Below are 72,089 nucleotides of genomic sequence, written 5' to 3'. Positions count from 1 at the left end.
GTGCAGCGTTGGTTCCCACAAATAAAATCAGCACCTAGATCTCTTTAAAGTAGTCTCTGTAGAGCTGGGTTTGGGCAGACTGTAGACTTACAGCATGGTATCCTCTCTCTCCTTCTTGGTATATGCATGGACAATAAAGCTAAGCTTCAGTTGAGAAGTAGTGATCAGAGAATGTGAACTGCTGGCCATACTGGGCCTTTGTCAGACTGACTGGATGGTGATGATAGAGAAAAAAAGAAACATTTTATGTTCTCACTGAACTTGATTCTAAAATATATGGAGGAGGAGGCATAATAAAATAGGCGCATCACTTCAGGATTTCCCTTCTTTCATCAATGTCTTGAAGCAATTTAACATTCATACAATATTTGATCTACAGATCATATTCCAGAACTGTCAGTTTTCCCACAGTATCCTTTATGACTGTCATCTCCTGCCCCAGTTTAAGAATCCAATCTAGAGTCATGAATTGCATTTAGGTGTCATGTTTCTTTACTGTCCTTTAATTAGGAGCCATATTCAGCTGTTCTTTGTTTTTTGTATTATTGATAATTTGAAAAATAAAGGTCAGCTACTTTGAATATTATTCCTCAATGTAGATTTTTTTTTCATTTTTTTAATGACAAAATGGAAATTATTCCTTTATGGTTAGTGTACTCCACAGGTGATATTTTATTTTTCATGGGGCATGCGTCCAGAGACACAAGATGTCTGTGTGCCCTTCACTGGTAATGCTAATTTAGATCACTTGGTTGCAAGTGTTCAGTTTCTCCACTTTTTTCTTTTTTATTTATAACTAGTTTGTGGTGATATGCTTTTAGATTTCGCAAGTATTTTTTATAAAACGACGTTCCTCTACCCAAGATCCATTGGTTGTTTCTTGCCTATCTTTCTCTTTATATATCTCTCTCAATCAATTTGTCCATCCATCCATCCATCCACCCATCCGCCATTTATCTGTCTATGTAATTTTTATTAGTAGGGACACATGGGTTTTTATTATGTTTAACTGTTTATAATCTACAACAGTTCTCATTAATTTCTGTACTCACATTGTCCCAGATATTAAAGTGGGAGCCCCTTCAAGCATGCTTCTGTGTACTGTTATATGCTCCTCCCCTGGTTTTTAAGACACTTTCTTATTCTTTGGCACAACAAGATGATGATCTTATCTTGTGCTTTCCCTGCCCCACTTATTGAATTAGCTAATTCCACAATGAGTACTGGTTTGTTTAGGGGGAATGGCGTTTAGAAACTGAGATCTGGGTACTAGATGTGTTCATTTCTATGTGAATGCACTGTTTTAAGATCTTTCATGGACAGACCTAGGAAATAGATATCTATATGGAATCATAAGTTTATATTTGTTTCTCTGAATCCTTCCCAAGCTGACAAGGTTTTCCCTTGCCTTCTCCCATTCTGTATGTGTATTTCTTCCTTCCAAGAACTCTGGCTTCCAAGGATATCTGTATATTTGCTCTTTTGTTCATCCTGTTAACACACACACACACACATAAAGTTATTTCAGTATTATTACTCTCATGACACTATAAACACAAATCAATTAAGAAGTATTCAAGATTTGTTCGTAGTTCTTTTTTTTTTGCACCTTTGGATGAAAGGTATATACCTAAAGTAGAGAACTAAGTTATTTGAATAGTTATCTTTTTTCCCCATTTAGTGTGGTTAAATTTATTTAAAACACTCTTATGTTCATTTTTTTTCTGTTTGTACTTGGTTTTAGTGTTTCCTTTCTCATGCTTGCTAATTTAATTTTGTTTTGAATATGTAGATCATTACTATAATTCTATACGTCAAAACATTACAAAAACGATGTGCTCGTAAAAGTGTCACATTCTCCCTCATTCTTTACACACCCCTGTAGGTGAGCAATTTTATTATTTTTTTGTTTATCCTTTCAATGTTTCTTTTAGGAAAAGTGACATTTTGTTTTCTTCTTTCTTGTGCACAATATACGCAGAAGTAATATGTTGTTTCTATTTTTATTCAAATAGTAGCGTGTATGCTACCAATATTCTGTTGTATTTTTACTTTTTATAGTTAACATATTTTGGAAATTACTGTATATTATTTCCTGTATTCTTACCCTCACTTTTGAATGATAGTTTAATTAAAACTGTTGATTCAAGTTGTGAACTACCTTATTAGTTTTTGGAAGTTATTGGTGCTGATGAGAAGTCTGCCATCAAATAACTGTCGTTATTTGTAGAATTTGGCCTTTCTCTTTGTCCTTGAAGTTTTTCAGATTCATCAAGATGGGATGCTGTACAGATTTGGTGTAGATTTTTCTTTATTAATTCACATTGGCATTTGGAGTGTTATTAAAACTGAGGAATTATTTTCTTTTTTAAGTTTGGAGACTCTTTCTGGAACTCATATTAGGTGTAGGTTTATTCTCCATGGTTCTTAATAATTCTTTCATGTCTTTATTTCTTTTTCCCTGTGCTGTTCTTTCTTTAACTATGTTCTTTTATTGATCAACTATGTTTATTTATTGATCTTATTGTTATATCCAGCTATTCTTGCATTAATTATACTTTTTAAAATATCTTTGAATCTCTTATGTTACTTCTTCATTTATCACTGTGAGTACCCTAATATTCTTATTCTTATTTTAAAGTCTGCCAGCCTACCTCTTTTTTTTTTTTTTTTTTTTGTGACGGAGTCTTGCTCTGTCTCCCAGGCTGGAGTGTAGTGGTGTGATCTCAGCTCACTGCAAGCTCTGCCTCCCGGGTTCACACCATTCTCCTGCCTCAGCCTCCCGAGTAGCTGGGACTACAGGCGCCGCCACCACACCCGGCGACTTTTTCATATTTTTAGTGAGACGGGGTTTCACCATGTTAGCCAGGATGGTCTCGGTCTCCTGCCTCATGATCCTCCCACGTCGGCCTCCCCAGCCTACCCCATAATATCAGTTTTATAGAGAGTGAATTCATGCTCTGATGTATTTATTTATTTATTATTTTTTGAGATGAAGTCTCAGTCTGTCACCCAGGCTGGAGTACAATGGCATGATCTCGGCTCACTGCAACCTCTGTCTCTCAGGTTCAAGTGATTCTCTTGTCTCTGCCTTCCAAGCAGCTGGGATTACAGGCATGCACCACCACGCCCAGCTACATTTTTTGTATTTTGAGTAGAGACACGGTTTCACCATGTTGGTCAGGCTGGTCTCGAACTCCTGACCTCAGGTGATCCACCTGCCTCAGCCTCCCAAAGTGCTAGGATTACAGGCGTGAGCCACTGTGCCCGGCCCATGCTCTGACTTTTTGCTTCATTGGTTGTCTTTCTTCACTCTAGACTTCTTTATGAGGTTTAGAATTTGGGTTGATGGGCCCATTTTCAGTCAGCCAAATTATTTTTGTATCTTTTTTCTCCCTGGTCGGTATTTTGCATTTCCGTAGGCACTTGAAACTACCTCCCGCGATTCCCAGTTCTGAGTCTGATTTTCTAATGGCATTCTGGGGCTTTAGATTTATGGTGATTTTAGAGAAAGTGGGTTGCCTTGGTCCATTCCACACCAGGGTGTATTTTTGTAGTCCTACTTCTTTAGTCCACAGTTCCCATAAACTATATCTTCAGAGATAAAATTGGCAACCTTCTAATTTTCTGCTCCCTTCTATGCGCGGGGATAACCCCATACATAGCAAATCCCTATCTTCAAGCAGACAGCCTAGTGCTGTTCACCTTTCCTGTATGGAACACTTTTCTTCCATTTTTCTGTACCTGCCGCTTCTGGTTTCTCTCTCTGAAGGCACGCAGGTTCTTTAACGTCCCTTCCCAATATACACTTTTTTTTCACTTTGTGAATATAACAACATATTTATTTTCTTCAACCCCAATTTTCAGGTGAGGATATTAAAATATTAAGATGAAATGACTTGTTTCAAGTCACATGGGTTAATATGTGGAAGGGCTGGGACTCATATCCATGTATTCTTGGCCTCAAATTTCATAGTTTTTAGTAGCTCCAAGCAGCCTTCCTGTTGGCTTTTGTCTGTCCATTAAGCATTTTTTTCTAAACATCTAATAGGTTTGGACTTTCTTTTCTAATTTAGACTGTAAAAAAGAGCACTGTTCCTCTCAAATGCATAATGATACGGTGAAAGGAACACTGGGCTGTAAGTAAAATTACCAGAGTTCGGTTCCTGGCTTGGAAATTAGTTGACTCTGGCCCTCAGTTTTAGCTTCTAAAACATTAGGCGGCTTGACTTAAGTGAGCTCCAAGTTCCCTTGAAGTTCTAATGATCTGTGAGTGCACCTTTAGTATACTCCATTCTCAGCAAGTTGTATGTTGCTGATTGAATATCGTATTTTAAAAATATGTGTATTATCTGTCACTGAGACTGTTTTTTTTTTGTTTTTTTTTTTTACAAAAAAAATACTCTGTATAAAAACAGAATGGGCTCATCGCAATGAGCAGATGGTTAGTAAGTAGTTTAATGGTTCCATATGGAACACTGTTGTTAAGCCCTGGGCTTAATGGTCTCTCCTTCCCCCTTTTTAAATTCATAGATCATTACGGGGAGTGATAAGATAATGTAACTAAAAAAAACATGCCCAGTAATTTCCAGGAAGATACTAATGGGCCACCTAGGCAAATGTATCACTGTTTATACTGGAAATGACATATGAATACCCAAACTCTCAAATAAATAGTTAAATATTGTAATTTACTGAGTGAGTTTTGAAAAGAACTTATACCATTATATGCAGAAAAGTAGGCAAACACTTCATATATATATATATATGGCCAATAAGCACATGAGGAAGTGCTTATTGAAAACAAAAACCACAATAAGATAAATTATAAATGGCTAAAATCAGGAAGACTGACAACATTAATGCCAGTGATGATATGGAGCAACCGGAACTTTCATATATTGCTGTTCTGAGTGTAAAATGGTGCACAACTATGGCAGAGCGTTCTGCAGTTTTTATAAAGTTCAACAATGATGTACTCCATGGCTGTTCCACTTCTAGGAATTTACTCAAGATGTATGAAAATATAAATCACAAAAGATTTAAACAGCAATGTTTATGGTATATTATTAATTCAATGGAATATTACTTAGCCATTATAAATAATGAAGTACCTTTACATATAACAACATGGATCTCAAAAACATCATGTTAACTGAATGAAGCCAGATTCAACAAAAATACACACTTTCTGATCCTATTCATTCAAATCCAAGAATAGGCAAAACTAACTGGGAATAGAAATCAGAAATTTGTTGCCTCTTTAGAAAAGATTGAGTGGAAAAAGACAAAAGGAACTTTTTGGGGTGATAAAGATATTCAATATTTTGTTGGGAAAATGATTATACAGGTGTACAAAATTGTCAAAACTCATTGAACTCAACGCTTAACAATTTGTGCATTTTACTGTATGTTAATTATACCTCAACTAAAAAGTAACTATAGAGAAATTGATATATTCCAGCCTTTTAATCCAGTCATAGATTGTATTTATTGATTGGAAATATTCACACTTTCTAAGCACTCAGTATAGATTAGATTTTTATTAATCTGCTTTGAAATGCAAGGAGTTCCTTTCTTACCAGATATTTTCTTTTAGTTGGAGAATTGAGAAATTGCACTGTTAGCTTTGCACTTGTACAGAACCCAGTGTATGGTGGCTTAAACTTAATATAGTTTACCTGAAGTATAAAGCCAATGCTTCTTCCAAACAAAGACGATCATGTAGCCATTTACCAATTGTGCTTTGAAGAGCTCTCTTGGTCTCATTAATGTTTCTCCTAAAAACCTTTTTGTTTCTTCCTTCCTTCCTTCCTTCTTTCCTTTCCTTTCCTTTCCTTCCTTCCTTCCTTCCTTCCTTCCTTCCTTCCTTCCTTCCTTCCTTCCTTCCTTCCTTCCTTCCTTCCTTCCTTCCTCTCTTTCTTTTCTTTTCTTTTCTTTTTTCTCTTTCTTCCTTTCTTTCTTTCTTTCTTTCTTTCTTTCTTTCTTTCTTTCTTTCTTTCTTTCTTTCTTTCTTTCTTCTTTCTTTCTCTTTTTAGAAGAAGTTTTCTTCTTGTCATCTCGGCTGGAGTGCAATGGCACTATCTTGGCTCACTGCAACCTCACCTCTTGGGTTCAAGTGATTCTCCTGTCTCAGCCTCCCGAATAGCTGGGACTACAGGCATGTGCCACTATGCTTGGCTAAATTTTGCATTTTTAGTAGAGATGGGGTTTCATCATGTTGCTCAGTCTTGAACTCCTGACCTCAGCTGGTCTGCTCGCCTCAGCCTCCCAAAGTGCTGGGATTACAGGCATGAGCTACTGTGCCTGGTCAAAAACCATTTTCTTAAAAATGTGTTTCTCTAGTTAAAATGTCCTGAAGATGCGTTCTGTATCTCCTACTCAATGAGCGAAGGAAGGTAGACCTGGAATTGCCAATGAAATTTCTTACCCATAGCTAGACTGCAGTCTAAACTCTTTTGTCTTATTAAGTACTGTAAACTCTTTACTCTTGTCATGAATTCAGGGTTATGAAGAAAAATGATCTTTTGATAATAGATACATTATGCTTCATTATATAATTAGGAACCCATGGCTCTGAATTCAGGCACACTTAGGTTTAAATACCTTGGCTCCACTACACACTAGCTGTGCTACCTTAAACAAGTTTTCAGTGTTTCTGAGTCTATGTCTTTATTTAACTTTGTACAATAATAAAGTAATAATAAGGTCTACCAAAAAGGTTTTGTGTTATGACTTAAGTAAAGCAATAGTGTGGTGTTTGGCATGGGTAGGTCACCATAATTATCATCGTGTCTTAGTCTGTTTACATTGATATTGAGGGAATACTTTAGGCTGGATAATTTATAAAGAAAAGAGGTTTATTTGGTTCATGGTTCTGCAGATGGTATAAGAAGCATAGTGCTCGCATCGCATCTGCTTCTGGTGAGGGCCTCGGGAAGCTTCCAATTATGGCAGAAAAGGAAAGGGAGCAGGAATGTCACATAGCAAGGGAAGGAGCAAGAGAAAGAGAGGAGGAAGGTGCCAGGCTCTTTTTAATAGCTAGATCTCATGGGAACTAATGTAGTGAGAACTCATTCTTTATGGCAAGGAAGGAGGAAAGCCATTTGTGAGGGATCTGCCCACATGACCCCAATACCTCCCACCAGGTGTTCCCCACCTCCAACATTGGGGAACAAATTTCAACATGAAATTTAGAAGGGACAAATATCCAAACCATGTCACATCATTAAGCTCCACTGTTATTACTTGCTTACTTGATTATATCACCTGCTAAATTGGAAGCCCCTCAAGAATAGAGACCATGGCTTCTATATCCATATTTTAACCTGCACCCAGAATAGTTTCACAATAAATGCTGAATAAATGATTTTACTTTTTCATTTTTGTGGTGTTTTCTCATTGTTTATGCAATATCAACATATACTACCAATAATTAAAAACAGAAGTATTTTAAACACACACATACACAAATATGCACACTCATAATTATTTAAACAAGATTCCTGGTCTTGAAAGTATTTTTGTTTCTCTTGACTTTGATTGACACTCTACACTCCCCATATCCCAGTAATACAACATGCAATTGCTACAGTGAAAAACTAAATAATCTTTATTGGCTTTCCGGGCATAAACTCAGTCTTCTAAGCACATACTTAAGATCTCATCTATGAGGCCAAAAGGTTTAAATATGGAACAGCAAGCATTTTCTGAGGCATTCATCTGACTCGTAACCAAGTACTACCTTGTGTTAATGCCTCACTTGTTTGTGAATGCCTTTTGCTACCATCAAGAAAATAAATGCTTTGTACCTGACACTTTTTTGTGCCCTCCCTCCAAATTCCAACACCTGATGTGGTTGGATGCACATTGTATAGCTAAATATATATCCATTGAATGAATGAATAAATGAGAAAATGTATTGCACAATTCCAGTCAGTATATAATGAAGGGCTACATTATATGGTAATGGACAAGACTGTAAGAGCTAGAAAAGATGTTGAAAGTTATCAGTCCAAACTTCTTCAAGTTTGGACAGGGAAACAGAAATCATGCTGGATCTTTAAATAGAGGGAGTTTTAATATAGGGAATTTGTCATATCTGTGACAGAAGTACTGAAAAACCAAATAGAGGATAGTAAGGCAACCCAGAGAACAAAGACCACTCCTCACCTGGAGGGACTGGAGGGAGGTGGTATTGCTTCCAGAGTTCAGAAGCTGGGACTGTCCACAGTAGCTGAAGCCATAGAAGAGACATAGCCATTACTGCAGACACTGCAAACATACACAAAAATAGGAAAAGTAAAACACTGGCTTGTCTTTCTCTTCTTGAACCTTTTTTCATGCTTTCCTGGAGCCAAACCTACCCAAAACTAGAGGGCAAGGGAACCTCATTCCCTTGTAGTGATACAGAGAGGAAAAGGGAAGGGAGAGGATGGATCTGAGAGCAAATTGGCAGTTGACCAGCATAGGTTCCTAAAGCAAGGGAGGTATGGGCTTAGTCTGGAAAGATAAGTTGAATTCTGAAACTTGGAGGGGCAAGAATGAGGCATTTGGGAAAATGGGACCTAAAAGATCAAAACCAGGGAGGTATGAGGTATATTGATGCAGTGTGGGGAGGCCATCCTGGGTTGATTAGGAAGTGCATGTTGAATAGCACTGGGATTAACTAGGTAAACTGGGTTAGATCCTGACCTGGTATGCTGGTGGAGGAGTGACATGAGAAAATGGTATTGAAGGAAGAATGTTTGGCAGGGGCATGCAGGGTAGTTTTGAGTGAGAAGAGACCAGAGGCAGGAAAGCCACAAAGGAAGCTACTGAGATAATTTACACGTGGGCCAGCCAGAGTCTTGTCAAGGTATTGGCAGCAGGTATAGAGATGAATATTTCTCACTGTAGAAGATGAAGATAAAGAAATGGTTAAAAATGATGCCATTTATTTTCAGTCCGGATAATTAGAAGAATAATTGTGATTGAAATGGGCTGGTGACTGAAGATGATAGCAAAATATGAATGGACAAATCAAGGAAAATGAAGATATGCCACTGAAACTTGTTTGAAAAGATAGATGTGGTGATGTAGCTTTGAAGGTCATCAGCAGGCCATGAGAATGAATGAGGAAAAATTGCAGGGGGAGAGGGACTGTTGAGAGAGTCAAGGACTAACCCTGGGTAATGTCTTAGAAGAGCCAAGAGGCAGAAGGAGAAAGAGGCACAAGAGAAAGGGACCGAGGAGCAGTCAAAAAGGCAGAAAGATGGGTAGAGTTTCAAGACAGAAAGTGAAAAGGCAAGCCAGGGCAGGATGAGGAGTCAGTACTATGCAGGTAGAGGAAATATGGTTCAATTGGCAAGGTATAGTCACATGAGGAACAATCCAAAACTCATGCTTGAGTGGAAAGAATAGAAGAAAAAAAGTATGGTCGCAAGTTTTAAATGATACAGAAAAGTCGATAAAAATACAGACCAAGAAAACACCTTACAAAGTTCACTTTGAATCATTAAGTAACAAAGATTACCTCTCTATTCTGAATTTTCCTTAAAATGTAATGATGTATTTCTTTCTGTTAAAAAAATAAACCAAACATGTTCACATACGCTTACTATATCTTCTCTTCCGTGATTTCTTTCCTTGTTAAAACTATGTGTCACAATTTATAGCATGTCGTAGTACCTCTAAGGCGTTGCATATTTTTTAGGTTCCTTTGGTTATAATTCTGTATTGATGAAACTTTTTTTTTGCAGTATTATTTAACTGTCTTTGGAGGTTGGAATTTGCCTGGGATTCATCCAGATGTAGCTCAGCTCTGTTTTGCCATCAAAACAGATTCTAGCCAAGGTTAAACTCACTAAGAGAGAGTTGGGGATTATTTGATAATAAGCCATCTACCTGGCTTCAGCATAGTGGACAACATTGGACTTGTCTGAGGTGAAACAAGGTATATCTGAGGTCTGTCTTGCTGAGGTGGGAACTATCAGTGGCTAGTGATAAGAGAAGGACACACAAGGTGAAAACATAAAAGGGGTGTGTGTCTTCAATGTGTAGAGATAACCTGGAGGTAAGCATGTACACTGGAAAGGCAGCTATTTGAAATGAGAAGACCTGGGTGCTTGCCTGGCTTTGCCATCTCTTGGCTGCATGATTTTGAACAGATCATTCAATTAACCTCTCTGGGCCTTACATGGCCCTTGGGAAGATTAACCAAGAGGAAAAGATGGAAGTGTGGAGCATGCTGCTTGACTCTATGTAGGTGTTCTTGACTGTTTTTCTTTACTATGCTTTATCTAGGAAGACAAAAACTTAAAAGAATGGTTAGGCATCTTGTCAGAAGCAAGACAACAGTGGGTAAGTCCTGTCTCCTAACTCGTGAAGGCTATCGGCAGTCTTCTGGGCTTTATCTGTATACATGCCTGTTAATGGAGTCCCTCACAACTGATGCTAAGTCTAAGTCAAGATTTGTGACATCTTACGCTTGAGCAACAGAGACAGGTACTCTCAGGTGTCCTGCCACTCACTCTAATTTGGTTTGACTGATTCTGTTTCAAACTTTACAATTTACCTTGAATTTCTCGAGCTCAGAAGGTAAATTCCAGTGGTTAGAACATTTATAAATGCAGCTGTAGCAGCCATAACCTGTGACTGACACTTTAAAAGGCCAGCAATTGATTCCAAGCATAGCAGAATATTTGACTGCTCATAATATCCCTGCTACATTTACGCATGCACACTCACAAACGTACACACACACACACACACAGCAGATATTTACCTATGTTTGTGCTAAGTCACATGCACAGGAGATTTTGTTTTTTACCTGAAGGAAGAGAAATGGTGTTCGGGTGGGGTCAGAGTCTAGGAAAAAGTAGGACAAGAAAAAGTGAGAAGATGGCACGGCTCATTTCTCATATTTTTCCATTGACTGGGTTTGAGTGCTATAATTAGTGGGGGCTGTGGGCGGGGGCTGGGTGTGGAAGCTGGCAGGCCTGTTTAAAAAATATTTTGTGAGATTCTTGGCACAAGCATAACCACTGGGGCCCAGGTGACCAAGGGTGACACTGAGCTGGGGAGGAGGTGCTTCTCACTGATGCTGCACGGAAGTCAGCACAGCCTTGGGACCAGAGGCCTGGAAACTTTGACCACTCTGGCATAGGCATTGGGCTGCTAATGATGGGTGGAGCAGTTGTGGTGAGGCTTCTCCTGGGGGCTCTGTGGGCAACAGAGAAGACCTAGCAGAACGCAGAGAAGGAAAGGGAGGGGAGGGAAGGTGCCTTATGCATACTCTATCTGATCCACTGGTCCTTGGGCCTGTCACACAGTCTACTCAAGGGATCCCAGGAACAATTGGAGCAAGGGTTAGGTGACTTTAATTTTAATACCAGCTTTGTCATGGACTTACTTTGTTGCCTTGGGCAGGTCATCCTTCCCTCTCTAGATCTGTTTTCATATCTGGAAAATGAGGATTTGGGATTGGGTCTCAAAGATTCCTTCTAGGTCTAACAATTAACCTCCGAATCGTATTAATCTGCTGTCAGTTAATCAAACAAAATATTTTCCTAGTACCTATATCAAGTTTCTACTGCCAAATTCTAGAGATGGAATTATAAGTATATTGCATGTTGCCTGTGATGCTTGTCAGGTCCAGGTTCAAAACCCATTTTTGGCATTCACTGGCTGTTAATTGTCTTTACCTCTATGATCTTCAGCTTCTTCATAGGAACACTGAGGATAGTAACACCTCCTGTTAGGGTTATTAAAAACAAAACGGGCCAGGCATGGTGACTCACGCCTGTAATCCCAGCACTTTGGGAGGCCGAAGCGGGTGGATCACCAGGGGTCGGGAGTTCGAGATCAGCCTGGCTAATGTGGTGAAACCCTGTCTCTACTAAATATACAAAATTAGCTGGGCGTGGTGGTGCACACCTGTAATTCCAGCTACTCGGGAGGCTGAGGCAAAAGAATCACTTGAACCTGGGAGGTGGAGGTTGCAGTGAGCCAGGATTGCACCATTGCACTCCAGCCTGGGTGACAGAGTGAGAGACTCTGTCGCCAAAAAAAAAAAAAAAAAAAAACAACCAGACAATGCATTGAAGACATAGTAGGTACTCAGTGAATATTGCCAACCATTATTTTATGATAACTTAGATATTCTAATAATGGACACTATTAACCTATAAATAAAAATGTGACTTTATAAAGTGCCAATAGAAATATCAATACATATGAGCTTATCAAGGAGTCTTACTGAATTAAGACACTTTCTGCTCAATACATATTCTATCATAAAACTAAGGACCCATCCTTTGAGAATGCCCTGATCTTTAGCTGTTTCATTACTCAGGCTTGCCTCAGAATTCCACTCAGCTTGTCATTCCTCGTGTTTTTTTTCCTCTGACAAGAAACTGAGAAAGTCCAAGGATCTTTTCAACCTATGCAACTTAAAGATTTCAACCTAATTAAAGTAACTTTGCTTAATTAGGCTAAATATAACTTCTTTTATTCTGAATCAGTCTCTAGAGAAAGCTATTCATTAACTAAGCTTTCTGTCTCTCACTATGCATTTCTCTCAGAACTGCCACCTCTCCTCCACCCTCCACTTGGAACACTGTGATGTGGCCTAAACTGATGCTGGTCTTGTAAACCTATGTTTTCTGTGTATTACCTAAATTCAGCACATTATCTGATGTCATGCAGAAGAGGAAACTTCCTAAGTCCACACAGTTGCTACAAATAGTTACACAACACTTGACCTTACCCAAATGTTTCAGGAGAGACTTTGCACCCCCAGAGGAAGCCAACCATATTTTTGTCATTTCTCTTGCCCCAGAAATAGTAGACGCTTGATAAAACATGTTAAATTACAGTAACAGACAATATGTGCACATAATTTACCAAGAATAGTTGCAAACATTTTCTCATATGATCCTTGCAGCAGTTCTCTAAGAAAAATATGATTGTGCTGTTTAACAAATGAGGACCCATAGATTGAGTGATTTTATCCAAGTTACATGAATCATAAAGTAGTAAAGCCTTGCCTTGACTCTAAAAACAAAACAAAAGCAAAAAGCAAGTACCAGGCTCTGTTACCAAGTGGGTCATGGGTACATTACGGTCCTATAGGTGGGGTGAGGTGAAGGATACTCAATGCCTGAAGGTGTATAAGTCTGTCAATGAGCTATTCTGCTGTAAGCTATCCCCACAATTCATAGACATGCAGTTCACATCTCACTGTATTTGCAAGACATGCAATTCATATCTCATAGTATTTGAAAACAAAAGGGAAAGATGGCTGGTGGTGGGCACATATTTTCATTAATGTTTAGATTCCTCCTGTGTGTGTGTGTGTGTATGTGTGTGTGTGTGTGTGTGTATATGTGTGTGTGTGTGAGACTGTGTGTGTGTGTGTATTATAGAGTTCCAGTAGCTGAATGTTGCAGCTAGACCAGTGTTTGCTTCCCTAACAGGAGACGGCGGTTGCTGGTCTGGTTCATTCTTCCCTGGGAGAGTCCTAATTAATATATGGTCCTCTCTCAACATGGGCTAATAACTAACTCCTCAGCCTAATCAAGAAGTATTTGAAGCAAACATACTGCGATTACAACTTTCCTTCCAGTTTAAGGATGACATCAGCAGCTTCATAGTGGAATCACTTTCACTTCTCAGGAATAAGTGACCTCATCCATAATGAAAAGTTCAAAGGTACAAATATTGTTACCATTAGGAAATTAATTGAATATTAAAATCCATTTACACTTGAGGATATGGATGTATTTCATTTTGCTTTCAATAAAATAGAAGTCATAAAATCATGAAATTAAGTGTTCAATCACTGTATTAGGGTTCTCTAGAGGGACAGGACTAACAGGATAGATGTATATATGAAAGGGAATTTATTAAGGAGTGGTGATTCACACCATCACAAGTCCCACAACAGGCTCTCTGTAAGCTGAGGAGCAAGGAAGTCAGTCTGAGTCCCAAAACCTCAAAAGTAGGGAAGCTGACAGTGCAGCCTTCAGTCTGTGGCCGAAGGCCTGAGAGCCTCTGGCAAACCACTAGTGTAGGTCCAAGAGTCCAAAAGCTGAAGAAATAGGAGTTTGATGTTCAAGGGCAAGAAGCATCCAGCACGGGAGAAAGATGGAGGCCAGAAGGCTCAGCCATTCTAGTCCTTCCACATTCCTCTGCCTGCTTTTATCCTAGCCGTGCTGGCAGCTGATTAGATGGTGCCCGCCTAGATTGAGATGGGTCTGCTTCTCCCTGTCCACTGACTCAAATGTTTCCTTTTTTTTTTTTTTTTTTTGAGACAGGGTCTCACTCTCTTTCCCAGGCTGCACTGCAGTGGTGCAATCACTGCTCACTGCAGCCTGGAACTTCTGGGTTCAAGCGATCCTCCCCCTTCAGCCTCCCCAAAATGCTGGTACTGAAGGCATGTGCCACCACACCCAGTGAATTTTTTTTTTTTTTTTTGAGATGGAAGTTTGCTCTTATTGCCCAGCTAGAGTGCAATGGCACGATCTCGGCTCACCACAACCTCTGCTTGCCGGGTTCAAGTGATTCTCCTGCCTCAGCCTCCCGAGTAGCTGGGATTACAGGCATGCACCACCACGCCTGGCTAATTTTTTGTATTTTTAGTAGATACGGGGTTTCTTCATGTTGGTCAGGCTGGTCTCGAACTCCGGACCTCAGGTGATCCACCCACCTCAGCCTCCCAAAGTGCTGGGATTACAGTCGTGAGCCACCGTGCCTGGCAATATATTTTCTTTCTTTTTTTTTCTTTCTTTCTTTTTTTTGAGATGGAGTCTTGCTCTCTTGCCCAGGCTGGAGTGCAGTGTCACAATCTCGGCTCACGGCAACCTCCGCCTCCCAGGTTCAAGTGATTCTCCTGCCTCAGCCTCCTGAGTAGCTAGGATTACAGGCAAGCGCCACCACACCCGGCTAATTTTTTTTTGTATTTTTAGTATAGACGGGGTTTCACCGTGTTGGTCAGGCTGGTCTGGAACTGCTGACCTCGTGATCTGCCCGCCTCAGCCTCCCAGAGTGCTGGGATTACAGGTGTGAGTCACCACACCTGCCCTGACTCAAATGTTAATCTCCTTTGGCAACACCCTGACAGACACACCCAGGAACAATACTTTGCATCCTTCAATCCAATCAAGTTGACACTCAGTATTAACCATCACAATCACTTAATAAGTGATTTGTCTCTTGGCTGGTGTTGAAGTAAAGGTGAGTTTAGACGTTAGCATGTTTACCTTCATCTTGGCATTCAAGGTCCTCTATGATCTGATTCCAAATTGTATTTGGTATATCATCTTTTTATATAACTTTCAAATGGAGAAAATGGTCTTTCACAGGTATGCCTTGTGCTTTTCCATCTCTATCTTAAAAAAACAAACAAATAAATTATTGTTTCATCAGTTTGAAACACCTTTCTTCATCTCAACATACACAAATCCTACTCATTCTTTGAGATCAGCTCTAATCACTTGAAGTGGGTTTTTTATCCTTCTAGCCAAAAGCCGTCTTCCCTCCTCTTCTGAACACTCCTGTCATGCCTATTACTTATAGTAATCTCTTTCTTTCCTCTGATATTATTTGTATCTTTTCTGCTCATTAAATAGTAGACTCTGGAGAAGGGGCTATATCTGATTCACATTCACTTCAGCTATTGCTTTAGTAAGACCAAATTCTGCCGCAGGAAAACTAGATGCTGAGCACATCTTCCCTTGGTTTATAGGAAACCCTGCCTACTAAAAATTTTGTATTTTGTTCCTGGTATTTTACCTAGTAGAGAGTAGATTTTAAAGTATGTAACCACTTGTAAATGTTACATTATACACATTTGCCATAGCTCCTAGCACATAGCACAAACTAAATGTTTGCTGAATAAATTAATGAATGAAACAGCAATGGTGTTAAACCATACATCTTTCATCTTAATACTCAAGAACTATTACTATCTGCTTGTATAAAATTTGTGGGCCAGGTGCAGTGGTTCACACTTGTAATCCTAGCATTTTGGGAGGCTGAGGCAGGCGGATCACTAGGTCAGGAGTTTGAGACCAGCCTAACCAACATGGTGAATCCCCATCTCTACTAAAAATACAAAAAAGTTAGCCAGGCGTGGTGGCGCATGCCTGTAAACCCAGCTACTCGGGAGGTTGAGGCAGGAGAACTGCTTGAACCTGGGAGGCGGAGCTTGCAGTGAGCTGAGATCGTGCCATTGCACTCCAGCCTGGGCAACAGAGCAAGACTATGTCTCAAAACAAAACAAAACAAAATATATATACGACATATATATATATGACACACACACATATATACGTTATATATATATTTGCATCCTGACTTCTTTATTTTCCACCTCTCTCTGCTATTCAGACACCGGAAGGTCAAAATTAAGCTGCCCAAAGACATCAGAATGAAGCTATGTATTTTATAATTTTTCAGCATATCATGTCTGAAGTTCTCTTGCTACAGAAAATTTACTTCTCCAACAGTTAAGAAAATAAGTTTTTAAAAAATCAGGACAGGTAATACATACTGAAAAAAACGGTGGACTTCTTTAGATACTCATAGGAACACTTTAGTGCTTACAATAAATCAGAGCCAAGGTTTAAGGACCCCAGTGCTTATTTTGGCACTAACAGAGAAAGGTCATAGTCATTCTTGACCTTGACCTCAAATGTCAGGGTTACTTCCAAAAATACTAAGTTTATTTCAGTTACTTACAAATGTAATTAAACTTATAATAAATCACCTATATCTATATATTTTCACCCCATTTCCTATACCCAATCTACATTCAGAGAGTATTTGTGATCCATGTGTGAGAGGAGGGGAAGAGAGAAATAAAAGACTTTGAAAATTGTCTCAAGGAGTGAAAAAAGGCTTGCACTTGAATTAGGAGGTCAAATTAACATCACTTGCTGTGACAATTGAGTAAATAATGTATCTTTTTCAGACATCAAACTTTTTAATAAAGCAAGTTATTAGATTAAATTACCAATGAAGTCACTCCAAGCCCTAACACTCTCTCTTTCTCTCCCTCTCTCTCAGATATATATGTATCTATTGATGTCTATCTATTATCTGTCTATCTATCTATCATCTATCTATTTAATACTTTTTACGAAAGATACAACCAAGGTATTTGATTTAGGATATTTTTTCATCTGTGTTCTTAAGTCCAATTGAGTGATTATAGGACTAACAGTCTATAGTTTGATATTAGGATTTGCTGCTGTTACAGAAGCAAACGGGAAGCTGTCCATCAAAAAATACTGTGGAATGTTTTCTAAAAAATTCAATAGAATTCATCTGTAGAATCACATGGGATTCATTTAACAGTAAGATCTCTGATTTTTTTTCAGTCTTCTGACTACTGGCTATTCTGGTTTTTCAAGACTCTTCTGGAGTCTATTTTGTAACTTGTACTATACTAAGACTAAGACATATCCAATTTGTCTAGATTTTCAAATTTACTGGCATAACTTATAAATAATATTCTGTCTTAACATTTTCAAAATCTGTTCCATATTGGTATTTTAGTCTATTTTCCATTGCTTATCATGGAATATCTGGACCTGGGTTATTTATAAAGAAAAGAAATTTATTTCTTACAGCTATGGAGGCTGAGAAGCCCAGCGTTAATGAACCACATCTGGTGAGGCCCTCCTTGCTGGTGGGGACTCCGCAGAGTCCCAAGGCTATACAGAGCATCACATGGTGAGAAGACTGAGCAAGCTAGTTCATGTCTCTCTTCCTCTTCTTATAAAGCCACCAGTTCCATTATCATGATAATGCATTAACCTGTTAACCTATTATTTCATTAATTCATGAATGGATTAATCCTTCATGACCAAATCACCTTTTAAAGATTCCACCGTTCAATACTGCCACATTGGGAATTAAGTTTCAACATGAGTTTTGGAGGGGACAAACATTTAAACCATAGCAATTGATAATAACATTTTTTATTTTGTTTGTCTTCTTTCTTTTTCTTTACGAGATTTTTCCGGGAGCTTACCTATATAATTAGTCTTTTCAAGGAAGCAGCTATTGAGGTTATTGATTAATCCTAAAATTTATTATTTTATTAATACTTTCTATGTATTACTTTTCAACAGCCATTGGCTTTATTTCATTGTTATTTTATATAGTATTTTAAATTGAATTCATATTTAATTTATTTTCAGTATTTCCTGTCTGATAGTAAACGCATTTAAGAACATACGGATTCTTCTGAATATTACTTTAATACAAAGCTACCGCCCACAAATTTTGACATGTAGTATTCTTATTGTCATTTATTTCTAAATGGATTTTGACCACCATTATTGTTTAAAATGTTTCAATATTTTCAGGTGGATTGTCATTTTTTGGAGAGGATGGGTAATGTTTGTTGTTAATTTCTAACTGTACTGCTTTAAGATCAGAATCTCTGATCTCTATGTAATTTTTGCTTCATAGTAGGCTGATAATAGGTCAGTGTTTGCAGATATGCAAAGTGTTTGGAAAAAATATAGACTTAATTAAATTATTCAGATCTGTATTTGCTTTTGATCTACTTAAGATGACAATTATTGAGAAAGGTGTATTAAAATATTTCATTGTTTTTGCTTTATCACAGTTTTTTATTTAGATATTTTGAATCCATTTTAATTAGGTATATAGAAAGTTAATGACAGCTTTAGTCTCTTAGTCATATCTTTTATCAATTTAAACAATTCTTTGATATTTAAAAAACGTTTCCCCTTGAGTTCTGCTTCTTATATTAACATCAATATATCTGCTATTTTCAACATTTACCCTATGTATCTCTCTAATGTTTTCATTTTTATCTTTTCTGGATCTTTTTGTTTTAGGTATATCTTTTAAAAATAACTTATTGCTAAGCTTTATTCTTTTCTTTAGCAAATCTTTGTCTCTGACTTATAATAGGGAAATTTGTTCCAAAGTCTTTTGCTTTGATTAATGACATTTTGCAATTGTTTCATGCATTTTATGTTTTTAACTTATGACAAGAAGCAGTGTAAAAGAATGTTATTTGCTCTGACTGGGAAACCCATTTCTACCGTAGTAGATATTTGACCTTGCTTAAACTACATACATTTTCTGTGCCTCAGTTTCTTCATAAATTAAATGACAATGATTATAATTATGCTCAATTCATTGACTTATTGTAAGGATTAAGGAAATTATTACACGTAAAATATGTAAAACTTTGCCTGAGAAAGAGTATATATGAAATAAATGTTAGCTATAACTATCATTATGTGGTTTTTTTCTTTCCACTGTATTTGTTCTCTCCACCCCCTTTCTTCTTCCGTGGTTTGTAAACAGTGCATTTAAGTTTTATTGTTCTAGCAGTTACTTTGTATATGTGACAGATGCATTTTTGAAATCAACTTTCTTGAAATATCATTTGCGTATAATGTCATGTACCCATTTTAAGTATATATTTTGATGAATCGTGACGAATATATACAACCACTTAATTACCACCACAATTGAGATAAAGGACATTTCCATCACAGAGTAATAGCCTGCGTCATTTCCTATACAATGCCCTCCCCACCCTCCACCTCTTTCCAACATCCCATTAGTCATTGATATGCTTTCTGCCACTATGGATTAGATTTATCTTTTCTAGAGTTTCATATAAATAGAAACACATAGCAGACAGTCTTTTGTAACACATATTAAAAATTATTTTGCCAGTATTATCTGGAGTTATTTAATAGCTCTGTCCTCCCCTAAATAAAAACTTCAGTAGTTTTTCTCTTTCCTCCTCCTCTCTGTTACCTTCTATTTTCAGATGACCTAAGATCCTAGTTACAAATATTTAGAGATTATGCATTGAGTTATTTATTAATCTGTTTTCTACTTCATTTATTCATCACTGCATCTTGTATCTTCTGTGTTATTTATTTTATCTATTTATTTTTGCTTCCCACATTTTTTTCAGATATTTTCAATACATAGATATGTACTTTTTCCTAGAGGGCATGAAAGGTGGTAAGTTTTCTGAATCTTTGCAATACTCAGTGTGTCCTTATTTTTCTCTCCTATTTGAATGGCATTTTAGATGCTAAATGTAGGATTCTAAGAAACATTTTCCTCCTTTATTTTCTCATGATATGTAGTTTTGTCAACAGGAGCTCAGATTTGGCACTAAAGAAGACTAACACAACTGGGTCTTTTCACTCACTATTTTTCAGTTCCGTGGTATCTATTTCTACTTTGCAGTTTATCAGTGATTTTTTTCAATAATGAAAAATTCAAATGTCAATCCTGCTAGTTCAGTAGTTCTCTAATAGTAATATGCATACAAATCACCTGTGGGTCTTGTTAAAATGCAGATTCAGTTTTAGTCATTTTAGGATGAGGCCTGAGAGTCTGTGGTTCTAACAAGCTCCCAGGTGATGGTGATGCTGCTGTCTGCGGACCACTTTAAGGATCAAGGCCCTGGATACTGCATCTTCATAGATTTGATATCCTTTTAAACCATTCTGAAGATATACGTTATTTATCTTAAATTTCTTTCTTTTTTTTTTTTTTTTTTTAATCTTCTATTAACTCTGTTTTCTTGAGATAGCGATACTTGTATTTCTTCGGTCTGTGGCTTCTCACTTCTGGTATTGATTTTCCTCGATTTTTTTTCCTTCTTTTAAAAATGCTTGGTTGTCAGAGTTACCTGTCGCTTGTCTATTGCTGTGACTGTGGGTGAGGGGAGGCGTGCTGCTCAGAGTGCACTGGGAGCAGTGCGAGGATTCTACCTCTGCCCGTCTAACTTCAGAACTGGCCCTGCTTTTGTCTATGGACAATACCACTGCCGCCAAATGTTTATCACAAGCTACGGGAGAGCACTGACCAGCACGGCTGATAATGATGATGATCAGAATAACCAAATTCACATTTTTGAGTGCCTACTGCATGCAAGGCCCTGTTCTAAGTGCTACACATGTATTAACTTGTTTAACAAATGCATCTTGTCAAAGACATGTTTAAAAATCTAAACCATATTAACAGTTCCTCTCTGTTTTTAGTGTTCTCTAATTTACTGAAATTGATAAGCACAATTTATCTTTATTCTAATTATTTCTCCTTTTTCTTCTTCACTTCTGTGATTAAACAGAAAAATGCTAAATATACAGATATTTGCCTAGATGAAATAGCCCAAATATTCCAGCATAACTAGATAGTACCCCCAAAGTGAACCCTGTATAGTGGACAGTGAATGGAGACAAAGAGCATGAGAGAAGAAGAAAAGAGAGAAGAAATAAAAGAAAGTAAACTCAAGGAGAGAGGGTGAATAAAGAGACAATATAAAAGAAGAAGGAGAAGATTAATGGAGGTAAAACTTGCACGATAGAGAATTCAGCTGCATTTTGTTTGAGTTTATGTTTAGACCTTCCTTAAACTCTTTCACATCTCTGCAAGCAGGAAGATTCATTGAGTAGCTTTCAACATTCAGACACAGCTCTGGCTGTGGTGACCGTACAGATCTGACCCAGGAGAACAGGAGGAATATTAATTTTGGCTTCTAAAGAGGCAGATTTTCATAAATTTATTGGAGACACATCTTGTTCTGTGTTGTATGGATTGTTTCTGTGAGCTGAATAAAATGGTCTCTTATTTTGTGGGCTCGCAGGGATTTTATTAGCAATATTTATTTAGACACCAAAGAAGAAGTCATTTGAATCTTGGAACCTGGTTTGAATTTGCAGCTAAATGTGATCTTTCATCTCGGGGCTGTTTTCTTTCATTTTCAGGATGTGGATAGACAATGGAAAGACAGGTGAAGCCATTGGTATTTTGGGCTCATGCCACTAAATTCCAATATTTCGGGTTCTGGGAAATTTGAAGCTCACACTCTTAAAAATGTTTTCCACTGTTTGTAAAGGCATTTGTTTTGCAAAGGAAACACAATCCTGATGTTCTGTACTTATAAAATCTGTGTCTTTAGAGTTGACCGCGCCTCTACGGGCCTTTCTACTTGTCTTTAATTAGGATTAGATAGTATTATTCTGGATAAAGAAAGCAGCCCAACAGAAAAGGGATGGTCAAAGCAGCCCTCGGGACATCAGCCTGGTTTGAATCTATCTATATTTTTAATGAATTGTTCATTTTTCAGTTTGTAACTTGAATCTCACTGAAAATACAGCCCCCAAACACACGGAGTTTCTACCGTGAGCCTCGCCCTAAGCTCGAACCCTGGGACACAAAGATAATTCCATGAAATTCGTGGGTTCAGGGACCATCAGACGATTCCTATACAGAGACGTTCTTGGAAACAGTGCTACAACACATTATATGTAGGGTAACAGGGTAGCGTATGAAGTAAATGGAAAGGGGGCCTCACTCAGCCTGAGTACGTGGAGTACTGAACAGACTTTGTGAAGGACGCAACATTGCCCCTGGATCTCACAAAATGAAGAGATGTTCTCCAGTACAATTTTTCTTTCTTCTTCCAACACTCCATAACTGCCCCCTCCTTCTCTTCCTCATTCCACTATGCCTCTGCATGCCTACTTTTAAAGCTTTGTTTCTGAAAAAAAAGGATCTATTCAAAACGCTAAGAGTCCCTGTTAAATGGCTCTTTAAGAGGTCCCAGGTTGTCAGAACTGCTCCACGTCCTTGAGCTTGGAGATCTACCTGCTATTTATCCTGCTGAAATCCCTCCACCTCCTCACAGACTCCGGCTTGCATCCTAAATTTGCATCATTTGTTCTGACTAACGCAGCTCTTTAAATTATAGCACTCAACTTCACCCAGGTGTAATTGATTTTCTCTTGCTTGCTACTTGTATATTGGCAGCCAATCCCAAAAAGAGGAAGTGTCTTAAATTTGGGCGATTTGAGACATGATAGGTAGTGCTGAGTATCTGTGTGGGTCAGTGTTGATGGGGGAGGTGACAGAACTACATAACTCCCCTTCTTTAGGGTAACAATCCCCTTGCTGTCATCCATCACTGAAACCTTCCTCCTTGCTCTGGTTGAGGCAGGGAGCAGGCCCATCCATCCTGGAGAAGCAGGATGCACGACCTTAGAAAATGATTGGCATCAGTTTTACAGAGGCGTTCTCAGTTCTGGGGCATCATATCAGTCTTGTGTCATGTGTATTGATTGCAGACTTCCTTACAGAGAGTCTGGCTCACGACTAGGGTACCAATGCAATTCTTCTGGCCCCTGCCTGCTGAGAGAGGGAGATGACAGAGAGGTTGTGTGAAGGTGAAACAAAGACCTGATCTTCAGTGGCTGTTGTTTCATTTGTTCTGAGTACCTGCAAAGCTCTGCAATGGAACAGGACATCTTTTACCTTCTAATTGCCAGTCTAGGAGAGGCTGCCTGCTAGGGGCAGACTTGGGTAATGAAGACTGGCAAGATTTCTAATGATGAACAAAGGGAGAGTGGGGAGTCGTAGACCAGAGTATAGATAATTCATGGCATATTCAAAATTGTGTCTCAGTGGCTTGTCTCTTCCTTGCCCTTGCATTCGGAGTAGCTCATCTGATATTTATGGAATGTCTTTGTGGTGACATGCATGATGCTAGGTATGTGGGACCCATAGGCAAACAAGACAGAGTCCCTGCCCTTCAAGAGCCTTAGGAGTGCTGTATTAGTGTTGTTTCATCAGTCTTCGTTCTTTAAAAATCTCTTGAATTACTCCTGTTTTCTCCATCCTCTCTGGAAAACTTCACCAACTTTGGGCAAAGCTCTTTTCTATGCTTTGTACTTATGGTAGCACTGAACTCTCTAAGTCATGGTCAGATGGGTTTCTCTCCCCTGAATGTCTTGTTCATGAGTCTCTGAGGGCAAAAACAGCATATTTTCATCTCAGAATCCCCATTGCTTTTGTCAGGAAGTACATTGAGTGATGAATCTCACAGCTTATGTCTGTCTTTCTCTTATTCATTCTTCAGTACCCTTCTCAGGTTGGGATAGAAGAAACTCAGCCAGGGCCTAACGTTATAAAATGTTGTCTGGTGAATGAGACCTTGGAGCAGGAGAGGGGAGTTTGGTCAGGGTCCAGCTGTGTCTCTGATTTGCAGTTGGCTTGAATCATCTCCCTTCTCTTGACCTCTATCAGCTGTATCCATAACAGTTTCTCATGTATACTGTGGGAAGTGGAAGCGATAAGACACTGCTAACTGCATTCATAGTCAATCATTGTTTTCATGTGCACATTCATATGGCAAAAAGTTATTAAACACCAGTTGTATTGGAGGCTTCTCTCAGCAGGCTCTGCATACCACACCTCAGTTGCATCAAATGGAATACGTGCTCTCCAGTCAGTATACCTTCCTCCTCCTGTCCTGGGGCTCTTCCCCCTGCTTGGAAGGCCCCAGCACCACCCCATCACCACTGTCTCTTCTTTGGTTTTGTTTCCTGAATCCTCAGTTTCTATTCTGGCTTCCCGAGTGTTACCTTCTCTGTGAAGACCTCTCTTCTCTCCACTTGAGTGGAGCACTGCGTCTCTCCTCTGCTGTGGCAGGCCTGTGTTTGTAGAGCAGCTATAGATCTGCATGTTTACCTTCCTATTAAATTATGAGCTCCATGAGAGCTGGATTCCTCACAGTGTCTGATACCAAGGGATTGATCTTTTCTTCCTTCTGACCTGTTCTTCCACAGCAGTGGTACTCAAACATTTTGGCTTCAGGACTCCTTTGTGTGCTTTAAAATGATTAAGGACTCCAAAGAACTTTTGCTTATGTTAGTTAGATCTATTTGTATTTACTCTATTAGAAATTAAAAGTGTGAAATGTAAAAAATTCATTAGTTCACATGTTTTCCAAAAAAAGTGGTGTTGTTTTACATTCTCGCAAATCTCCTAAGTTTGGCTTAATTGAAAACATAAGTATATTCAGTTTGTAATAATATGGTGTTTAGTTGACGTAGATGAAGAAAATTCTGCCTTATACAGAAATATAATGGAAAAAGAGTGAAATATTTTAATAGTGTTTTCAGATAATTGTAGACAGTTCTCTCTCTCTCTTTTTTGCTACTACATCAAAACTTAACAATTGGGGGAGTTTCTTTAAGATTAACTGCATTGTGGGATCTGGAACTGTATGAATGAACATTTTGTACTCAGTTATATTAAAATTTACTAGTGCATCTTGCATTTTCAATGTGTATTTTCTCCATGCATGGCTTTGTAACACTATGCATTTGGTCATCTGGGAAATATTGGTTCACTGAGTTCTGCCAGTCTTTCAAATGTTGGCACATTTCATTCCAAAACTCAAATTATCACATATTTCAGCATCAATACTAATCAAATCAAAAAATTTTAATTATTGGAGAGCTGTTAAGTTCCTGGTGGTGGATACACCTTTTCCAACATTCTAATTTTTTATTGAAAGCTTAAATTTTATGATTGGCAAAAGGTATTATTGATTGTGCTCTTGAAGTGGCAGCTTCACTTTGTTCATTACTGAACAAATGTCTGTGAAATACCCAGGTTTAAATACCTATAGTTTGTCTGCCAGTCATTCTTCCAAATAAATATGTGTTTCATGAAAAAAGCAATTGACTTAGTTTATATCTCAATTGCACAACTACTTTTTCTTGATATAACTATTATACTTCAGGAAACAGCAGAAGCCCTTCTTGCACATTTCTCATTTTGTCATGGAATAGAAAAAGATGTATACTCATCGTTATAAATTTCATAAAATAAATAATAATCTTAACTGCGTCTTTTAAGCAAGTTAAAGAGAAACTTTTTCTTTTAACTGTTGTTCATGGCTATGAAGAATATGGCCTGGTTTGGGTTCATTGCCTTAAACATGCTAAGGCCCCAGCAATTTTACCTGCTGTTGTTTTTGCACATCAGTCCAAATGGCAACACAGGAAAAGTGGCAAACAATAGCTTCATATTATTTTGAAAATAATTGGACCTTGTGTCTTCTCTGAAAGGATCTCAGAAACCCCTAGGGATTGTTGGACCACAATTTGAGAACTACTGACGGAAATAATTGGTTTCTGTGTTTTTCCTCCTTTATGTAGTCATCTTTTCTTTGCTAGGGGTAAAAAAGGCCTATTTGTACCAGATCTATACTGAAGATTTAAGAGGAGAGAGGATTTTCTATTTGACTTCACCTCTTTCTGCAATCTCATTCTGCCTTCGGTTTTGACATCATCTCCTTTGATTCAGCAGGGGCCAGTGACCTAGTCAGAGGGTCGCAGAGCTAAGACTGACCAATGGATCAAGTGCCGGAGGACAGGGTATAAAGAAAGAAGAAAAGAGAGCCGGGTAAGGAAAGTACTAGAGGAAACAAGGTTTGAAGATAAAATAATATGAGAATTAAAGAAAGAGGAACTAAGGAGGAGTGAACAGGAAGGGAAATATATGAAAAAAAAAACAGGGACAACAAGAGTAAAGAAAATAAGATGAAAGGAAGGGGGATCCTGTGGTAGGAGCGCATGATGTCACCTGCTAGAAAGGCTGCGAAGCAGGAGATCTTGAATTCAGCAGGGCCACATCTAGCTTCCATCCTTGCAAGACTCTATATCCTCCATGGGCCTCACATTTGTCCTTCTGCAAAATGAGATGGCTGAGAGGGGAAGAGAGGGTACTGGGGGAGACAAGGACGTCCAGGGGATGGGCTTCCAGGAAAGCCCCTGCACTCCCGAAATTGTGAGTAAAATCTTGGGTGTTCATGGGTTTTTTTGCGAGGGCAGGGAGTGAGTTGTTCTCATAAATGACCCAAAGGTCTCTTTACCAACTGGATGAAGAACCACTGGTTTGGGTGGTTTATGATCTTTTGTGGCCCTAAAACTGTATGATTCTTGCATAGAAGTAGAATCTGCAAGCTGACTCTAAAATAATTTCCAAGCCTTGTAGTTTCACCATCATTGCCTTTGACCCTGAGCAAAATTCAACATGAAGTCTTTGGCCTTATAACAATTTGTTTTTCCCTATGTAGAAAAAAAAAAAAAATGAAACAACAATCCCCGAGAGTCCTGAACCCTTGTCACACTGCAGTGTCTGGCAGGTAGAGCAGGTGGAAAATCAGAATCTTTGGGAGCCACCCAGCCCAGTTGCTGCCCCCGGTGTGCAAGCAAACAGAGACGGCTTTACCCTGCATGCTGCAGCCGCAGCTCCTCTGGTCCCAGCTTGTTGACTTGGTCCCAGAGAAGGAACAAAGCTGTCCAAGTCCAATGAATGGCCGGCAGTGGAAAACCAGTGTTGCTGTCTGTTGGCAGGCAGGGCGGCCGACACCACACTTGGTCAACTCCCCACAAGCGGCGCTCCCCTACCCCCACCATGGCTAGCTTTGGCAGGCGTTGCCAGGCCTGAGAACGCAGGAAGTTTTGGGTCACGGTGACCTCTAGTTGTTGATGCCAGATGAAATATGCCCTGGAGGTTCTCCAGTGTCACATGGTGTGTGGAGCAAGAAAAGGCAGGGTTGCTCTTGCGCTGACGAAGTGGATTTTGGTTCCCAAATGGCACCCCTTGGGGAATAGGAGGGGTTGTGGGTGGGAAGGGGGGCAGGCAGGCCGAGCAGTGGTGTGAGAGTGGGCAAGGGAGAACTAGTCTTGCATTTTTCATCTCCTTCAGCCTTCCAGGAAGCCGCTTCCTCCTGGAGGTGGAGGCATACCCCCAGATTTGTGGCGTGGGAATTGGGGGAAAAGTTTCTGCGGTGTTTTAGTTGTTTACGTGGTGGTAGGGGTGGATTTCTAGCTGTATACATGCTGGATCTCATAGCCGGATAAAAGCTATGTAACATGTGGGGCCCGACCTAGAGCCCCCCGGGTAGCTCAATTGCTTAAAATGGAAAGGACGTCAACCATGGATGCTCAGGGGAGGGGCTGCCACCTCTAGACCCAGATTGCTTTCAGCTACTACCCAGGAAAATGATATTGTCTCTTACCATTCTGCTGAAATCTCTCTTCATCTTGTTTATACATGTTGGTTTATCTAGTCCTGTTTTTCTGAATTCCAAACACTTAGAGGAGGCTCAGTGGTTCCCAAAGCAGACCTCTACCGGAAGTCCAGTGATGGACACCTGTTTTTTTTGTCCCACACAGGTCCATCATGCCTAAATACAATCTCTATGCCTTGTCCTGGGCAGGAGGATGAGGCTTGGCTACGTTCACTTTCAAGAATCAAGAAGAGAGGACTGAAAGAGAAACAGCTGAAAAGAAGGAGCCAAATAAAAAACAAGATCCAGCTGGAGGAGTTCAGGCCCGATAAGCAGGCTTGAAAAAGAGGTCAGGCCCCAGGAGCTGGGCTGGAGCAGCGAGGAGCGTTTTTTCCAAGGAAAGATGACTGCCTGAGAGGTAGGTGGGCTCTAGACCGCTGCCCCACACCCAGCTTCAGTTGCCACAAGGAGGCCTTTCCAGTTTTCCTTCATTCTCTCCTGAAGGCCAAATTGCCTCAGCTGCATTGAAATGGAGACAGACAGGGTATGTCTGAGATCTAGAGGGAAGGTATCTTTGGGGAAAATGAAAAATCACTCAAGGGTCATCTCCAATCTCACCTCCTCCAAGAATCCGTGCCAAATCTCTCTCATGGGTCTTGGCTCTCTCTCCACCCTCCTCCATAGCACTTCATGTCTTAGTTCTAGTGTATATCTCTAACTGTCACATAATGAATTATTTGGTAAGGGTAGTGACATAATATTTGCACAGTGTGTCTTCCATTGCAAAATGTATTACTTTTGCAAAGAGTAATGCGTTTGCTCTCTGTAATGACCCTGAAAAGTAGCTGGTTGTTATTGATAGTTTGCTTTATTTAGAAGTAGGGTGGTACAGAAAGCACAGACCTTGGCTCTGTCAGATTAAGGCTTGAATTATAAACCTTGTGATTGGCTGACCATAAGAGCTTGGATAGACTTCTTGACCAGTTCAGACAGCGGTTGGCCCCACCAAGAGAAATCCGTGCCCTCTCATCTGCCAGTGGGGCCACTGCGGCTTCCACCGCAAGCTAAGTTTCTGGTAAAAGAAAATCCTGCCTTGTCCATCCAGAAAAATATTAGCTTAGAGGCATCATATTTTCACAACATACTATTTGGAACTCTGAGCAAATGCCATGGTTTTCTAGCATCAAAACAACTTTATTCCAAAGTTTCTTTTGGAAATTTGAAGGCCATGCACTCTGCCAGGCCTCACATTCCAGCTCTCCTTGGCAGCCATGCCAAAGGGTCATTACAGCTCCTCTGTCACATACCTGCATCTGTGTCCTGCTTTGATTTCTCTTCTGTTTCCCTCCTGCGTCCTCCACCTTCCAACTCTTTGCACATAACCCTTGAAGTTCGCCTGTTCATGCCAGTGAACCCTCATATTTTTAGTCTCTTTATAGAGTTCCTTCCCTATCTTCTGCCCTAATTGAAACCTGCTCTCCCCTACTTGTTGGAAGTCCTCTTAATGGACTGCTAATACATGTGAAGTCTTACCCTAAATCTGAGGCTATGTGACTTTTTCTTATATCCCATATTACTGTCCCAAAATATTATTCTTCCTGCAATTCAACATTTCTCTTGAAGAAAAAAAAAAAAATAAGGTGTTTGGCGAAACTATCCAAGTCCTCCACATTTCACACTCACCCCTCACTGTCAACCATGGACCTCTGTCAACCATGGACCTCCTAATTTCTCTCCACAGTCATTGAATATTTAAAAACACAATTTGCAATTCTCCTTTCCTTAAGCCCTACCATCGTTCTGGATGGTCAATATTTAGGACCATTCAATTCCTTGACTTTCAGAAACTTCAGGATCTCATTTTCTAACCACAAGCCTTGATCATTGCATATCTCACCCCCTTCATCTGTTCTCTGATATCTTTTAGAGCCCTTGGGCTGTCTGCACCAAACTTCTTCAATGTAACATTTTTGTTTGTTCATTTTCTTTTCAAATTAATAATAAAAATAATAGCAAATACTTCTTGAGTACTCAGCACTTGCTGTGCTGCATGATCAGATTTTTATATACATCCTTTTAGTTGCTATATATAACCCTATGAGTTAGGTACTGCTAATATTTTATTATTATTATTTTTGCAGATGAGAATACTAAGAAATAGAGGTATCTAAAAGTCTTATTTAAATCAAGCAGCTACTAATAAGCACCTGAGTTGGGATACGAGCTCAAATATTCTGGCTCTAGAGGGGATATTACTACCGTGTCTCTCCTCTCTCTCTTAAAAGTCTTTGGGTTGGGGGTTTTAACCTCGGTCATCCTTTTCATTCCACACACTCTTTCCAAATGTCCTGCCCATGCGCTCCTATGTTTAGTTACAGAATTGAATACAGTTCAATTCTGTAATTTTAGTGTTATTGTAGAAAACACTCCCCTTGGCCTCTCTTTGGCCTCAGTTTCCTCATCTGTGAAATGAGAGTAATCATAGCACCTACCTCCTAGGGCTGTACGTAGTAAGCACATGTATATAAAAAGCTGATTTTTTATCTACCTCCAGAGCCAGCTTCTTAATCACTATCTACATTTCCACTCGAATGGCCCACAGGCATCTCACACACAACATGTACCAAGCTGCATTCACCATGCCTCACATGTTCCAATATAGGTGGCTTTTCCCTCCTATCCATCCACTTTCCCTATGAATAGTTTTTTTCTTCTTTCTTAGCCCTACGTGGTACCTGTCTCTAAGTTGTGTTCTGTCAGTTCTAGTATGTACATTGACTCTATTGCCTAAATTCAGGCCCTCATCCCTTCACATCTGAATACCTGCCATGATTTCCTACCTGGACTCCCTGCTCCTACTTTTTATAGCTTTGAGAGATAATTAATTTTTTTTTTTTTAAAAAAGGAATCAGACAATGTTCATTCCATTTGCTTTAAATTCTTCCATGGCTCCCCAAAACTGTTAGGATAAAGTTCAAATTTCTTTATTAATTTTTAAAAAACTTTATCTTGCTTTTGTGCTTCATCGTATTAATATTTCTTGCCATTTTTCCTAACACTTATTTTGCCCAATCATGGGGAGCTTCTGGTAGATCCTCAAACGCCAGGGTCTCCCAAAGTTCACTGCACTTGTAAATGCTGATTTTTCTGTTCATCTCTCCTTGCTCTGGCTAACTTCCTCTTAAGCTTGTCTCAGTTCAGGTGTCATCTTTTGTAGAAATATATTTTTTCTGATGCCTGTGGTTTATTTTGGTGCTTCCTCTGTAATTCCAGAGCACCTGGTACACGTTTCTGCCAATCAGTTAACTCTCCACATCATGGTTCTCAACTTTACTTTGCCTCCAAATACCTAAAGCCAGGGTGGCAAACAGCAGCCCAGTGACCAAAGTCATCCTGCCACTTGTTTTTGTAAATAAAGTTTTATTGGAACACAAGCATGTCCATTCAGTGTTCTCTGTGGCTGATTTTGGATAAAAAGAGCAAAGTTTAACTGTTGTCGACAGAGTCACTGTTGTGACAGAGTCGAGGGCACCAAATATTTATTTGGGTAAAAAAATATTTTACCCAAAGCTAAAATATTTACTATTTGACCTTTTGCAGAAAATGTTTGCAGTCCCCTTTTATCAATTACTGCATATCACTATTACAAAATTCTTAGCCAGAGATGCCAGGCCCTGAGGGAGAAAGTGGATCAAGATCTTGCAGAGGAGGAGTGTCAAGTGAAAAGGAGAGTTGGATGATTCAGATACATATGCTAGGGGATCATGTTCCTTCCCTGCACCACTGACAGTCATTCCATGTGTCCTTATGAAGCATTTCTTACATATCATGAGACAGAGACTATGTGTTTTTTAATCTTTTGGCTTATGTGCCCAACATGGTGACAGGCTATTGGAAGTAAAAACAAGCCAAGAAACAACCCCCCAAAGCCGAGCTCACACAGGAAGAATTTTTTGAAGGATACTGGGATATAATCAGGGGGTCTAAGAAAGAGGTGAACACCCAGTTCTTGATAAGACACAGCAGTGATGCGGAGTAATGATTGTTATCAGGATCCAGCCTCTGTCTCATTTTTCTGCTGTTTCTCATCATGTCAGCTTCATTCTTCCCTTTCACCATGGACTTCCTCCAGCTGGCAAAAATCATGGCCCATCACAGTTCCTGAGTTTTTCATTTTATAGTTTTTAGGCATTGATGAGCCTTTCTCCTGACTTTCTGTTAGTCCCATATTCCAAAATACTACGTCAGTTTACCATTGATGTGGTCAAGGAAGAGGGGTTGGGTGAGAAAATAGAAATGTTAGTGATACTTATGGATAGACTAAAGATAGAGGATGAGCCAAGAAGGAAAGAGGTACTGTTCCCAGAATAAGGGAGAGCTACATAGACAAGGCAGTAGGTGCCCCCCACAGTAGCACTTAGGAGGTGCTTAAATGATACATGTTGACTCAATAAATGAATGAAGAAATTAACCTCTTTGAGCCTCTCTTTCTGTGAGATGAGAATAGCACCTACCTCACAGGCTTGTCCTGACGATAATGCACTAACTACAGTGCTTGACAGGTAGTAGATATTCAGTAAATGCCATCTGAATATCCTAGCACTCATCTGGGTTGGAATTGCAAAGGGAAATTAAGGGAGAATTTATTATAGCAGATTATATTTTAAAATTTGATCAGCATGATTATCCAATAACATTTTAATCAAACTCGATGTCATCTTCTCTTCAAATCATTCTTAAGTCAACATAAATATTAGCCCAGGACTCTCACTTGGCTCAGTCTGAGTTGATACATCCCCTAAGGGAAACTGTAGGGCATCAGAACAAAGCCCCAGTTTGCACCTATAAGAGACTATATTTATTTATTCAGAAGATGAGCAGAAACTGGAGATTAAGAAGCCCTGGCCTACTAGATTAATATCTGCTGTTTCATGAGTTAAGCTCTAGCTTCTTAACCAGTTAACCAGACTGGCTCACACAACATATACCCACCTGAACTATTAATTCGTGCATTTTCTTGGGTGTGCCTCCTTCCTTTGGACACTCTTGCTCTTTGTCCCATATTTAAAATGCCTTCCTCTGCCCTGTTGCCTTCACCTGCATAACTCCTCAACCTTCAGTGTCTACTCTGGCTCTGTAACTTTACTGACCTATCCACATCACTTTGAAAAACCATAATTCAAGTTTTTCCAAGACCTGATAGAGAACACTTTGGCACAAGCCAGGTACCTGGGTACTTCTACCCTAATTCCCTAACCAAACTCTTTCTTCTAAATTCATACTGAGAAATGCTAAGGATTTCCAATAAAATTTCTCCTCATGACTCAGTGGTTTGTAGAAACCATTTATAGTTTACAAAGCTCTCTACAACTCTCCGGATGTTGGTGTTATTAAGGACATCCCACTCCTGATCAGAATTTCTAATTGATCAATAATTTAGGGAGATGAAACTTGACTTTTACTGAGAATAGTGTCCTAAATCTTTCTGTTAAGGAGGCTTTTTTCAATGATGTATCTCAGTGCTAGAAGAAACTTTAAAGCTTACTCATTATGTTGGTCCTGAAAAGCACCTGAGTCTTCTCTATATGGCCCTCAGAAGGAATGTAATCTGTACTGAAATTTATGACTTCTTATTGACTTCCAGAGGAATATCCATTTCTTCACCCTGCCATATTAGACATCTCCCACTATTAGTTCTTTTTCACGCATTGAGGCACACTTTGCCCCCCTGCTAACTTACCACAATGAGCCTCTCTGATATCTGCTAGAAAGAGTCTAAGTTCCTTTTCTACATGAGTTTGAGTGGGTATGTGGTGGGTATGTGGAGTCAAGAGAGCATCTCCCTCATCTTCCCTTTTCTATCCCCAGCAACCTTAGGAACTTCAACTGCTGATTTTGAGTCTACTTTGCTTTTTCTCAGGACATATTTTGGTCTACCAGTTTTACTTTTAAATTCTTAAATTTAGCAAGCTGATTTTCTCTTTGAAGCCTACGGAATAGAGGATGTCAAAAATGTCCTTCTGACATAATAATTACTAAGTACATAGAGATTAGAAGCTTACTTTGGATATAGAGACTTTCTAAATTGGAAACATTTTTTTGGAGACAGGATATTTAGCCTAAGTAAAACCTAGTGTGTCCACTGGGGCATGTTGGAGTTGGGGAGGGAAAGAATCAGGAAAAGTAGCTAATGCATGCTGGGGTTAATACCTAGGCGATGGGTTTATAGGTGCAGCAAACCACCACGGCACATGTTTACCTGTGTAACAAACCTGCACATCCTGCACATGTACCCAGAAACCGAAAATTGAACAACAACAACAACAACAACACTGAAAAACAAAGATACCGTGCTACCAGAAACAAAACAAAACAAGACAAAAAACTAGTGTGTCAATATTCACAATTGTTTTGGTCTATTCTTAAAAGCAGTATGAGATCATCATGATGATCACACGAATGAAAAACAGCAACAGTCATCCTGGCCTTCTAGTACCTTGAAGATGTCAAATTTTTTCACTTCAAGGCCTTTGAATGTGCTTTCCCCCTTCCTCCACCCTGGGAGTACTGTCTGCAACCCCATCCCTCCAAATTTTGGTCTGCCAACTTTTCATACTTCACATCTCTGAAAAGCTTTTTCTTAATTTTCTTGCTGCCCCCAACCCCAGTCCTAATCTAAATTGGGTCACCCATCAAAATTTTGTAACCCACCCTTAAATTTTTCTCATGGCAAATACAGTATTTTAATGGTGTATTTAGTGATATGGTTATTTAGTGCCTGTCTTTTCTGTTAGACTATTAATTTCGGGAAGCAATTCTGTCTGCTTTGTTCACTGTGGAATCCCTAGTGCCTGGCAGAGAGGCTGGTTTGTGTTGGTTGTTCACATAATGTTTCCTGGATGATTGGATGAATGAATAAATGGCTATTACATTTGTCATGAATGTAATAAATGATTATCACATACTGTTTTTCTTCTTCTTTGCTTATATTTGTATATGACCTTGTGTTTTTCAAAGAATTTTCATGTTTCTGTAGTTTTAGGTAGATAAGACTAATTATTATTGTCCCAATTTCCATCTGATGTACTCAGGCCCAGAGAAATGAAAAGACTAACACAAATTCACATACCTGGTGATGTGTGACGCTGCAGTCAGAGCTGAGACTACATGTTTACTCTTAGACTAGTGCTCTTTCCATTAGTAATTTAAAAAATAAAATTAGAGTCTCTTAAAAGATAATTTAAGTACACGTAATGTGATTTCTTTTTAATCTTGGAAAAAATAGCATTTGTTTTTTTTCTGGAAGGTTCTGGTTAAAATACAATACCCTGACTTTTTAAACAGAATTTTACTTTTTAAAGCTGTTTTAGGTTCACAGCAAAATTGAGCTGAAGGTACAGAGATTTCCCATTTACCTCCTACAATCCCCTGACTTTTATGACTTGTTTTCTTTAAGTGAACTATTATAGAGGGGAATGTGAAGGGGAGATCTCATTTAATCCCATTTTTGGGGGTACCTTCAGGACCTCAGGCAGCCTCTATGGATACATATCTTGCTTAAAGGCAGAAAACAATTTGTTTGCATCTGAACACATTTATATATTTTCTTGTGAGAGAAATGAATCAAAATTAAAATATTAGTTTTTGTCAAAAGAGTGGCTTAAAGTAAAAATTCTTTCTAAAATACTTTTTGCTTCATACATGTGTCACGCAAATTGTCTTTTTTCCTATTTATTTATCTCATTTTACTAGCTATCAAACCTTTACAATAACATATAGACAAAAAAGCAATGCAGCATTATTCCCTTACAGAAATTTCACCCCTTAGCCTTTTTGTTTTCCTATTGAATCATTTCAATCTTTTTATATTATTTCAAATTGTGTCTGTTGTTCATTCACCTGCATTCAGAAAATCACAAGATGCTGTTACAGTCACATTAGCACAAGCCTACTTTGAATGAAAAAAAAAATGTGTATATCCCTGTAAGTTTTTTACTACATTGATACATAATTTTAAAAGCATGATTTACCTTGTAGCCTATCTCTCTGATTTGTCTCTCAGGGTATAGAATTCTTAAATATGCTATCATTTATTTTTATCTTTCTATGGAATCATCCAGGCTTTGATTCATTATGGAAGAGAAATTTCTTATAATGTAGTATTTTTTTCTCACTTCCTTGAAAAAAAAGTTGCATAGAATCATCAGGTCGTACAGTAACAAGAGATTTTATAGGCCATTTAAACCAACTCTCTTTGAATTCCCTGTGCATATGCCATCCAAGGTCATCTGTTTGCTACTTGGATACTTTGTATAATGGGGAGGTTACCACTTCACTTGAACTATTTGCCATCAGGGATAAACCAGGTTGCTTGCCTGTCCAATTATGTATGGTTCCTTCAGCCCACCAACAAATATGGGGCTTTATTTATATCTGAACAGTATGACCAAGCTTCCTTGAATCCTGGACATCTGGAGAGTGTGCCCTGCAATTGGAGCCAATCTGCGATTGTTTGGACTGTCTGGAAGCAAGGCAGGCTGACTTCATTTGGAGCTGGAAGCAGGGGCAAGCTGACAGCAACTTATAGAACATGGAGATTCCTGGCTAGCTGCTTGCTAGAAAGAAAATCTTTTAAGTGAACTTAGGTTTCCAGATGTCCCACTAAAAAGTACATAATTGCCATGATGGAGGATGAAAAAAGGAAAATGTGTAGTATGTGAATTAATTACTCTTTTTCCCTGATTATTTTTTACTTAACATTTGGCAGCACGGTTTCCATAAATTTTATTTTTTAGAATGTGGTGGGGTTTTTTTTTGCATCAGAACAACTGTACAGAATGCTGATAGACCCACAACTTTTCTTAGTAAGATTTTTATGTGCATTCTTTTTCACTTAGTTCACACATTATTCCATATACTAAAAATTCTTTCTGTTTCTGCTTTCTGAAGAATAGCATAATTTTATAACATAAAATAATTTCAACAATATCAACTCAATAACCAACATTTATAGTACCTTATGAAATAGGATAGTTTGCTCAAGTATTTCTATCTTTCTGTAAAAGAGAGTGCAGTAAAGGCAGCGCCTTTAAAAACTTTTAATCAGGTGAGGTGGAGCTGCATTTGAAGACACCAATCTGTTTTCCCCAGCAGTGTTTCCATCTTGCTTTGCTCTCCCTGTACCCCTGTAGATAACTCTGTGCTTGATCGCCTGAGGGGAAGCAGGAAAAGGGCTGAACTCAGAAATAGCCTGCTTGTCTTTCTGACATTTGTCACGAAGAAGCCTAAGCCCTTAGGGGAACTTAGAGAGTTTTGCAGAGAAGGTAAAAGTTGGTATTTGAGGGTATAGACAAAGTATTTTGGTCAGAAACAAGCAGAGGAGAGAGCAGAGTATTCCTCTGGGCCGTGTGGGAGACAGAACAGAGAGAGAGGGAAGGAGAAGAGGTGGAAGGGATGAATGAAACGGATCAATGAAAGATTTCTGTGGTCCGGAGGAAGGATTCTGCCTCTGCTTTACAGCAGTGCTGATGGAACATCAGCAAGATACTAAAGAGGAAATGACTGTCTAGTGCATGTAGTGCAGTGTTAATTGATAAACAGTAGCCTTGTAAGAGTGACATGGAAACAATGGGAGTCACCTGGAGTTACCAGATGTAATGGCTCATATGTCCTGGGACAATGGATGCAGCAACGTGTGTGAATCTGAGTACTTACCCCTGGCAAACTCTGCTCCTTCCTTGCTACTGCATAGTTAATGGTATAAATTTTGGAGAAGCAGAGATAAAAGATAATTCTCAGGGAGAACTGAAGATAAGTTCATCCACCAGTCCAGCAGAGTAGAAACTCAGGAAAAAATATTACAATGAATTTTAGAAAATGAATGTATAATACATTTCAGTGTGTTTACTGAGAGGCACATTTGCTTACAATCAAGAACTATTTTTCTTTTTTTCCCCACTTAAAAAAATTAAGATAAAATTTACATACATTCCCTTTCAGTACACAATTCTATGAGTTTCTGCAAACATCCAGTCTTGTAACAACTACCACAATCAACATGTAGAACATTTCTCTCCCCTAAATTCTCCAGTGCTCCTTGGTAGTTAACCCCCTCTCCTGGCAGCAATTGATTTGTTTTTGCCCTTTTTGCAAGAATGTCAGAAATTGAATCATAAAGTATTAAGCCCTTTGAATCTTATTTTTCTTTGAATAATGCATTTGTAATTCATTCATGTTGCATGTATCAGCAGTTTGCTCCTTTTTGTTCCTGAGTAGTATTTAACTGTATGTATGTACCACGGTTGTTTCCAGCTTTTGGTGGTTGCAAATAAAGCTGCTATAAATATTAGCATATAGGGTTTTGTGTGAATACAGGTTTTCATGTAACTTGGGTAGAAACTACAAGTGGGATTGTTGCATTGTGTAGTATATGTTTAACTTGGTAAGATTATGCCAGATAGATTTCCAAGGGGGCTATAAGTTTGCATTCTCATCAACAATGTATGAAGAGTTCTAGTTACTCCACTTTTTATTGCCAGTTAAATTTGTTATGTTAAGTGTATAACAGTATCTCATTGTGGCTTTAATTTTCATGGCTTATTTGCCATTTTTACATTTATGATATGTTATCTGTTCAAATGTTTTGTCCACTTTTAAATTGCTTTGTAAATGTTGGGTTTTTAGACTTCTTTTTCTATTCTGGTTACAAGTCCATATCAGACATATCATTTGGGAAAACTTTCTCCCAGTGTGCTTTGTATTATCTTTGTATTATCTTCTTAACGGTATCTTTTGAAGAGCAAAAGTTTTTATATTTGCTTAGGTAAAATATGTAAAAAAAATTTTGGCTTAGACTTTTGATGTCCTAGCTAAGAACTCTTTGCTTATTCCACAGTTACAAAGTTTTTTGGTAATTTTTTTATTCTGCTTTTTCTTCTGAAAGTTTTCTAGTTTTTACACAGAAGTTGGATAATTCTAGGTTTGTGATCCATTTCAGTTAAGTTTTTATAAGGTACAAAGTCTGTATCTAGGTATTTTGTTTTGCTTTGTTCAAATGGGCATTCATTGTTACAGAAATATTTGTTGAAAAGACTACCCATTCTATATTGAATTGCTTTTGTACCTTTATTGAAACTTGGTTTCCCGTGTGTGGATCTGCTTTTGGAGTCTCCACTGTGTTTATATATATTATATAATATTATATAATAGATTTATAAAACCTTTCTCTAATACCAACTGATTTGACTATTATGTCTTTAAGTAAGCCTGGAAATTAAGTAGTGTGAGTCTTCCAACTTTGTTTTTGCTTTCAAAAATGTTCAACTATTCTTTTTTGTTTGCCTTTCCTTGGAAATTTTAGAATCAGCTTGGCAATTTCAATAAAAAATACTACTGGAATTGCATTGAATCTGCAGGTTAATTTGGGGGAAATTAATATATTAATAATACTTAGTCATCTGATCCATGAACATACTATATATTTCCTTTTATTTAGGTCTTCTTTGATTTCTTTTATCGGTATTTTGTAGTTCTTAGTATAAAGGTCTTAGAGATATTTTGTAAGATTTGTACATAACTATTTCAGGCTTTTTATTGCTATCGTAAATAATGCTTTTAAAATTTTAATTTTCAAGTGTTCATTGCTAGTATAGGTGGTCCCCTACTTATAACAATCCAACTTACAATTTTTCAACTTAATGATGGGTTTATCAGGATTTAGCCTCATCATAAATTGAGGAGCTTCTTATTTATGATAAGGTTATAGTTTCCACTGAATGTGCATTGCTTTCACACCATCATAATGTAAAAAAATCTTGTCTAATAATTGTTAGCCAGGGACCATCTGCTATGTTGCCAGCATTAAATGAATTTTCAAGTTATGATTTTTTTTTTTTACTTAAAATAGACATTTCAGAATGTAACTTCATCATAAGTTGAGAAACATTTGTATACAGTAATATGATTGCCCATGTATCCTCTATCTTTGCTAGAATCACTTATTAGTCCTAGTAGCTTTCTAAAGTATGTTTTTGAGATTTTCTCTTTTGGCAATCATGTTACCTATGAATCAAGACTATTTTATTTCTCCTTTTCCCATCTGTATTCTTTTTTTTGCTTGCCTCGTTGCACTGGCTTGGACTTTCAGTATATTGTTGAATAGAAATAGTGTGAACATCTTTGCCTTGATTCTGGTCTTGGCAAAAAGCGTTCAGTTTTTCATCATTTGATATTATCATAACTCTTCTGATGGTGCCCTTTATATGGTTGTGGAAATATTCTTTTATTCCTAGTTTTCTGGGAGTTTTTGATCATAAATGAATGTCAGGTTGTATCAAAGGCTTTCTCTGTGTCTATCGAGATGATCATTTGTTCTTTTCCTTGGTATTCTGTTGATCTGATGAATTACACTAACTGATATTTGAATATTGAACCTGCTTAGCATTTTTGAGACCAACTCTGCCTGGTCATGATGTGCTATACTTTTTATATGCTATTGGATTTTATTTGCTAGTACTTTGTAAAAATTTTTGCGTCTATGTTTATGAGAGATATTCGTCTATAATGTTCTTTCTTGTCATGGTTTTGGCATGGAGGTAATGCTAGCTTCATAAAATTCATTGAAAAGTGTTCCCGTCTATATTATTGGAGAATTTGTGTAGAATTGATATTATTTCTTGGTCAAGAATTGTTTTATGATGAAAAGAAAAGCCAAATATTTAATCATATTAAGATTTTTACTTTACTATTCAGTCAGCTGAAATACCAGAACCCGTTAATACATGAGGGAGCTTCTGTGAAGATAATTTTACTGCGGGGTGTTTTGAGGATTAGTGAATGCAGCTCCAGTGTCTCTAGCTCTGGAGCAATCTCTGTTGATGTTAGATGGAAAGAAACCAACATGTTGGGCACAGATGTTGCGCCAGGCACCTAGATGTTGTTTGTGTGTTTGTTTTGAGATGGAGTCTCCCTTTTGTCACCCAGGCTGGAGTGCAGTGATGCGATCTCAGCTCACTGGAACCTCTGCTTCTGGGTTCAAGCCATTCTCCTGCCTCAGCCTCCCAAGTAGCTGGGATTAACAGGCACACGTCACTATGCCTGGCTAATTTTTGTATGTTTAGTAGAGACAGGGTTTCACCATGTTGCCCAGGCTGGTCTCGAATTCCTGACCTCAGGTTATCTGCCCTCCTCGGTCTCCCAAAGTGCTGGGATTATAGGGTATTATTGGCTTTATTTCATGAATGACATATAGGGTGAGAGTCCACCCCCTATGCCCCCAAATTCCTCCCAAATAAGAATTTGCCCAGCCACAGGGAAGAAGAGGACTAGCGATGCTAATGCTAGATGCAGGCTTGGCCTATGTCATTGAGATGGAGCCCAGTATCCCATTTCTACATTGCCTAATATTTGATTCCTGTCACTTGGTCCAGAAACATGGGTAATAGAAATGCTATATAAAGTAGTGGTATTTAAGGGTTAAATAGATTGATAAAACTGGCTTAGTCAGTTATAGCCCTGAGGGATGGCAAGACTCAGAAAAGCTCAACTGCAACAGGACTGTAAGCTATAGCTGTGGCTGTAAGAAGACAGAAAGAACTCTACTCCTACTGTATCTATTTTAGAATATAAAGTAGGAATTTCTGTTTTTACAGAAGTAAAGGGAAGAGGGCACTTATCCTTGTTTTATTTCACCCCCTGTTGAGGAGACTTGATCACAGGACACACAAGTACTCTGACAGGTAGCTGCTTGTGGTTGTATTGTGCGGTTTTGCTTAAGGCAGAGTGTATGTGTTCAATTCAGGGAGTGGAGCACAAAAACTGAGAAGGAAGAAGAAGGCATTTTCTATGTAGTAAAACAGCATTTTAAATTTTTGTCGATTCTGGGAATTATTTCTCAAATGGATCAGAATTTGAGAGAAGAGAAGAGTGTTATTTATTGCCTTCCGCTATAAACATATTGGCGCATGGACTGGGAACCTTAAGAAATAGTCCCAAGTGCTAATGTTTGCAGGCTGAAATCTAGGAGAAGTTGAGCCTTCCACAGTAGCTAGGGCAATAGGTATACGCTTTGATAATTTTGTAGGCCAAGCTCTCTTGGGTATTTGACCTTAGTGATTGGGAAGGGTTTACGTTTTGCTTTTGTAACTGGATTTTCACTGGTTCAAAGAAGGCATAGATTTGTCTTGTGGAGTTGTGCTTTATTATGCAGACTTTTAAAGTATTAGTGATTGTCTAATGGCTCTCTTACACAATGTCTCCTGCCAGGATTATAGGCCTGGGCTTTAAACTACAAAAGCTAAGACCGTGTTCCACATTACAGTGAATGAGACATGGTCTCTAAATTGTATTAGGTATTAGCAGTTAGCATAAGGTCCACCTGCCAAAATTCTGTTACTCTTTATCTTGTTTGGAATTGCATTCAGTGTGGAGGAGGTCAAGGAGAGAAATACGAAGGTCTAAACCTTACCATCTCTCTTTTTCTCTGTGAGACTTCTTGGGCGGGTTACCTCTTTTAATCTACTAATAATTTAAAAAAATTCCTTTTACAAATGTTTATTAGGGAAATGCAAATCAAAACCACAATGAGATACCACACCACACCCAATAGAATGGCTACTATGAAAAAAAAAAAAAACAGAACATAACCACTGTTGGCAAGGATGTGGAGAAACTGGAACCGTTGCATGCTGTTGGTGGAAATGTAAAATGGTATAGCCAGTATGGGCAACAGTATGGTGGTTTCTCAAAAAATTCAAAATAGTATTACCATATGATCTAGCAATTCTACTTCTAGATATATGCTCCAAAGTATTGAAAGCAAGGTCTCGAAGATATATATATCTTCTATATATATATATATTTTTGTTTGTTTGTTTGTTTGTTTGTTTTTTAGATGGAGTCTCACTCTGTCGCCCAGGCTGGAGTGCAGTGGCATGATCTTGGTTCACTGCAACCTCTGCCTCTTGGGTTCAAACAATTCTCTGCCTCGGCCTCCTGAATAGCTGGGATTGCAGGTGCCCACCACCATGCCCGACTAATTTTTTTGTATTTTTAGTAGAGACTGGGTTTCACCATCTTGGCCAGTTTGGTATTGAACTCCTGACATCGTGATCCACCTGCCTCGGCCTCCCAAAGTGCTGGGATTACAGACATGAGCCACCATGCCCAGCTCGAAGAGATATTTTTATACCCATGTTCATAGCAGCGTTATTCACAATAGCCAAAAGGTAGAAGCAATCTAGTGTTCACTGACAGATAAACAATATGTAGTATGCATGTACAACAGAATAGTATTCAGCCTTAAAAAGGAAAGAAATTCTGACATTTGCTATGACTTGCATGAACATTGGTGACATGCTAAGTGAAATAAGCCAGTCACAAAAAGACAAATACTATATGATTCTACTTACATGAGGTACATGAGGTAGTCATATTCATAGAGGTAGAAAGTAGAATGGTGGTGGACAGGGCCTCAGGAAAGGGATGAATGAGGAGTTGTTTAATGGGTGTAGAGTTTTAGTTTTCAAGATAAAAAGAGTTTTGGAGACTGGTTGTAGAACAATGTGAATGTACTTAACAGTACTGAAGTGTACACTTAAAAGTGGTAAAGATGGTACATTTTATGTTACGTATATGTTACCACAACTAAAATACAAATAATAAAAAATACTAAAAAAATATTTCTCAAAGAGAAGTTAGACTTGGCTATATACCCTCTACTTTTCATACCAGTTTGCCTGTCCTCCAAAATCTTTGCTTTAAGGAAGACTCTTTCTCCAGTTTAAGCAGTCTTACTTCTTTTACCTGAGGCAAACTGTCATGCAAATACTTTATTGGGACATATAATCTCAGGGCAGGCAGAGTGAGGAAACAGAGGGCAATGAGGAAAAGAGGGTGAAGAGGAAAAGAAGGTAAGCGTATATAAGGTGGCACGTTACTGAGTTGGCCATGTGTTCATAACAAATCATGAGTGGTTGCTCAACCATGTGGGACATAATTGGAAGGACGTGGGAAGACAGATTTCTTTGCCAGCACCTTTCCACCACCTGTTACTCAGTAGTTAAAATTCTTATTGTAGGGAGTTTATTCCCTCACACTTCCAGTTTATATCACCTAGTCCCTCAAAAGAGACAGTCCCTGGGGAAGCTGGACTCCATGCCCTGTGGTTTAGCACTTCAACCGAATATAAAAGTGATAGAGGAAACCAGCACTTTTGTGGGTTCAAGTAGTGACATGGTTTGGCTGTGTCCTCACCAAATCTCATCTTGAGTTGTAATCATCACAATCCTGTGTCATGAGAGGGACCCCATGGGAGATAATTGAATCATGGGAGTGCTGTTCTTGTGATAATGAGTGAGTCTCACAAGATCTGATGATTTTTTGAGCATCTGGCATTTACCCTGCTTGTACTCACTCCATCCTGCCAGCAAATAAGGTGCTTGCTTCTCCTTTGCCTTCTGCCATGTTTGTAGGTTTCCTGAGGCCTCCCCAGCCAAGGAACTGTGAGTCAATTAAACCTTTTTATATATTACCCAGTCTCAGGTATTTCTTCATAGCAGTGTGAGAACGGACTATTACAGTAAATTGGTACTGGCTAGTGGGGTGCTACTCTAAAGATACCCAAAAATGTGGAAGTGACTTTGGAACTGGGTAACAGGCAGAGATTGGAACAGTTTGGAGGGCTCAGAAGAAGACAGAGGATGTGGGAAAGTTTGGGACTTCTTAGAGACTTGGAGAGCTCAGAAGACAGGGAGATGTGGGAAAGCTTCGAACTTCCTAGAGACTTGTTGAATGGTTTAGACCAACATGCTGATAGTGATGTGGACAATGAAGTCCAGGCTGAGGTGACCTCTGATGGAGATGAGGAACTTGTTGGGAACTGGATTACAGGTCACTTTTGCTATGCAAAGAGACTGGCCGCATTCTGCCCCTGCCCTAGAGATCTGTGGAACATTGAACTTGAGAGAGATGATTTAGGGAATTTGGCAGAAGAAATTTCTAAGCACCAGAGCATTCAATAGGAAGCAGAGCATAAAAGTTTGGAAATTTTGCAGCCTGACAATGTGATGGAAAAGAAAACTCCATTTTCTGGGGAGAATTTCAAGCCACCTGCAGAAAGTTGTATAAGTATCAAGGAGTCAAATGTCCATCACCAAGACAATGGGGGAAAATGTCTTCAGGGCTTGTCAGAGACCTTCACAGCAGCCCCACCCATCACAGTCCTGGAGGCCTAAGAAGGAAAACTGGTTGTTTAGCCTGGGCCCAGGGTCCCCCTGCAGCCTTGAAACACGGTGCTCTGTGTCCCAGCTGCTTCAGCTCCAACTGTGGCTAAAAGGGGCCAACATACAGCTCAGAACATTGCTTCAGAGAGTCCCCAAGCCCCAAGCCCCAAGCCTTGGCAGCTTCCATGTGGTGTTGGTCCTTTGGGTACACAGAAGTCAAGAACTGAGGTTTGGGAACCTCTGTCTAGATTTCAGAGGATGTACAGAAATGCCTGGATGTCCAGGCAGAAGTCTGCACAGAGGCAAGGTCCTCATGGAGAACTTCTGCTACAGCAGTGTGGAAGGAAAATGTGGGGTCAGAGCCCCCACACAGAGTTCTCACTGGGGCACTGCCTAGTGGAGCTGTGAGAAGAGGGCCACCGTCCCACAAACACCAGAATGGGAGGTCCATATACAGCTTGCACTGTGTGCCTGGAAAAGCCACAGGCGCTCAATGGCAGCCCATGAAAGCAGCTGTTAAGGGGGTTGTACTTTGCAAAGCCACAGGGCAGAGCTGCCCAAGGCCATGTTGTGGGAGACCACCTTTTGCATCAGTGTGACCTGGATGTGAGTCATGAAGTCAAAACAGATCATTTGGGAACTTTAAGGTTTAATGACTGCCCTGTGGGATTTCAGACTTGCATGGAGCCTCTACCCCCCTTGTTTTGGCCAATTTCTCCCATGTAGAATGGGTGTATATACCCAATGCCTGTACCCCCATTGTATCTAGGAAGTAACTAACCTACTTTTCATTTTACAGGCTCATAGGTAGAAGGGATTTACCTTGTCTCAGAAGAGACTTTGACTTGGTCTTTTGGATTAATGCTGGAATGACCTAAGACTTTGGGGGACTGTTGGAGGGGCATGATTGTGTTCTGAAATGTGAGGACATGAGATTTGGCAGGGGTCAGGGGCAAATTGATATGGTTTGGCTCTGTGTCCCCACCCAAATCTCACCTTGGATTGTAATAATCTCCACATGTCATGGGAGGTACTCAGTGGGAGGTAATTAAATCACAGAGCAGTTACCCCTATGCTGTTCTTGTGATAGTAAATGAGTTCTAATGAGATCTGATGGTTTATAAGGAGAGATTCCCCCTTTGCTCAGCACTTCTCTCTCCTGCCGCCATGTGAAGAAGGACATGTTTGCTTCCCCTTCTGCCTTGATTGGAAGTTTCCTGAGGCCTCCCCAGCCATGCTGAACTATGAGTCAATTAAACCTCTTTCCTTTATAAATTACCCAGTCTTGGTTATGTCTTTAATAGCAGTGTGAGAACAGACTAATACACACAGGTTCTGATAATGGAGTCTGTCCACTGGAGTGCCTCTGGCTCCAGTCACGGCAGACACATTGGAGGCCATGCTAGCAGGTAAGGAGGTTTTGGGGATGGCAGTGGCATCTAGAGCACTCCAAGAGCAAGTTGTCAAGTGTTTGGAAGACAAGTGGTAACCTATTAGACCTGAGGAGGGCGTTATTAACTGTGCCCCAAACTAAAACATACTAAACAGACAAACTCCAAATATCAACATCTGTCAGCGGCAGTGGCAATGACCACTATGCTAGGAATGCATTTTAAAATTAGGGTGGGGAGGCTGTGTTGTTTGCAATCCAGTGCTCAACTGGATCAGAATAGAGTTGGGAATTTTTAGAGCTGTAATATGCTGGATGAAAGAAAACAAGTGACATGATGACTGGAACTGCCACCACTGAGTTTTCTAAACTTTAAGAAAAGGCAAGAAAATTGCTTTTAGAAGAAGAGAAGTTGAGAATATGCCCAAGTGAATCCTCCCCACCTGCAATTATGGTAAATGTCTTTGTTTCAATTAATCTAATGATAATATATTTCATTCTCACTAAGTTCCAAGATGTAGATTCTGGACAAAGAGGCTGGCATACTGGAAAGTAAAAAAGATGCAAATCTTTGGGTCAGTGGTTCATTGAAGAATACTGACATTAAGAAAATGCTTATACTGTGTGTTAAGTGCTATGAGAAAGGTATGTGATACAGTGTATTTTGAATTCACATAAAAGGAACATCCAACCAGACTTTGAAGGCCAGGAAAGTTGTCCAGAGAAAAGTAATGTCTAGGATTAATCCTAAAAGATGAGTGAGGGTTAGTTGACTAAATAAGGCTGAACAGCCAAACTATTAAGAGGGCTCAGGAAATTTTGTCTAAATTATAGCTGAAAGGCAAACCTGGTAAACCTCGATATGGGTCAATAAGTTTGGTGTTTTGAAAATCTTCTAAATTCTCCTCATGGTCACACACCCCATCTGAGACCTGGTCTTGTTAGTATCTCTGCAGTTTCAGAGGAATGTGCAGGAAGTGGGAAAATTTAGATAAATAATGAATCATTTTATTCAATTAAAATTAAGGACATGTGTGGGAAAGCTAAAGGTAAATTATTAGATGACACAGAACTACATTAAACAAAAATCTTTTGTCTCAGAATGTGGTAGGTGACAGATACAGATCTATAAATTTTTATTTTCTTAGAGGATAAAACCAAAACAATTATAGAAAGAGTTTAATTATGAAAGGATTTTGTCAATTAGGTAGATAAATCTGAGAGTTTGTTGATTTTAGAGCCTGAAAAATCTCTTTAAGTAGGGTAAATAATCTAATTTAGGTAACAGTCCTTGTGGCAGAGACAAGGCCCTGTTTTACCACATCATTTCCTCTTCCTGGATACTCCAGAAGACAAGATTTCTCAGCCTCCTTGAGGTTAGGTTAGGACTGAGTTTTATGTGATGGAATTTTGGCCAATGGAATGTGAGTAAGAAGACATGTGTAAACTACTTCTAAGCTTGAGCTCTAAAAAACTTCTCACATATTCTGTACCCCTCCTTCTCTTTTTATGTTGAATTTGGAAGACAAGATTGTCTATTATGTAGCTAAAAAGCAGAAGCAACTTGAATCTTTGACTCATAGCCTAGAAGAACCACTGAATAGAACCAATCTATATCAGACTGTAATTGAACAAGAAGTAAATGCTTGTTGTGCTAAGCTACTGGTATTTCTGGAATTATTTGTTCTTGAAGCAGAGCCTGATCTGTCCTGACAAATGCACTCTTCCTTCTAGAGGTCTTCCCATGCCCTCTTTTGGACTTGATGGGGGTCATTTGGGACAATAAGGTCTGATAAGTCCTTGGACTTAGGAAGTGAGAGAGCAGGAGTCAAGAAAAGCTTTTGTGTTTTTTGGTTTGTGTAGAAAATATGATGGATTGAGATAATATTTTTCAAGATAGGTCCAATGAAGAAGAGCAGATTCAAGGAGTAAAGGTATGATTTTAAATTGGACATGTTATGTTGAAAAGATATTTGGGCTTATATCATGCAGGATCTTATAAATGCCTTTGAGAGAAAGCAGTGTTTTTATATGTCTAATTTTCTTTAGTATCTAATATTTATATACAATTTATATTTGTTGATGGGTTGGTTCCCTTAGCTGTGTGTGTGTTTGTGTGTGTGTGTGTGTGTATGCACATATGCCTAGAATTGCTTTAAGTTGTCTATACACTCACATGAAGTACAAGTTGCTTGTTTAAATCACAATAGTATATTTATATTCCTTCTTTCCCTCACTTTCTCTCTGACATCTTTTCTGAATGTTTTTAGTCAGCATGTTCTTACTCTTTTAAAAGATATTTCTCATTAGGTAGATTGTAAAAGCCAACACCAATGTTAAATCCAAGTTTGTTACACAAGCAGTTTGGAAGGTCAGAATGATCTCCACAAGATGCATACCAGAAGCTAACTCAATTTTTGATTTTCCCAAATGACTTTTCTTGTGAAATCTGGTTTTCACATCTCCCTATGCTTTTCCCCAATGGCCTGCTTTTCAATTTCAAAATATAACCGGGACAAGTATTTTCGAAAAGTTATTGGTTTTAATTTATCTTTGAAATCTCTTGGATTGTTCCTGGGCATTTTTTTCCTAGAAGAGTGTTTTGCATAGCATGGGTATTAAAGGAGTCTTTGTTGACTGGTTTAAAGATCTTAGTTAATTTGAACTAGAAGGAAACTTACAGATCATCTAGTCCAACCCTGTCCTTTTATCGTTGTGAAACAAAAGCCCAGAGAATTGAAATGTCTTGGCCAAGTTCACAAGGTTAGGTTTAGACCTGCTGCTATTACCAATGATGCTGCTCCTTTATTTATGTGCAAAAGTTGTCAGTTTCACAAAGCCATCATTTATCTCATTTGTTCCTACTGTAACTATGTGAGATAAGAAACACAGAGATTATCAATCCTTTTGGTTTCTTAACAAATGAAAAAATTGAGGCCCAGAGGAACTAAGTCAAATAGTTAGATTGTCTTACTCATTTATACACAAGTATTGATTGAGCTCTTCTGTGCCAGGCGCTATTCTAGTTTTGTCCTAAAAGCAGGCAAATGCTTTGTACTCCTTGTATCAGGGAGAATGAGAGAGAAAACGCTCTAATAAATAATAGCTGAAATGAGTGAGCTTGCCTTCTGACTTCAGTCCAGTGGTGTTTTTCTCTACATCTCTGCTAATTAATTAAAACAAATAATATTTCTGGTGGATTGATTAATTCTTCTTTACTGAAGAGAAATAGCCCTTTTAAAGAATTTATCCTGTAAAGAATGCAAAGCATTTTAGATGCAGCAATAAAAAGAGGGCTTTAGAGAGTTATATAATTTTATGTGCTCAGGAGAATATGGAGAAACATCAGTACATGTTCCCTTTCTCTCCAGCTTTGAGATTTATGATTGGTCTGTTACAATAATAATAACTGAATATTGGCGCAAGAAATATATTTGATTCAGTGAGTAACATTTCACAGCCTTAACTTGTGAAATGTAGAAAAGTTCTTGCAGGAAGCTCCGGCAGAATATGTAACATACAAGAAGGTATTCAGGGAACAGAAAAATAAAATCAAAGGAACCTGCTACCCAATCTGTTTCATTAAATATGAAAATTAAAATGCCTTAACAAAATGCTTTCTCTTCCTCTCTCCTCCCAGCAAACAAAAGCTTTGGTAGGCAGCCTGAAATTGCTCATCAAGGAAAAAGACCAGACTCAGATTTTAAATGGCTTCTTCTGAATGAAGCAATTAATGCTAAAAGGAACATGTTGTCTCCTCAGCATTTATAAGGTAAAACATTCATTGTTCTTGCTGGCACTCTATCAAGTTTCTCCTTGGACTAAGCGAGTCGAGAAATGCTTTGCTGCATGCGCTCTTGACCTCTGGTAATCAGGAGGATTTGGCTGATAAACCTGACAGGAACGTTTCTCCCTGGGACTGGAAATGTGCCCGGGAAATGTGCTCTTGAGTCTCTCTCACTCAGACCTGGCCAGCCAGCCGTGGCGGGCCCATCAAGGCTGGCATCTCACCTATTTGCCAATTAGAGATGGTACTGCTCTATGATTATGTAGGATTTGAAATGCATTAGAGTAATGCAACAGAGTATTGTCTTTACTTCATTGTATTTGTACTGATTATTCAGCTTTTTCAGGTAATATTTTAAGAATATTACCTTCTTAAAGTTACTTATTATTCATTGACTCACTAATTCACATGTTTATTCAGAGCACATTAATTAATGAGCTCCAGTGTGCCAGAGACGGCTTTGGGAAGGCTCTGGAGTCGGTACACAGAATAATACATGGTGCTTGTCTTTGAGGGGCCTCAGTCTAGTGGAGGAAGCAGGCAGAGAAATTCCTCGTGACAATAAAACATAGTGGCTTAGAAAAGAAGCATATGTAAAGTGCAAGGGGAGCTCAGAAGGGACGACAAAGGCTCCCTTCTGTATGATGATTTAAACCAATGGCTTTCAAACTGCACTGTGACAACCCTGGGAGATGGGGAAGGTGAAAGACACAGATTAACAAGAGAGTTTAGATTATTCTTCTGCCAGATCTCCTCAGGAGAAGGGCATTCTCTTCTGTTTCACGTATACATATTATGACATTTTTTTGAGAACAAAGTATGTATATATACACACACACGTTTATGTATATTAACATAGATTTTCTTCATTAACTCATTTAATACTCTAATAATCTCGGCAGCAGGAGGCAATGTTCTCTCCATTTTATGTACGAGGAAACTATCTTACATGAACATTTGTTATTTCATGGTCAGTGCTAAAAATAGCAATCTTTATTTTTTCCTCCATAAAACCAACCTACTGAAATATTTTCACATTGAATTTGGGAAGGTCTGCTACTGGCATGGAGCAAGATAAGAAATTGTTCAATGGGTAAGTGATGGCAGAGTCTAGACCTATCTTTGTATACAATAACCCATGTTAAATAAATCCTAACTTTTAATTTATTAGCTGGAAAGCTAAATCAACTTTTGACCAAAGTAATATTAGATCTTGCAATGAGATCCTAAGTGATTTACTTGAATCTCTTCTACCTTCCATTCAGTAGGTAATCTTGTAGGTCTCTGTCCACTCTGAATGTTTGCTTTTACTTCTTGTTTTCCAATATTGGATGATTTATTTAATTAATTTCTAGGCAACTACATAAAAAAAGTCTGCTTATACTCAGACAAAAAGTTTTCTTACTGTTTTTGATGTTAACTTTAAGATAATAATGTAGCATTGGAAGGAAACCCTGTATTATAGAGTCAGAGCAAGTCAAATCCTTGTTCTACAAACAAGATCTATAACCTTGGGCGAGTTTCTTTTCTTCTCTTAGCTTCAGTATTCTCAGGTGTAAAATGGGGATACTGATCTCAGCTAACCTCCCTTATTGTTTTTGAGGATCAAAAGAAATGATATACTAGAAATTATACGGTGAACTATAAAGTGCTGCATAAATGAAGGTGCTTATTATTCACTGAGCCCTGGGCCTGTCAGACTGTATGATCTTCTTCCAGGGTTGTTTGTTTATAGTTGATTAATTCCTCTCCCTCTCCACCCCACCCCTTTTGAGGTCCAAAAAGATAGGAGATTGGCGAAGAAATAAAAAGCCACAGCTTTCATGTAAACAACTCCTCCCCCAATTAATCCTTCTTTGGTCTCTCTATTCATATGTCTTCTTAATCATAAGGCACAAATGAAGCATCACCTTCAAGCCCCATGTTAGGATTCCGCCAGCTCAGGGGCCCCAGATCTCAGAAAAGACCATCCTCCTCCTTTGCAGAATTTTTTACAACAGACTTGTTTTCTCATTGAGAGATTCCATTGCCTATTCAGAAAACGGACCTGCAGGGCGGTTTTTGTTTGTTTGTTTTTGGTATATTTTGTTTTATTTTTTAAACGTCTTTAATGATCAGGAAAAAAATGCTTCTGTAAGAACATCACCCTGATGGCACTCCATCTTTATTGTCTCATATCAGATTAACTTTCCTGACAAAGTACAAAGTGGATTGCTCCCTGCCAGCACCATAAGCACTGCCGATGCCTGGACGAGAGCTGGGCTCTTTTCCTGAGTTCACAGCATCATTATAGATAATAAAAATTCTGGAAGCAGGACTTAAATGACAATTTTGGTTTGGGGGATGATGCATGAGACAGAGAAAAGTCCATTTGGGGCAATCAGGTGCTGACACCAGGAAAACTCTTTGTTCCACATAAAATAAGTCAATTTGACTCAGAAGATACATGGAGGGTAGAATTATATTCTCATAAGGTGGCATGACCTTCTTCTAGTATTGAAAAAAAAAAACCACTCTGCTTTCAGACAGAACTTGAAGGTTATTCTTCTTTCCTTAGTTGAGGAATCTGGTCAGAGAACAAGATAATAAATAGGCTTAACTCCTAGTTTTGTCACTTATTAGCTCGATGTCACTAAGACTGGCCACTGGTTATTTATAAATTGGGAAAAAATACCTGCCTTAGTATCCCCTGGTATGTTGTGAGAGTTAAATGAGAATTTCTTCATGTGTACGATGCTTTCTGATTTTAGAGCATTTTTATATGGGAAATGGGTGCATGTGATTAAAAGTGTGGTTTTTTTGGGGCAGCAAAATGTGTCTGAATTGCATTTCCATTATTTCCTACCTCTATGACCTTGTATAATTTGCTTAAGCTTGCTGAGCTTAGATCTACTCATCATTCAAATGGAAATTGGACCTCCAAATTTATGGGGACATCAGAAGGATTAAATGATACAAGTGAAGTGTTTACCTTGGTACCTGGTGTTCGCTATGCATTCTATAAATTATTGCTAGCTGTATCTTCTTTGATTCCTATCAAGCCCTGTAGGGAAGGAAAGACAGCTCTTATTCACATGATTTCATTGTGAAATAATTGCTAACCAGAAATGCAGAAAGATGAGTGTGATAATGATCTAGGGTTTGAATCCAGTTTCTAGACTTAAATCCAGCAGGAATATCCTGTAAAACAACATATAAACTTAGAGCTTCTGACCTCTAAGCTGTCAGTAATTATAAATCTGCATCTTTCCTTTGAGACAGGATGGTTTATGAAGATGACCTGGGTAAAAAGACACCCAGAGATTTCATGCTGTTGATCCACAGAAAGCCTGTTACTGTCCACTCCGTTGAGTCAGGCTTTAGAGTCTGGATCATCCCTTACAGAAGATCCTTGATAATATTTCTGATATACCTCCAAGGTGAGTAGAAGGAACTATGGGAGTGGCAAGCAAAAAGGAAAATGATGATACCCATAGGAATTTGATTTCAGCAGCCAGAATAGCATTGGGACCACAAAACCATTACTTAGGTGTCTGCACCTTCAAAAACTGGGATCCTGAGAGGCAGAATGTCAGAACTGGAAGGATTTTAGAGATCATATAAGTGCTGGCATATGTTAACAAATGGAAACTATTGACACAAGTTAAAATTGTACCTGCCACAATGTATATTGTAACCAATGTGCCAAGTTAGTGGTCAACCTGAACCAGTACTTGGGCCTCTCACCTTTCAATTTTGAAAGTCACCTTTGCTTTAGAGATACTGTAGGTTATCTTGACATGAACATGACATGATCTTTGTCCTTAAGGCCAAAATAAGAGATATTAATACCATGTGAATACATGTGGCTATACTCCCAGGTAAAGGTCTTAGGTCTTTTTAAAGCAGTGTGAAGATTCAGAGAAAAACAAACCATACTTGATTTGGAGAATAAAGGAGGAAACCTCACAAAAGAGGTCTCCTGTGGGTGGAACCTGTAGGTCCAGATGTTATGGAAGAGAAAGAAGTATGAAATCAATGGCCTTCATGAGGTAGAGTCTAAGTTGTCTTCCCTCAGACTCAGTTTCTCACCAGGAAAGTGAAGTTAAGCATAACTCCCTATATGCCTAGCTGGTATATGTAAAAATGTTGTGCTCAAATCCTTCCTCTTCTCTTTACTTCTTTCCCCAAAACCACACTACAGGTTCCAAGAGGTGGGCTCATACTTTAGTCTACCAGGACCACCTTATAGGTTGTTGCTGATTTTGATCTTTCCTCATAGCTTAAAAAAATCTTCACAGGATTTTTATCATTGGGCTTTTGTGGGGAGTAAGAAGTAAAAATAACTTAAAATTTTTAAGATAAATTTTGCACAACTGCAAGATGAGTCAGAAAGGGAAAATTCCTATTTGTCATGTACTCTTAATTTATTTTGCTAGACTCTTGTGATAGACGAACCTTCGTGCAGCTCTCTCCTAGAGCATGGGCTACCATGGCATTCGCATGGAATCATTGTACCAGAGCTGCAGTATTGTGCAAAGATGGCCTGGGGGAGGGGAAAATGACATCTTAAAGAAAGGGACAGAGTATTGGAAGTCAGGTCGAAGTAGGTTTATTAGACTTAGGAAATAAAAATATAGGACATCTAAAGAAAAAAATTGTTTTAAGTATGTCTCAACCATAACATGGAACATATTTATACTAAAGAAGTTGTTTATCTGAAATTCAAATTTAACTGGAGTCCTGTATTTTATCTGGCAACTGTAGTTGAATGAGACACAAAGGTCAAAGAGTTAAGAAGTAATAATGATATTTTTGTAAGAGTTTATAGTTTTCGAAGTGCCCTTGTGTTCCTTATCTCATTTTTTGACCTCATATCAACAAAAGGTTGGTACTATTTCTCTAATTTTAGTGATAATGAGAGATTAGGCTGAGAGAGCTTAGGCGACTTTCCTAAGGACATGCCACTGGTAGGTGGCAGTGTTGGCACTTCAACTCAGTTATTTTATTATTAGTATTATTTTTGAGGCAGAGTTTCGCTCTTGTTGCGCAGGCTGGAGTGCAATGGGGCAATCTTGGCTTAGTGCAACCTCCACTTCCTGGGTTCAAGTGATTCTCCCGCCTCAGCCTCCCGAGTAGCTGGGATTACAGGTGCCTGCCACCATGCCTGGCTCATTTTTTGTATTTTTAGTAGAGATGGGGTTTCATCGTGTTGGTCAGGCTGATCTCAAACTCCTGACCTCAGGTGATCTGCCCACCTCAGCCTCCCAAAGTGCTGAGATTACAGGCATGAGCCGCCGCACCTGGCCCAACTCAGTTATCTTTTAAACTTCTTATTTTGAGATAATTTTAGACTTAGGAAAACAACAACAACAGCAACAACAACTTCTCCTAATATTAACATCTTACCTACCCATGGAACAATGACAAAAACTAAGAAATTAACTTTAGTACTATTCCCTAAAGTATAGACTTTATACATATTTCATCAATTTTTTCACAAATGTCCTTTCTTATTCCTAGGATCCAATTCAGAGTTCCACGTTGCTTTTAGTTGTCAGGTCTCCTGCCATCTGTCGACAGTTTCTCATAGTTTTTCCTTTTCTTTCATGATTGTGACACTTTTGAAGAGTACTGATGAGTTATTTTGTAGACTGTCCTTCAATTTTGGGTTTTCTGATGTTTTTCTTAGGACTATACTGAAGGTATTGGGAAAGATGCCACAGCAGGGACACATTCTTCTCAGGCCGTGGTATATTATGTTGATACATATTATTGGTGACATTAACCCTGATCACTTGGTTAAGATGGCATCTGCTGAATTTTCCACCAGAAATTTGCTGTTTCCCCCTTTGTTATTACTAAATATTTTGAGAAGTGACACTTGAGACTATAAAAATATGCTGTTTATACTTAAACTTTCCCTCATTAACTAATTTTAGCCTCTTGTGGCGGATCTTGCTTGTTGCCATTGTTATTATGATGTTGTAATGGTCATTTTCTATTTTCCTCATTTTCTCTACATTTATTAACTGAAACTAGTCTGTTGGAAAGAGTTGTTGCTTCACTCCTTATTTAAGCTCAGTTATTTTAAGTCCAAGTCTATTGCTTTTTTCACTAATGCACAGATGAAGAAAAAAGTATAGGATTTTGAGCTATGGTAAAGGTATGATTGTTTCACGTGCACCGTGGAAGGAGCATGAAAATAATATTACTTATTTTACTAACATTGATCAAACATTTACTTCTATACAGGGCCTTGTGTTAGGCATTGTGAAGGAAAGAGAAATGCACAAAAAAATCTCATGGAGGCTGATAAATCAAAGATAATACTTAAGGCATTCTTCATAAGAGGGATAATAAAACTTCTCAGCTGAATGTTGAACTGATAAATGATTATGTTGATGACTATGGCAATGATAAGTGAATTGTAATGCAGTTATCAAGCACTCATGGCAAGCTCAGCTCTGAGTAACACAGAATATCCTCAACCAGATGATCACGTTGTATGTACAGGTCTTGACACATACATCATGTGCCATGGGTTCTAGGCACATGTATAGTACCGAGTATGTAGGGTTATAAGCACCATGAGATCTTTCTCATCATTTATAGAAAGAAGAACTCAACCAGAAGATAACCATTTTGACTGTCTTTAAGATCCATGATTCCTTTCTGCCTGGGAGAGATTATGAGGCTTCAGAGAATTCAAATATTGCTCCTCATTAAGGAAATGGTAAATTAACTTACATGTAGTACCTGAAAAAGTTAAACTTCTATTCTTGGTGCTTTCTTAACTGGCCTAAAATGGACCTTACAGGTATAATCTCAGTAACTCAAATATTATCAGAAGAAAATGGCCTGGCATGGTCAAAATGTAGCAGATTATTTTAACTAGTAGTTAATAAAACTGAATAACAGCTTGAAAGAGAATGCCAATAGTCCCTTGACATGGAGTGTAATGGGATGAAACTAGAGGCAAATGTAGATTCTCCTCTGTGAGTGTGAGGGGTCTACTATCAAGCAATCCTTTTTATATTCTGGTAGAATGTGAACTGCTTAGGACACACCCATGATGTGATATGAAGAGTACTAATGTGCATTTTTAAAAATCCATTTGAAAGTACTATTTTAAAAATCCGGCAGTAGAGCTATATATTGCAGCTGTAACAGGCTTTCATTTACATTCTTCCTCAAATGCAGGTGATAACCTGAGTTTGAGATGTAAGGAATGACCTGCATTTCAGAGAAGAGGAAAGTGAGGTTCAGGGCCATATGTGAGTTTTGCTAACATTGTCGGATCTTGAGCTTGGATACAAAACTTCTGATTATGAGATATGTGCTTTTTACCCCATGCCATGTTACCGCTGGCAGATAAAATACCTAAAATTCTGCACAAGTCTAAGTAACGTGATCGTATGTCGCCCTTTACCCAGAACAGTTCAGATTTATCCTTTTTGGCAGCATAATTAGTAATAATCTTACCTTTTACTCTCAAAAATGTTTTAAATTAGAGCACAGATTATGTAGTAATTTCATTGATGGGAGGACTCAGGGAGACTCCAACTTGGGCTTCAGTGTTTAAATTGGTGCTAAAGAAATCCCTAATGAATTACTTCTATACATTACAAAAAGTAATATCGTTTAAGATATTATTATGTAAATATGTTATGATACATTCTAATATTGGAATTATAGATATTCTTGTGTGTATATGTATATGTGTATATAGGTGTATCTATATGTATATGTGTTTATGTGTATATATATATAGTTGACTAGAAAAAAGCTCACAAAAAGGCAAAATTATAGTAATTTGAGAATGTAAAATCTCTCTCTTGAAGGAAACAAGACCATATATAGGAGTCGATAACATAATAATAATTCTTCTAACAAATGCAGTAGAACTTTATATTACCGAGCATTTTCTGATCATATTTTCTCATTTCAACTTCCTAAGAATGCTCAGTTGGTAAACTAATCCCCCATTTTGCAGGTGAAGCCAAAACGCAAATACACAGTAAATAAGGCGGATCTGGGATCTCTGAGATTGTCTTCGTTAAGACCCTTCAGCACTGACCTTTTTCCTTGTCCTATATTGTCTTTCAAAGGTAACAGTGAGACATTGAACTTATAGCCAGAGGCATATTATTATGCTTGTGCTACTCGTCTCTCATCTCCTTGAGTAGGAAAAGGAGAGCATAATAGTGCCACAATATAACACAGGAGAAACTAAGGAAAGCTTCTCTTTTATTTAAAGCCAACATTTAGCCCATGGTTAATTTCTGTCTCAGGCTATTCAAAGGAATACTAAGATTTGTTGTGACTGTGCTATGTATTTTATGGCAACTTGCTTTTCTTCTCTAGTCCTCAGTTTCTCCATGTGAAAAATGAAACTTTTAACTAGATCATCTCTGTGGTTCTTTCCGGCTCTGATAGTGCATGACTCCGTGATTCTGAGTTTCTGGGAAAAGGACACATTTCAAAGCTGTATTCCAGAACCACCCTGTCTAACTTGGGCTCTTCTTTTCTTTGCATTTGGAGTGAGCCCAAAAGAAAGGTCATTTTTGCAGACATCTTGATGTTGTGCTCCAATGTCCTCATTAAATAACAGGAGCCTGGACTGGCAGGCCCAAGGGAATATTCAATCAAGGAGAAAAAGGCCAAGTCATTACTGGAACCCTATCATCAGAGTTGTAAACACAAGCATCTATTTCTGGGCGTTAGCTGAAAGTGTGTTTAATCGCGTGCTCTCTCTCTCTCCTTATACAGGTTCCGTTTGTTAAATGTGTGTGACCCTTCCGATAAGTCACCAGAGGTGATGAGGGAGAGAGAGAAAGAAAGCAAATTACAACTATAAAGAGTCTCTGAACAGTGAAACATCAAAACAGACAGTCTCTGGCTTTACTGGATGAGTCACCATTGCAGCCCGACCGCAAAAACAAGCGTGGCTTCTGTACTTAGCAGCAGTCTTCCTGTCTGGAAAGGAAACGTTGCTCAGATTGGAGATACTGGCCATTTTATAGACTTCAAAGCAACTTAGGCAACTGAACTGTCAGGCGGGAAAACAGGTAAAACAATTTTCCTAGAGTTTGTCTGGAGAATCAGCTACTCAAATCTGATTTGAAGCTGCATGGAAATACTTTCATCTTTAGCCGAAGCTGTTTATTTTAAAAAGTTTTAGTATGATGGTCTTCAGTTCTAGTGTAGTATGTCTATTTTTCCTCAAATAATGTAAGTCAGCTTTTTCGGGAAGAGACTTGTTTCCAGGCACTGAGCTAAGTTCTATGGGGGATGGAGATAAAATCAACATGAGGACCATCTAATGAGGAAGTGGGACCAGTACACATATCATGACACTATGAAAGGAAATATGTACTGAAAACAGGAAAAACATGATACTGTGATGGTGCAAGGAAAACAGAGGTGGGTCTTGATGAATGGTCTACCAGATGAGAGACTAGTATAAAGAAAGGCCTACGTGTATTCAGAATTTAGCAATGAGTCTAATTTAGGTTGAAATGTAACATACAAATAAGGAAGTAGAAGAAATAAAACTGGAGAGACTGGGATCAGATCTGGAAAGAGTCTGAATGCCAGGATGAAGATTTGAGGTCTTATGCTGTGTGCTGTGGAGACAGGGAGAGAAGAAGTAGTAACCTTATGGGAAGATAATAATGCCAACTCCAGAAAGGAAAAGGCAAAGGAGCAAGATCAAGATCAGTTAGAAGACTCTTGCCACAGTTCAGGAAAGAAATTAATTTTGGCCTGATATGGTTGGCTCTGTGCCCCTACTCAAATGTCATCTTGAATTGTAATCCCCTCATGTTGAGGGAGGGAAGTGATTGGATTATGAGAGTGGTTTCCCCTTTGCTCTTCTTGTGATAGTCCTCACAAGATCTGATGGTTTTATAAGCCCTGCTTGCACTTCTCTCTCCTGCCGCCATGTGCAGAAGGTCCTTGCTTTCCCCTCTGCCATGATTGTAAGTTTCCTGAGGCCTCTTCGGCCCTGTGGAACTGTGAGTCAATGAAGCCTTTTTCCTTTATAAATTACCCAGTCTTGGACAGTATTGTTATAGCAGTGTGAGAACAAACTAATACATGGCTCCTCACCTAGAGCATTCCATCTAGAGTTAGAGAGGAGAAGATCTACAGGAAAGGGCTGTGTTATTGCATCTAAATTTCTAACGTAGTCTATGAGGATATCAATATAAATGAAAGTATTCACCATCACAGAATGGATTAGTGTATGTTAAAGTCGTTGAGTGGAGGTGTGTGACTCTGAAGACTGTGGCCAAATCGAGTTGACACAACAAAGGAAAGTTACTCACTTCCTAGAAGTATGGAGGCAAATAGTGTTACCTGGACTACTCATACTACAGGCTTTATTTGCTGCTTGGAATTTTGAATACACATGTTAGCTATTCAACCCATAATTTCTTTCCAGTGTATGATTTGTTTTCAAACAAGGTTCCAGTCCTTGGTCTTTAGAAAGCAGTGACACCAGGAAGGAAGAGCTTCCACCTTATCTGGTGGCTCTGTCCCTGCTGTGTGTCTGACCTTGGGTAAATCACCTGCCATCTCTGGGGCCTAGTTTCCTCATCTGCAAAATGAACATGTTATGTTCCTCAGTATTCAGGGCTCTTCAAAGTTTCAACAGTTTAGGTTTTATATTCAGTACAAGTAGTATCCATTATTAACGTTGTCTTTCACAAAATGAACCAATCCCATTGAACCTTCCTGACAGCCCTAGGAATAAGCAGTGTGGGTGGTTTTTTGTTTTGTTTTTTGTTTTTGTTTTTGTTTTGAGACAGAGCCTCTCTTTGTTGTCCAGGATGGCACATAGTGGCATGATCATAGCTCACTGCAGCCTTGACTTCCCTGGCTCAAGTGATCCTCCCGCCTCAGCCTCCTCAAGTAGGTGGGACTGTATATAGGGGCATGCCACCATACCTGACTAATTTTTAAATTTTTTTGTAGAGTTGAGGTCTCCCAATGTGGTATAGGCTGGTCTCAAACTTCTGGCCTCAAGCAATCGTCTTTCCTCAGCCTCTCAAAGCACTGGAATTACAGACATGAGCCACTGCACCTGGATGGTATAATTATTTTAAATACATTTTACTCATATGTTAATAGAGTCACATAGAAAGTAGATAATTTTCACTAGGACTTACAATGATTTGCTGATCTAGTCATGACTAGAACCTTGACCACCTGACTTCTAGCTCAGTGCTCTCTCCACTCTACCAGGCTGTATTGATCAGTAAAGTACATGACAAGGAATGTAGGCAGTTTCCTATGATTGTGCTTGAATATGCTGTGTTTGTATTGTTTCTTCTGAGTTAGGACAGCCCAACAGAAACATAATGGTTTTATGGGGCCCCTGAAAAGTTTTACTGGTTAAATGTTTATCTTTTAATCTACTTCCTTTCAGTGGGATGTGTGCAGATGTTGAGCTCTTCTTTGTGGTCAGTACTTCTATGATCAGCTGCAGGTGGTTATGAACTTGGAGGCAATCAGTAGCCAGAGACTTGACCACCTACACTCCTCAGTGTGGGTCCCTCTGACTCTAAAAATAGTAGAGTCCCTGGGCCAAAATGGCCTCATCCAATCCAATGCCCTGTCCGGGGCTTGATCTCTTCTATTGCAGTTCTAATGGTTGCCCAGCATCTTCTTGAGCTACAACTCACTTGTGGATCCTGGACATGTACTGTCAATTGTCTCAACATCTTCACAGGCTTGCTTCATGGTCAGCTCACATTCAACATGACAAATTTCAAAACCCGTGTTACCTTTTCTAAATACTTTTCTTCTCAGATGGCGTTGCTATCTATTTAGTTCAACAAGCTAAAACCTAGTCCTCTTACACCCAATCTTCTTCAACATTTAGCAACTTCTAATTATGCTCCCTCTGAAATCTGTCTACATCTATCCTCTATTGCATTCACTTTCACTGTCCCCCTTCATGTCCCCCTTCATGTCCCCTACTATATTTCTCTGGACTATCTGTGTAGCTGCCCAAATGATTGCTCAGAGTCTTTAATAAGCAAGTCTGCATTTTACATTTCTAAATGAGAATACAGGATACATTTCTCCAATTTATTGGCTATGGAACATCTTTTGTTCCTCAGAGCTTCTTCTGGAAAATGCTAGTCTAGCCTTTCCAGATGCAATTCAGTCCCTGTCATTGTCACATCTGTCCACCCCTCTTTGTGGCTGAACTTGTTATTTCCTCTGCTTAGAATGCCCTTCTTCCTGACTCTTGCCATCTGGAGAAGTCCTACGCGTATTTCACAGTCCAATACAAACGTCTCCTACTCTCTGAAGCCTTCTTTGATCTCAAGTCCCAGCACATTGGCATAACCTCTGAGCTCTCAGAGGGCTGTGTACTTGAATGTATTATAATACTTAAATTATTTTATAGCTGTGTGTGTTTGTGTCTATCTCCCAACAATTCTAAGCTCTATATGTTACTCACCTGTCACCAAGTCTAGAAATTTGACTGCCTTCTTTCACTTCTTCGAACATTCACCAACTTATAGTTGATGCCAAATAAACCTCATGCAATAAGTGAGCTTACAATTCTAGTACAGTGTTTAGCCTCTTCACTTCCACCACGACTCCCTGTGTCCCGGTGGAGGGTATGCTGGGGCATGAGAACATTGGTTCAGAAGGGAAGATGGGACAAGTATATCAGTAGTAATTACTGATCCTTAGGGAAAGGGACTTCTTGGGGAGGAGGAGTCATTCAAGATCCTTATGGAAGGGGACTTTCAGGGATGAGAGCCATTTCTGGAGAGGAACATCCCTGAAGTTCAGTATCAGTGTCTTACATTTACTGAGCACTTTCTCTTTGCAGGGTATTGTGCTAGGAACTGTGAATACATGATGTGAACCCTCAAGCAGCTTGTAGTTAATAGTTAGACTTGCTAAAGGCTCCTGGTTTCTATTAACAAAAAATAGCTCTGCTAACTGGACAACAAAGAGAAGTTTACTTTAAGAATGCAGAAATTTCAGAATTCAAGGGCAGGAAAACAGCTAGGTCTCTGCCCTGCCTCTCACTTGCATTATAGTGCTGAGCTTCATCAAAGTTATTATGCACATTTGAAATACATTTGCCAAAGTATCTTCCACTATCCTAAAATAGCTAAATAACTCTTTAGTTTGGGGAAAATCCATACATTCCCAGTCTAGGCAATAATTACACTTCCCTGTGTGGACCACTATGGGATTTATAGAGCATTTTAATGTCTGTTACCTTATTTGGTCTCCACAATCATCATTCAGTTGCTCCATGATCTTTTCTGCGGGCTACAAAATACCAGGTGCTAGGATAGGTGTATGGAGACAATTTTAAACAAAATGGACATGAGCCCTGTCCTTATGGAATTGAAAGTCTGGAAAGACAGAGTTCATATTTCTCTTATTTTAGAGACAAACTAAGGTGGAATGATTTGTCCCAGTTAGGTGGTAGAGCTAGGACCCAAACCTGGGCTTCCCATTCTGAATCCAAGACTGTGATTTTGCCACCGTCTGCTTTGCAATCATTGGGAAATCCCTCTGTATCTTCCAGGAGTTAACTGAAAAAAAAAAATGTCAATGAAAATGTCAAAGTGGCAAATAAAAAAGCCCAAAATATCAACATTAAGAAAGCAACAAAATAAACAGCTTCTGAAAACCCCAAAATATGTGTGTGTGTATTTGGGTGAAGTGAGCTCTCAAACTGAAACAAGTAACAGTAGCAATAGCCACTTGAAAACAAAAAAACAAAAACAAGAAAAAGACTTTTTTCCCCTCAAATCTGGAACGCAGCAGGGTGTTCTTAAGTTGTACAGAGCAGTGTTTGATGTGAGCATCCAGGCCCTGCTGTGAACAGAGCTCTACATTCCTGTCTTCCACACAGCTCTTATTGACTGGCTTTGCTGGACTCAAATGTGAGCAGGCTACAGCTTTGCCTCTGGCCATTAGAAGGATAATCTTTCTTGGGGGTCCCAGTCGGGTGCCAAGTGGGAATGCAGTGAGCAGGGGCAGGGGGGAGAGAGAGGCAGGGGACTATTTTGATAGGAAAGTCGCCTATGCCTACAGCACTTTATGCCTGCTTCTCTCAAGTGAGCACCTTTCCCCCTTCTCATGTTTCTCTATGTAGCGAGTATAGGCCTTGGTGGTTGGATGGGTAGAAAGAAAAATGTGATCTTCCTTTTCCTGCACTATGATGAGATCTTCTAAAGGTGAATCAAATGGACAATTCCATTTGTCTCTGTGCCTCTCTATTTTAAAGCTGGAAGATGTAGCCTTAGGGTACCTAATTCCATAGACAGTAGACAAAAACAGAAAGGAAAAAAGAGAGCTGTCTTAGACTTTCATTAAAGCCTTCAATAAGACACAGTCTCTGCCTCAAGAGGAGGGACACATATGTGTAAACCATCGTTCCATTATCACATAATAATGGGCATGTACAAGTTTTGTGAAAGCCCAGGGAAAGAAGTGACAATCCTTCTGGGTGGGTGTGTTAGAGCTGGGTCCTGAAAGTAGGAGTTTACTCAATACAAAAGTGTAATTGGAGTTGAGGAGAGAAGAAGAGAAAAGGGAAAAAAATATCATGTAAGCAAAGGCTTGGAGGTGTGAAAGAGCATGTATTTTTCAGGGAGTATTTGAGGAGATACTGGTTGTTTTTCTGGTAACAACACACTTTGTGTAATGAGACAAAGTCAATGATTGCTTGGGTTTTATGGCAGGGCTAACTACATTAACAACTAACCAACAAATACCAGTGGATTAAGAGAGTAGACTTTCATTTCTCACTCACTTCCCAGCACAATACAGGTTGGCAGGGGAGTTAGGCTCCAGGCAGTCATTCGGAGACCCAGGTGCCTTCCATCTTCTGGTTCTGTCCTCCCCTTAGTGCCTCAAGTCTTTGCCACTCCTCTGGAGGTTGGGGAAAGAGAATGAGGATCAGGCACACATAGCAAGTTTAAAGGTGATGTCTGGAAGTTGCGTACATCACTCCTGTCCATATTTATGCCTTTGGCTAGAACTTAGCCACCCAGTCACACTCAGCTGCAAGGGGTCCAGGGAGTTAGAGGCTAAGGAGAGAACACATTGTCAAGCAGAACAGTGTCTGTCACAGCTTTGTGTCTGGAGAACAGAAGGATGGAGAGCATGAGGGCTTTATGCATACAGGATAGAACCTGATGAACGTGTTCTAGCTTCCCTAGGGGACAAGCATGTAATAAAGGGGTCAGGGAGGGCTCTAGGTGAGAGGCACCCTGTGGCCACACTCCTTGAGGAAAAGAAGATGAATGATTCTATCTGAAAGGTGTTTGTACTCAGACAGAAGAAAATCTGCTCCAGCCATGAGAAAATGGACAAAAAATCACTCTAGCTCAGCTCTTAAAATGGGAGCAAAAGAAACCCAGCCAAGTAGACAACTTACAGCCCCAACATTTAGAAAGCACCATGTGGTTTACTGTATGCTCACACACAAGGTTCTCAGCTGATCCTCACAAAGGAGGAGGACCTGGTTGAAAATTATCCCTGTTTTAGAAGTGGAAAAATGTATGCTCAGAGATGTTAAATAAGTTGCCAAGGGTTGCACAGTAAGTGAGAGCTGCATCTGCCACTGAAACCCACATTGTGTTCTTTCCACAGTTTCACTGACCCTCCTCTGTGTAGCAGAGATACTGACCACACTTTGGGAAGCTGACCCAGATCCAGCCCTGGACTGGAGGCCAGGATCTTAGGGAAGCTCTCCTCCATCAGCCAGCCCTCTGTTTGCCTGACTTCTGGAATCAGTGAACCAGCTCCTCATCCAGAGAGCACGTACATGTTAGCTGTCAAACAGTGCGTGCCGCATCTGACAACCCTAATATCACTGTTTGTATTATCAGACAATTACCAGCCGAGCTCGTATTCATAATTTGACTAACAACTCGCGACAATGATTATTTTTCCTTTTCTGGCAAAACAAATATAGCAGCGTTTTCTTTTCAGCATCAGCGCTGATGCTCCTTGGCATTCTATCAGCTGAAGGATTTTTTTTTTTTTTCAAAAAAAAAAAAAATGTTAGTCGTACTCCCCCACATCTCGCTAACTTTACAGTCCCCCATGGCATCTGTGTGCAGTGAACTGAGCTGTTGAGACTAAATGTAATTTGCAATCAAGCTTCTGTTAACATGGAAATGTACCGGCTGGTCTGCTGCAATATGGGTTCTCATTCTGTCTAGCATATGGTTGCATTAAATCCAGTCTCCAGAATGTCTCTTGTTACCACATTGTCAATCCGTGCAGAGCAGAGAACCCTAAAAAACCACTAAAGGAACATATTTTTGGAATTGGCTCTTCTACTGGATCTTGACAAGAGCTGTCCAAAGACATACTTGGTTACTTGAAATGAACTAGCCCTGTCAGATCTATGCACACACACACAGAGACACGCAGTAAACTTGAAAACTGGCTTCATGCTCTGTAGTCGTAAGCACAGGAATTACGCTGGAGGACAAAGGAAAGGAGAAGGTGAAGGACTCGGCTTCACCAGATACACTTGAGACTCCTGTGTAGCTTTTTTCTTGATATCTCAATATTTAAGGCCCAGAAAATTAGAGTTGGACAGGATATAAGCTGTCTTTGTGGCTAGAAGCATAGGCTCCTGAAGTGGATGGACTTAAGCTTGAATCCTGACCCCAGCCCTCCCTAGCTTGGTGACTGTGGGCACATTCTGAAGCTTTGTGTGCCTCAGTTACTTCATCTGTAAAATGAGTGGACGAAGGGTACCCTCACAACTTACAGCATTATAGGAGATTAAATGCCTACACACAGCACTTACGTCAACAAATCATTGCTATTACTTAGTATTAATTACCTCTTCCTCACCATCCCTTTTCCCAAATCTGATGCTTAAATGCCTCCCACAACATCACTACTATTATTCTCCTTCTCTTGTCTTGCACCCTGCTGATGTCCAGAATGTCAGCCTCTTCTAAGGCAGCCCATTCTTTTCTGTACAATTCAGTTAAATGGTTTTTTTCCACCTTGAGCCTTTCTTTTGGGACATATAGAAAAAGTCTAATTCGGTGGCAGTCCTTCAGGTATTTCAAGAGCGTAATCATGTACTCTGTAAGTATTCTGCAGTTTCATTTGGCACCTTTCGTTTCTCCTTTAGATTATGCAGTTTTGCATCCCCTTCCTAGGCAGGCCCCTCCTCTCTAACTCGCCTGGGTATGTCCATGCCAATCTTGATTTCTGCAGCCCAGGCTGAGCACCGTGTTTGCAGCTCCTGTGTCACCAGCCTGGTCCTACCTGGTGATGAGTAAGGATTTGCCTGATTCCTTTAACACAGCTCAAACGTGGACCTATTTGCACACAAGTATATCAAGCTTTATAAAATAGCATCTCCTTGAAAAATTAACAAATAGCAGTTTTCAACAAATCATACTTTAAATTCAATGGAGGGAAGAGCTGCATGCCTACAGGTCTCTGTATCCTGTTGCAGGAAAAAATTTTTTTTCAAGGAAGTAATCGCCCACCTTAAACTTCTATTCTGTAAATCGAAAGTTCTGTAGGTTTTACTGAATGTGTTTTAAGTAAGAAACACACACAGAAGGTGCACTGTATCTCACCAAAGGAATAGGATGCAGTATCCTCCAAAATTGAAAGGGCACTTTGGGAGGTCAGGGGAAAATGGAGGGGAAGACATTCTAGCCATTCATTCATTCATTTGTTTCAAAACTATTTGTGTGCCAGACACAGTGTTAGGCACCAGGTGTGTTTCTAACGAGCTGCTCTTGCCACCAGGAAGCTAGAAGGCAGGTTAAAGCCAATTAAGATATGCCAAGTGCAGGGTGTTGTGGGGCCATCTCACCTAATCTTGAGTAGCTCAAAATCCAGGAATGGGGATAAACATGAAGGAAAATAATTACATTACTATGGAATAAGTGTTATATTTAAAGACTGTACAAAGTGCTCTGAGCACTTTGAGAAGAGAATTTGTTCATCAAATATTTTATTGAGCATCCAGTGTTACTGGATCTACAACGAAGAGCAAAACACACTCCTTGAAATTTACCAATGTTTCAGTCTCAAGTATTTGTGTATGTGGTCTTAAATCAAGTACATACACTACATTTTTTATTGATTGATTACTTTAAAGAGATGTGATAAGTGTAATGAGTGTAATGAAGGAAGAGAACAGGATTCTAGTAGACAATTAGAGGGGGCCCTGATTGGGGAAGTCAATGGGATATCAAGGATTTCTCCTCCAAGTGGTATTTAAGCGGAGACCTGAGAGATAAATTGCAATCAGGATGAGAAAGATGGAGAGAAGCACCTGTGCAAAGACCTGAAAGAGGGACCAAGTTTAAAGAGTTTGAGGAACTAGGGGAAACAGGGTGACAGAAAGGGGGTGGTCCGGAATGTCTTTGCTGAACAGGTGGCCCCACTAAGGAAGACTTAGCACGTGCAGAGGAAAGACAGGTCATTTCAGACAGGACGGGCAGCACATACAGAGGACAGATCCAGGTCTGGGAGAAGCTCCTTCCGTCTTTGTGGTGATGGGATGGGAGGTGGTGGTGAGATGTTCAGGGAATGTGCAGAAATGGAGAGGGAAAGCTGGGCCAGATCATAAATGGCTTTAAAAACTACATCAAGGGATTGATTATACCTGCAGACCCCACAAAAGCACTGAAGATGTGCTAGATTATCTTCATTTTATTTTTTTAAAGCCCGTCTCCCATGCTTGTGAGTAAGGAGAGGGCAGAGGAATGCCTTCTGTATCTCTAGATCCTACCTCCTGCCCCCATTTTCAATTATGGGTGGTTAAGTTACATTCTAGCCCTCCTTGCCGCTTTGTTCCCAGCTCTGATTTGTGATCTGTGGAAGCTTTCATTTTGCCATTCTCCGATTCTTGTTGTAGTGACATTGTGCTATGGTCTCTTGATATGAGTGAGGGATCAGCAGCTTCTGAAGACCGCAGAGACTCTAACTCAACCCTGCATGGTGCTTGCAACCTGCTCCTGCATTCTGACAGGAAGGTTTCACCCAAAGGTGTGAAGGATGAATCACCCCATGATGCAGATTATTTTCGGCTGCCAGTTGGCCATCCCTTATTGAGATCACAGAACTCAGAGGCTTGTGAGACTGTTTAGCCCAGCGCTCAGACTCAGTGGAGAAACTCATTAGCTCTATTTAATTAGAGAAACCAAACACTTCCAAACCTACTTTAATGTCAGCCTACTTCCCACCACCTCATTAATATATTTTTAAAAACTTTCACCTTTAATGTGGCAATGATTTTCTTAATTCTTTCAGTATTAGAACTCCAAGATTTAAGGTATTTAGCAAGAGAACAAGTAGAAAAATTACACAAGTGAGAGTCATGATTCTTTGAACCAGTATCTTTTGGTTATTACTAAATATGAGATTTTTAAACTCGATTTTCATGTATAACCTAGATGAAGGTTGTTGTTCTGGTTTAATCCTATAATGTTGCAATTTTTAGGATCATCTTTTTTTATATAGAATTTTACATTTTCCAGAAGGTTTTCCATCCATCAGATGATTCCCACAAAACACTGAAACAAAGTAGGAGCCGCTGATAATATCTCCATTCTCCAGATGAGGAAGTCTGGGCTGAGAGTAGTCAAAGGATTTCTTCGAATGGCAGCTCTATGCTTCAAGGTTGACAATGAGGACACAAATTTCAGGCCCAAGTGGCTTGAGATACTGCCTGTCGATGATAAATAGGGATGTTAGGAGGAGAAGATGGTTGTCTGAGAAAAGTGACAAATTCAGAGTAGGATGTGCTAAATTGCAGCTGACTAGAGAGCTGGAAGCTGGACGCATATTTGTATGGCTCTGTCATACAAAAGCTGCTCCAATACTGTGTAAGTGTGGTCTCTCAACCTGGAGGAGGCCAACATTTTTCTTGAGTCAGAATCTTTTCCAGGTAGCCTGAGAGCCTGCAGTTAGGAAGTAGTTTCTTAATTCATCCTAGATACCCCTTTGTAATCCCTTGGTCTTTTACTCAAGCTGACCCCAACCCAGACTTAGGTGTAGGTGATACTGATTTCATAACATACTTTCATAGCTTTTACCTCAATTGATTCCCACAGCACTCCTGTGAGATCTGAATTCTGGTCTCTGTCAAATCTACTAGAAAATGGGACTCTGTTAAGATGCAGGGTTTTCCAGTAGGAAACAGCTAATGGTGGCATACTGGGGACTTGAAGCTTGGGCCTCTCTCTCCAACAGCATGACTTATTCAATCATTTCCAGCGAAACTCCCCCGAACACTTTCCTTTCCTCTTCCCTTTCCTCTCTGTGTAGCTTCCTACTTTGGGATCTTCAGGAACTCTTCCCACAGTCTAATGACCAGACCTGCTTTCTGGAAACGTTCTTATGTCAGTCATACATGTTTTACTATGATTTTAAAACTTTGAGTTCTCTCTGTTAAGAGTATACTTATTCTCATTATTTTCTTCTCCCTGCTCACTATAACAAATACTTCTTGAGCCCTTGCTGTGCTCTTGACCCTGGGAGTACAATGATGAACAATCAGACATCACCTACATCCTCCTGGATTTAATATGGTTGTGGCAAGAAAGCTTTGTTTCCTGTAAGTGGGCTTCAGAGATCCACGGAACTTATAGGCAACCATTTGTTCCTGCAATTTCAGGGTATTTTTAACCTTTAATTGTGGGTTTAGGAATATTTAGCCAAATACTCCTCCAGGTGACATATAGGCAATGAAGAGGAAACAGTACATAAAATAGTGATGTGACTTCACATTTTGAAACAAAGAGGCAGGTGGTTCTGCTGTCAAACTGAGCATTAAAATGTAACTGGGGGTGTAGGTGTGGGAGTTTCTCAATAGCCCTGGAAACAGCCAATATTTTGGTAGGTTCACAGGATTTTCTCTTTTAATAAAGGGGATTGCTTGCGTCTTATTACAGGACTAAACAGTGAAGCCAGGAAATAGTACAAGTTTCCTACTGGTTTTTGTTGAAATTTTGGAACAGATCATTACAGAACTGATTCATGGGCATTTTGGAGAAAAGGCACTGATCACTAGAAGTTAATAGGAGTTTACCATAAACAGGTTGTGTTAGACACACCCCATTGCCTTTTCTTATTATGCCACGCAATGGGTAAATCTGCAGGATGAGGAAGTTTTAGCAGTGGACTTAACACGACCTCTTGTGATGTGATTGCATATAAGCAGGTGAAATATGGGCAGGGTCATGTCTTACACACTGGTTTCATGGGCGGGTGAATAAAAATGACTCTTGAGCATGCTAACTGTTCCATGTAAGCTAGAAGGAGGTTTTTGGTGAGGACTAGAAGCCTTTTATTCTGTTCAATATTTTTTGTTAATTACTTGAAAGATTATCTGGAAAAGGGAATGCCCAAGTATAAAAATGACACCGGCCAGGCGCGGTGGCTCACGCCTGTAATCCCAGCACTTTGGGAGGCCAAGGTGGGCGGATCATGGAGTCAAGAGATTGAGACCATCCTGGCCAACATGGTGAAAACCCGTCTCTACTAAAAATACAAAAATTAGCCAGGCGCGGTGGCGGACACCTGTAGTCCCAGCTACTTGGGAGGCTGAGGCAGGAGAATCGCTTGAACCCGGAAGGCAGAGGTTACAGTGAGCTGAGATCACGCCACTGCACTCCATCCTGGCAACAGAGGGAGACTCCATCAAAACAAACAAACAAACAAAAAACAAAAAAAAAACCAGACACCAAACTAAAACAAAAATCAAATACCGTAGACTAACACAAAGAGATGGCATAACATAGTAAGGAGAAAGAGTTCTGGCATTGGAGAGACCTTGCCGCTTGTCTCTGACCTCCT

General features: G+C 39.3%; 1 long non-coding RNA gene across 4 annotated transcripts; it reads left to right on the top strand.

Annotated features, from left to right (window-relative positions):
• The first annotated feature begins 27,541 nt into the window (after window positions 1-27,541).
• On the top strand, window positions 27,542-66,494 carry LOC135969594 (uncharacterized). Of its 4 annotated transcripts, XR_010584870.2 has the most exons (8): window positions 27,542-27,589; window positions 28,032-28,283; window positions 50,115-50,246; window positions 53,523-53,680; window positions 56,856-56,976; window positions 59,013-59,311; window positions 61,221-61,336; window positions 65,889-66,494. It is a non-coding gene; the product is annotated as an uncharacterized lncRNA (long non-coding RNA). The 4 variants fall into 4 exon arrangements; XR_010584871.2 differs by lacking the exon at window positions 61,221-61,336; XR_012430583.1 differs by lacking the exons at window positions 56,856-56,976; window positions 61,221-61,336.
• Window positions 66,495-72,089: the final 5,595 nt, after the last annotated feature.

This window comes from Macaca fascicularis, chromosome 2 (genome assembly GCF_037993035.2).
Source record: "Macaca fascicularis isolate 582-1 chromosome 2, T2T-MFA8v1.1".
In the NCBI taxonomy this organism is placed as follows: domain Eukaryota; kingdom Metazoa; phylum Chordata; class Mammalia; order Primates; family Cercopithecidae; genus Macaca; species Macaca fascicularis.
This window is presented reverse-complemented; position numbering and strand designations above follow the sequence as displayed.